This window comes from Phodopus roborovskii, unplaced genomic scaffold, assembly GCF_943737965.1.
Source record: "Phodopus roborovskii unplaced genomic scaffold, PHOROB, whole genome shotgun sequence".
Lineage (NCBI taxonomy): Eukaryota > Metazoa > Chordata > Mammalia > Rodentia > Cricetidae > Phodopus > Phodopus roborovskii.
Window position 1 is genome coordinate 22,350 of NW_026125309.1, and position 72,089 is coordinate 94,438.

Consider the following 72,089-nt stretch of genomic DNA (forward strand, 5'->3'; position numbering starts at 1 on the left):
CAACAGCTCAGCCATTCTGCAGCTCCTGGGAAAAAATGCCTGATGTCAACATCTACATCTTGCCTCTAGTTACCAACATCTACATCATTCCTCTAATCACAACTCACTCCAGGACCCCTTCCTGGACACTTGGGAGGTACGACTTGCCTTCGAGACCCCCTAAGTTTTCTTCTAAGCTTCCCCCTCACAGCCGTTTTTTAAGCTAGTGACCTCCCCCTGCCCACCATTCAGGTGGGTGTAGAACATGGCACATAGGGTGGTTGAGACATGTTCACCCTAAGGCCATATGGTCAGCCATGGTACAGTCAGAGAGTTTGTTTTCAATCCCCTGCTGAAGGGTTGTTTTGTTTGCACTTCATAAAGAAGTGATTTGTCATTCATGGTTGCCAGATCAATAACATGTGTACAGGAGCCAAAGAGAAATCCTGCTTGAGTCATCTCTGATCTCAGAGACCTGAGGTCTGCTCTGGGGGTCTAACTCACAATAAACTGACCAGGCTGTGACTTGGGGACCAAGTATTCCACCCACACATGTAGCACTTTGGCATCTCCTATCCTCCCATCCAATGCTGTGCCAGTCACATCAGTTAACATGTTTGGTACTGATCTAACAGTTCCCCAGACACTGGCCTTAAATCCTGATACCAACACCCAGGGAACCCAACTAGAAATAAAAAGCCAGGGCTTTCTTTGTGTAGGCCACCTAGCTGCTACTCAACCCCCTCCCATGAGTACAGAAACCACCATGTTGGTGACCCTTCCCTCTCCATCAGAACCAAAACACATCCTTCTCACTTCATCTCCAGAACAGTCTGCTCTCCCCTCTATAAATTTCAGGCCAGTCATTATCTGTAAGCATTGGACAACAACTGTTCAGCCTCTTCCTCTCCTCCTTTACTTAGCAGGCAAAAAGGCCTTGTGCAGACAGATGAGTACTGGAGAAGCCAGGAAAGTTAAACATACAGCTCACCTCTTCAGTAGAATGAGGTGTGCAGCTGCTTTTCCTGGAACACTAGGAATGATGTCATTTTACAACCTGTATGATGGGACAGGCTCTATCTTATCTCCCAGAATTTATGTTTTTACTTATCCAAGACCTTTCCCCCCTAAACCTTGAACATTGTTTTTAGACCATATAACCCACTCTTATGAGTGATGTCACTTGTGCTTAACAACAGCCTAAGTGACTGCTATGTTATCTTAGGGTCAGACAAATCCTGACTCTCCACGGTGCATTGTGTTTACCTCAGTCAAGTTCCCTATACACTAAATCTTGGGAACTATCTCTGAGTCAACTGTACTCATTCTTGTAAAAGAAGCCAGGTGTACTTTGTAATGAATCTCAATGTAAACATGCCTTAAGTTGCTGTGCACCTGGGACCGAGTTATCTGAATACAGTTTTCAAAAACTGGTCTGTGCTTAAATATGGCTAAAGCAAAATGATCTGGGCCAAATTCTAGAAGTCCTGGTCCAGCACTGGTTACAATAAAATCAGGCTGAGCTGAATTTCATTCTTTGTTTTTTTCATGGATGTTTGCCCCTACAGGCTGTAAAGTGAACACATTTTATCATTCCCTTCTCACATGACTTTCTGAAAACCAATGAGGCTCTCTACCCACTCCTTGCTATTAAGCCTTCCAGTAGCTCCCTTCTGCCTCTGAGGAAGAGACACATTCCACTGGGTTCAAGGCCAAGGCAGCCCAGCTTCTCTGTCCAGCTCCATTGCCTGCCAATCTTTATATCCACACCACAATAAGGCTTTGCCCTTCATTCACTCCTGCTCTGTGGCAGCCTGATGCTTTCCTAGATCAACCTGATTGGTAACTTTTCATTTCAGAGCTTTTTAATGCCTGGTACTCAGTCATATCATGCCTCATAACGGCTCATGTATAACTGCTTTTTAATTTAATTACTAGCCTATTTACAATATGCCCAAGTGTTTACAAAGCTCTTAGTCATGTATCTCACACTTAATAGCCATAAAACCAACAGATATCAATCTTTGCATTTTAGAGAAGAGAAACCAGAAGCTGAACATATCCAAGAAATGTGCTCAAAGTACCTGAGCTTGGGATGCATCCTGTCAAAACATGAGCACAGGTTTGCATTATCTGTTCAACCTTCCACAGCCTATCCTCTATCTTCTCTGTGACCATTTATTTCTGGTATAATTAAGCAGTGTTAACAAATCTAGCCCTAATACAGGGTGAAATGTGAGTCAGGCATCCTCAGCATTGACCGGATCACTGTCAAGTCCTCTGCTCAAATACACCATCTGCAGAGGTCCTTCTCCAAGAACCACATCATCATGGCATTTATTCCACAATTTACTAAGGTATTAATCATCAACCTAATGTCCTTAAACCTAAGTCACATGATAAAGAGTCTCAGCTGCAAAGAGCCTGGGTGGGCAGTGCAGCACTTGGACTGTGCTACAAGGACAGTTGACACACAGCCTTGATGACATATGTAGTTGCAAAGCTGAACTCAGAGCTAGAGTCTCTTAGAGTTGTGCAGTTTCCTATCTGTAAAGCCAAACTGGTTATCCCTACCCTCGTGGATCAATCATGGTTGGAAGACAGCTAGCCGTTTGGGAGCCTCAGGCAGGCACAAATCTGAACTAGAGTCTCTGTGGGAAGATGAAGAAGTGGGAACATCATCCACTTAGGCTCCTAGTATCCAGCGTGGTTGTAAACCAGGAATCAGAGGAGTCTGGTTTCGCCAAAGCACAGAAAGGACTCATCGGCTCTGACATGTTGTTAAGCCATTCTGTCGTTTCCTCCATAGTGACAAGTCATCTGCGAACTTGAGTGTCAGCATATATTCTGTCTATCCTGGGCATAATCAATCTACTGTTTCTTGCTGCCTAGTCTCTAATTACATTGTCAACCACGGCAGCAGTGGGAAACCACCAAGCTAGAACAGGAACGAACTGTTCAACAAGGCTGTCTGTGTCAGCACCATGGACAGTGTTGCTGAGAGACAGAAAAGTCAGGGGGGCAAACTGGGAAAGGATGGTTATTTCAAAATGGCAATGTTGATACTGTCTTCATAAATTCAAACAAAATTAAACCACCCGAGATGGAATAAAAAATCCATATTAATATACATCAATAAAAACCTGTTACAGGGAAGAATCTATAGAGAGAGAGGGCAAATAGGGGAGAGGAAGGTTAGGTTGGAGGTGAAGGAGGAGAAAGACAGAAAACTTCAGGGAGGCAGACTGAGGTGTGACCTAAGAGCCACATAGTCACAATCACTCTAATCCCAGGATCAGAAGCGACATAAAGACACTACCGCTGTGACAAGAGTCTGGCCCAGACGGATGAAAGCAAAACATCTGAGGCACAACAAGAGAGCCAGGACTGGCGGAGGGAAGGGATGGATCCAGACAAGTGGAAGGAGGACACTCTGATAGGGGCCCTGCAGACCTCAGGTTCCAGGGATGAGGGTGACAACAGGTTTGTCTCGATCACCTCAGCCATTGGGCACTGGCATCCTGCACATCCATACCCCTCCCCTCAGGGCCCAGCCCCGGAAACCAATCTAAGTCATCCGAAAACCTGCCATAAATACACTCAGAAAACTGTTCATTTGTCCTTAGCAGTCAGAGTCTCCAGTGTGTACTTGAGAAGATGAAAATGGACTTCTGTGTAAAGGAGAAGCACTTAGTGAAATTATCACCCAAATACCATTTCCCACTTTTGCTTCACAGTGGTCCTAGAAACCAGGAGCTCTTCATAAACCACAAATGTAGCATGATACATGCTCAAGTCAGTCATGGGTCTGTCTCCACCACATCTGAGAGAACCCAAGAGCTCCATCCAGCCGACCTGCCTGACATATAAGCAGAGACAGACTGGGGACCCGCCCTTGTGAATGGGAATGTGCCCATTCCTGTGCTCATAAAGCAAGGGACCATAAGAAGTTACAAGACATCTGACTTGCTGTACTTGGCTGAGCATATTCTTACGACAGTGGATTTAACAAAGCTCTAGCATGTGATTCTCAACCTGTAGGTCAGGTCCCCTCAACGACCCTTTCACATATTTACATTATGATATTACTCTGTATACAATGTAACACAGCCTTAAAAACTGGCTTGAAGAGACTGAACACTCCTTAATTGGAGAATGCAGTAACTGTTCTTCCCAGTTCAGAGAACAGGGGTTGTTACTTTTCATTTTATGCTCCAGTGAAAGGCTTGCGATTCACCTAGAAAAAGCAAGCAGTTTCCTCATTAGCTGGATTTATAGTTTTGAATTTTTTGAGTTTGGAAAGCAGTACAGCTGGACAATTTAGAGAAATCAAATGCAGCCAAGTATGGGCACAACCTGTAACCCCAGCCTGAAGTTAATTAGGTCTGGGTTACTTCTGGGGGTCTACTCCACAGGTTATTGGGACTAGCTGGAGAGAACCAGTGCTTATGGGGGTCCCCATCCCTCTCATGCAGCTTTTGCAAGTCTCTCACATTTAATTCAAGGTTAACATTTTCCCGTCTCCCAGTCCCTTAAAAGCAAGAGAACCCCAGACTCATGGATCAGAAGCTGTTTCCTCAACCACAGAAATCATTGAGACATGGGGTGTGAGGGAGTGGTGGCTTGTATGTTCAAGAGACAGATGCTTAGTACAAGGTGGTGTCAGGAACCAAAAAGGCCTGTTCAGGACACAAGACAACGGTTAAACGGCACAGAGCACAAAGACACATGGTGAATAAAATGCAACCACATGTCCAGTGCTCTGCCGTTACTCAAATATTTCATGATGAATGAATACATACTGTGGGTGAGAAAAAGAAACCTAGAATATTGCTTGGCTATGAAAAAGTACTAATAATTATACCCATTCATGTCAGCTATTTGATATCTATGACTAAATCATGCAGCACTATTATTATGAATAGCATTAAACCTGATACATGAATGCTGATGTAGGCTTCATTCAACTGCAAAGATAAATGCTCCATCTTCTGGGTTACCTCTAGAGTTTTTAAAATGCAATAGCTCTCTCTCTCTCTCCAGGAACAGATGCACACACCTGCAACATAGGCAAACCAATTGCCTCCAGGACTCACCCATTACACAGCATTACAGCCCCCCTCCCTTAATAAAAAAGTGTTTGAGAGGCAGATAAAATAAAGGTTTCAATGAAGCAAACAGCTTCTAAGAAAACAATCAGGAGAATAGAACAAAGGAGGCTCATGCTGACAAGTACTTGAACCTCAGTTTCTCAGTGACTTACTGGGTCAGAGTGTGCTTAGATTGAGTTGGGAACCAAGGATGATTTGATAGAGGGCAGATAATGCTCCTCTTGTTGGAGAAAATGTAAGCTGCAAGGCTTGGGATACCTCTGCAAGGCTTACAGGAAGAGGTATGAGGCCTTCGTGGTTTCCATGTTCTGACCACAGACTGCGCAGTAAGAATGTTACCTCTGTCCCTCCAGCAGGTGGTTGGGATACAGTGAAGTGTCTCAGGATTTTCACAACACAGAACTGGCAGTGTGGGGGACAACAACATTTACTACTATTCTCAATCAGCCAAGAGCCCAAGAGAGGATCCGTGTCCTCATTGACCACAGATTTCACTCCAGGAATTTCTCTTCTTCAGGTTTATCCCCAATTTGACACAACTCAAACCTCTCTCACTTTGGTTTCTTCACCGGCATTAGCACAGGAGTGAAATGAAAGACAGATGATGGCACAGGGAAGGGATCTTACCTGACCACACCAAAGGACTTCCTTGGCTGGCTCAGCTTGGGTGGCGCAGCCTCTGCCTATAGGGTGGGTCTGGGTCAGAATTCCAGTGTGTTCTGTACTGTGGAAACCTGCAGTGGATCTGCAGACCACTTGGCTCAGACTGACCTACAAGGCTGTCTATAGAAGAGTGCATAGAACTGTGGGAACCCAGGCAATGCTGTGTCAGATGTGAGGGTCTGAGAGCCCCAGGGTAGAATGAAGAGATACAAAGAGCCAGAAGGAAACAAGAAATCAACCTGACCAGGCAAGCTCCATTCATCATCCAAGAAGAACTCAGCTCATAAGGGACTGGCAGACTGTTCTGAGGAACACAAGACCCACATGCTTCAATGAAACAGGATGGCTGATGATCCGTGTTCAGCCTGTACTTCCCTTTTACATCTTCCTTCACATGAAAATTCTCTCTCTTTCTCCTTTCCCTGCTCCCTTAACCTGTTTCCTTCATATTTGGGGCCCCATGATGAAAATTCTCTTAAGAGTGGCTATTTCTCCCTCTAGGGGCCCACCTCCTACAGCTGCTTCTTTTCTAAGTGAAAAGAGTTGAGAGGCACACAAAGTTGAGGGACTCAAACCAGACACCTAAGTCCAGCATTCTTCCCTCCCACCATGCCAAGGTCCTTTAACCACATCATGCATCCAACCTCCAGATTGGCTTCCCTGTGAAATTCCTGCTTCAGACTGAGACATTCAAGCAGGTGTGAGCCACCTGAAAGCTGGGCTGATAATTCATGTAATAGCAAAGCTCAAAGCGGGCCCACAACCCACGACCATGCTGTTTATCAGCAGCACTCCTTTATTCGCTGGTCTCTTTGGTGCAATGTCCTAAGTCTGTGGCTCCCAGAGCACAAATGAATTCTCTGCATGCAGTCTGGAAAGTCATCTGGGTCCTCAAAAGGCTCACTTTAATGAGCTGGAAGAGACCCAGCAATAGAAGGCAATCAATCATTTGTTAGGCAAGCAGGAAAACTTGCCAAATCTCAGACAGCCATCTAAGAAAATTAAAATTGAAGTTGTCTTTTCTCACCCGTGCAAGATCTGGATAGTATCTGATGGGTCCCGTCTGGGAAATGCTGTTGAGAAGGGTCACCTGTATCTCTCCACTCCTCACAGAGCCCCTTACCCACCAACAGCTAGCTGAGGTTTTAAGGTGATAAAGACAGGAGAACACCACACTTAAGTCAATGGCTGAACTTCGCACTGGCAGCCTCTAGGCAAACCCAGACAGCATCATACTAAGGACACAAAATCTGCCAATACTCTGCCTAGTGGGAGTCCAATCAAGAGCTTCCCTGTAGACAATGGTGTCTCTACTGAAGGCTTAGAATGTGACTTTTTTTTAAAAAAAAAAAAAAAAAATCTTCAAATATCTCAGGTTTGCTTTGATTTTTTAAAAGCCATTCTAGATTTCCCTTTAGTAACTCCAACTCCTTAAATCTATTTGTAGTAACAGGCATTTGTAAAACTGAAAATCGTATTTTTAAGTGTCTTTCAGTGGTCCTTTAGTGTCATGTATCAAGATCCTCAAGTTTTTAACGACAAGAAATTCTACCAAAGCAGAGTAAGGAAAACTGGGCTCTGCAGCAATAGCAGTCACCTCCGCTGAGGACTCAGGAAAGGTACCCTGGCACCCATTCTCATGGGATCACCAGGCTTGCTCTTCCCTTGCCACTGGTGTGAGCAAATGGCTCCTGCAGACCTCTGTCAGTGCACCTGTGCTGAGCACTGTGTGTAGCCTGGAAGGCAGCTCTCTCAGGGCCGTGTTTGTCTACCCTGTGACAGTATTGATTAATCCAGGATCTACTAAAATTCTTAAGGACACTGGGGTGGGCTCGAAGAAATCCAAACAAATATTGGAATAGATTCTGTACAATTTAAAATCATTCACACCTGCATCTCTCCCTCCATCCAACCAGTCTGAACCTCACCTACTTAGGTCTCAAATGATACCAGCCATGAGACCCCCTTTTTGCCCTGTTTTCCCAAACTGCAAATACTACTCACAGAGTTAGTGATGTTTTCTGAGATATAATGCATATGTCATACCATTTACACAGTGGAACAACCACCAAATTACCTTTTAACATTTCCACCATTCCCGTGTCTATTATTATCAGCTGCCTTCCATTGGTAGTAGTCCTCATACCCTACCCTACTCCAATGAACTTACTGCATCTACAGATTTGTCTATTCGGGCATTTTATGTACATGAAATATATCATGTTTCCTCCCGTGACCAACTGATTCCTTTCAATGTGCTTTTCTTGAGGATCATCTATACTATATGTCAGTACTTTTCTTCAATAAACTTCCCCCCCCCAAAAAAAACCCATAATTTTCCATGGTATATGTAACTTGCATCTTGTTAATCCATCTTCAGCTGATAGATTATTTCTACTTTGGGCAATGATGAATAAGGATATATTTATGGGTGGGTTTTGTATGGGTGTATGTTTTCATTTCCTTGGGGTCAATTGTACTGGCTAGTTTTGTATCAATTTGACACAAGCTATGATCATCTCAGAGAAAGCCTCAATTAACAAAATGCTTCCATAAGATGGGCTATAAGCAAGCCTAATGGGCATTTTCTTAATTAGTGAGTGATGGGGGAGGGCCCAACCCATTGATTGTGGGGACACCACTGATCTGGTGGGCTGGTTCTAAGAAAGTAGGCTGAGCAAGCTCTGAGGAGCAAACCAGTAAGCAGCACTGCTCTATGGCCTCTGCATCAGATCCTACCTCTAGGTTCCCACCCTGTTTGAGTTGTTTTCGTGGTTTCCTTTGATGAACAGTAATTGAAAGTGTAAGCCAAATAAATCCTTTCCTTCCCAAGTTGCTTTTGGTCATAGTGTTTCATCATAGCAACAGTAACCCTAAGATACTCCATAAAATACAATCCTAACTTTTGGATCTATTCCACTCATTAAAACTCTTTTGTCCTATGGTCCAATCTCTTGGAAGCCAGTGTTTAGTTGGACAATGTCCTCAATATCCCAACCCAAATGACCACGCTCATCTGTTGCAAGCTCTCAGAAAACCCTGCAGCCCCCACCCTCAGTTACCCATCCCTTAGGATACAACCCCTTTGTCCAGCTACTAGGTCACCTTAGGATCGCTGGTGCACTGGCTATGCCAATCACTGCAGTTCAGCTGCAAATTTTAATTTCTCTAAATGTACATGACTTATTCTCATGCAGCCCAGGATTACAGGAGACATCAATACTACAAGGAATATAACATTCACACATTATTTATCCAGGATCTCACTGCCTGTGTATATATAAAGATTATTACAGAGCTTAACAAAAAAGGGGGAAAATTCTGGGACCTCCCCTCAACTTCTGGTCCACTTCATCAACCCTTCTACACTGACTATAATTCAGAAGCAGTTCCAATTTCACCTTGCACCAAAGAGAAAAAACTTTTTCCTGCTTTTATAGTTTTTTGCTTATTTACATTTTAACCCGCTGTGTTCACTGCGTTTAATTAGCACAACCTATATCTGAACAGCCACAAGGTCACCTTGCTCTCAGTGGCCAAGATCCTAAAGAAAAGTGACTCTCAGTTCCTCAGCAGTCATCAACTGTCAATAGCTCCTCAGCTAGTGGTGGGACCTTGAGAATATCTCACCCCCAAACTATATTTTAAAGCTGATGCGGCAAAACAGAACTCCAAGGTGTTCTGTCTGACAAACAGAATGGCACTCCCTTACTGTAAACATTAAGCAAATTAAATGTTTAAGCAACTATGATGTTTCTCACTAGACCAGTTTACCTTTGACTTCTAGAAATTCCATTTCACATTAAATTTTAAATGATCCATCCTGTCCTTCCCATAGCAACAGAAGGAGCCCATCTTCTCCATGAGGGGCCTTCAGCCTTTGAGCTCTCACCCTTCTCTGTCACTGTCCTCATGACCTGCTGTACTTGCCTCTGCCTCTTGGCCCAAGCTCTCCCTCCTGCTGACTCATGCCTATCAGCATTTTCAGAGACTGAAATTATTTACCTTACAAAGACAGACCAGGATGGATTTGGGAACAGAGACAGACAGACAAAGACAAGCCTCAGGGAATGTGGCTTTGACCCAGGGGAAGACAGACAAGAGACCTGAGTAACATTTCAGAGGTGTGACATAAATGGCATTTTCCATCTTAGAGACAACGTGTATTTTAATAGCTTTTGACTCAGAGCTGACAGCAAAAGTAACACTTTAAACAAAGTGACAGGCCAGGAGATGGATATTTTCCAGCAGAAAAATCTCTGGGCAGTCAGCTCACTAATGTGACAAAGTTGTCTATCCAGACAGTTTCAAAAGCTGTTCATTCCATGTGGACCGTGATACGCAGGGCACTCTGTCACTCAAGCCTACCAGTCAGGTACTGAGTGGAGAGGGAAATATGCAGACAGAAGAGAGGAAAACTCACCCTGCCCTCCCAGGCCACATATAGGGACATGTAGGTACACATCAAGGGAGAAGTGTCATCTGCATTGTGACATTGTTGGAGCAGCCATCAGTAGCAAGGTGGCTGCAACACACTTGGCTTCCCAGTAGACTGGCTGTCCTGCAGTTGTGAAAACGATCCACTGGAACTTGCTAATTAGTCAGGATGCAGGTGATGCTCTTTGGAGACGACAACTAGAAACCCCTCAGCTCAGCTGAGAGTTACTCACCAGGTTGGAAATTTGCATGTGGGTTCCTCTTCTTCCTTTATCAGAGATTCAAACATTGATTGTTCTCAGGGTTAAATCTGAGTGGTAACTTCCTCATCCCCACACACTCTCCCTACTGGGAACCATCAGTTCCCAAGGTTGGGTACCATGCATAGGCCAAGAGCTCCCTGAACTGCATACTGCATCCAGCTATGAGCCCCCTCTCCTTGAGTGACAGGAGTAGGGGATCTAAAATAGAAATGGCTTCAATAAATACTTTCTTTCCTTTCCTCAAGAGCCTCCCTTCATCCTCCTTCCTACTTCCCTGGTCTCAGCAGACAGAATTTCCATCTACCCACTGTCCAAAGTCAGCAACACAGATCTATAACCAGCATGGGGGCTGGGGTTATGGCTTCCAAGTCCACAGGTCTCTGACAGCTACCAGTCATGTGCCTTAGAGATGGGTAATTTCTCCATGGTTCTACTACCAACCTATGAAACTAAGTCCTAGTCGATTAATCAACACCCATACATCACTCAGCATAGCAGGGACATTCCCTCTCATTATCATGCAAACCAACAATGTGGGGAAATAATTTTGAAGTATATTAATATGTTTTTCTCTCCCACATTTCTTCTATATAACATCCTCCTTTTTCAACTCAGGGCATTAATCTGTCACAGAAGATTAGGATTGTTATAGTAGGAAGACAAAGATGAATGAAAGGTGCCACATGGTTCAGCCTTTGATGACCAAAATAAACATTTTGGTTCCTAGCATGACTGCCTTGAAATTCTGCCAGTGGGTGTGGAGATGCAATGTTTCAATGTCTATTAGTTTCAGCTTGGCTACTGTGAGTCAAGTCTGCAGATTCAATAAACATCATGGCCAGAGAGAGTTCAGAATATGGCATGATATGGATCCCACTGGCTGAGGAGAGCCTGAAGAAAAGGGGGCAGAAACAAAGAACAATCATTCCCTGTTTGAGCCTTTATCCCCACTTCTCAGATTTAGAAAAGATTTAGGGGAATCCCACGGGACAGACTTAAAAAGGCAAACCTCTCAGGAAAGGCTGGGTTTGGTTTTGATACCTCTGGTTTGTGTGTGTAACAGCAGATGGAAGCCATGGGAAGCAGTATATAATGAACCCAGGGGATGTGATGGGTGAGGGTAGAAATGTTTGTTGTCAAAGTTAAACAGGGTCTTCCTTCTCAAGAGTAAGCCATTGCTCTAGAACTATGTATGACTCAGCTAAATGAACACCCCTGCTCTGTCCTATTAAAAAAAAAAAACTTTTTTGGGCAACTGACCACTAGGATAACAAAGACTGATGTCATTATCTCTAAGCACATTGCCCCATCAGATCAACTCTATAGCAGAAAGAGTGCTAGAAGAACATAAAGCCTAGTTATAGCAAAGACATGGCTACTTAGCTATGGTGCAAGACCATTTATAACCATGATGGGCACCCAGAATATTCTACAGCAATGCTTTACCAACCAACGTCAGAGCGACCAGAGTCTGGAGACACAGGAGAATGGAACAGAGTCACAATCCTCCACTCTAGATAGACTAAAGCTGGGATTCTAGTTCAAGTATGGAAGCAACCATATAGGATAGTTAGAAAAGGCTGGAATATACACCCAGTCAAGTCTCTCAGAATGGTAAGCTCTCACATGACAGATGGTAATCAGAGCAGGAAGAGTTCAATCTGGTGAAGACAAGACAAATGTTCATCCCCAGTTGCTTCATTAGGAGGCAGATGCTAGGGCAGGAGTAGTGGGGTTGCAGATGTCTGTCCACCTTGGAGTGCTTCCAAAGAGTGGAGCGGCCGAGTCCAGAGGGAACTGCAAGTTTCCACCAGACTGAGTTATCACACACTGAAAATGAAAATGCTGAGGAAGAAATGTTTTGTCCCAGATGATGTGACCTCAAAAGTCTTCCTCTGTCAGGAAGAGACACACTCCTCACACACAGTACATCATATCAACACACACACACACACACACACACACACACACACCAAGATAAAATATAAGAGAATCTATAAATGTGAGAAAGTAAAATGAGCAATACTGTGGAAATGGCAACCCTGCACAATTGGGAAGAAAAATCTCTGCTGGTGACTGCTGAGCTGGATTTGTACATGTCAGGTAATTATGATGGATCAATAAGGGCAATGACGAATGGAATGACTCTCTGGGAGCCCAGTGACCCAGTGGGGAAACAGAACAAACCAGAGTGAGCATTGATCCTGAGCACCCCAACTGAAGAGTGCTCCCTGCCCGCCCCCTCCCCTGACCCACACCAGCTAAAAGTAATGAGAGAACTAACTAGTTCACACCTACATCAGCAGGCCTTCAGCAATCTCCCAGGAAAACTAGCTATTCTTAGCTAGTAAAGGCCAGTGATCAGAAAGGTTACGTAGCACGCAAATTTTCTCCTCCTCCATCTTTGCTACTAGGTTCAAGGCATAATCTAAAAAGAAATCCCATAATTATATATACATATTCTTGGTGTTGGTTCTTATAAGGATGTTAACTCCCCCCCTTTTTTTTTCCAAAAGAGGACATCTTTTTAAGAATAAATCATTCGTCATGAAGCATTTTATTCTTTGGTTCTGGGAATGTAGAGGACCAGCAAATTAACTTGCCATCTTTTAGCCGCAGGTGCTGCCTCTTGGGCATCCAGCATCATTGATCTCTAACACAGGTGGGGGCCAGACAGGCATAACTGGCATTTGTTGTTTAAGCTTGTCCTCAGAGTCCCTGAAGGACACACACACATGGGCTGCCCTATGGCATTGCTAGGCTGCAATCTCAGTACTTTAAAGTCTTCCCAGGGGTTCCCTGATGCATCCAGGGCAGCTGATAAAGTTGGAGGATCCCACCATCTAACTGGTTTTCAAATTCGGAGACCCCTTTCCTTGACCATTACTTCACAGTGAGGTGTCAAAAGCAACCCAGCAGAACATGAAGGCTTGGGGGCAGGGGTGATCAAAACCCATCACAAGGACTCCATGAACACTAGCTCTGGAATACCCTGACCCACAGAAGCTAATCCATCCTAGAAGTTCCCTAAACACTAGCCCAAAGACTTGAACCTTTTCAAAATTACTAATATGGCATGTTCACCTCCAATACATTATTTTTCTATGCCACCATATTATTACACAATTACAAATATATAAATGACACCTCAAAATTTAAAGACATGGAAGAAAACTTTTAATGTATTTTCCACACATAACTAGTTGAATCATCCCCCAAAACCTACTGTACTTATGAAGATTGAAGGCCATTGCCATTTGTGAAAAGCCATTTTCCGGCCTCTAACACAGGTCTCAGGTGAGAGCTCTCTCAAGCTACTTGCTATAAGATAATTGGAGTATAAGAGATGGCTGCTCAATCTTACAGATCCACTTACCTATTGGTGATGATCATGTGGTTGGTATTGCCCCCAGACTCTACCATAGGAATGCCTGGGCACTCAAAGTTCAGTTTCTCAGATCATAAAACCAAAAGCTGTTAAACATATTTAAGAATAGCACCATGCTCCCCTAGACAGATTAAAATCAGAATTGTAGAGTTAGGTCTGGTGGTATTACCTGTAATAGCCCCTAGGAGGACTGTAGCAAGTTTCAGGTTAACCTCACCAACATAGAGGACAGCCTAGGTTACAAAATAATAAGCTGTCTAAACAAGCAAAAAATCTGGAATTATAGAAGTTACTTGTGGTTTCCAAGGAGTTTATGAGAAAGTCTACAAGAACTTCACAGGGCACATAGAACAGGAAGGCCATGGGTGGCTCTTCATTCATAAGACTCAAAGTAACATCAGCTTTGAGGCTATCAACCAAGGGGTCCTAAGGAAGTGTAGCAATTTCCTCTAAACTGGAACATTCCATCCTGAAAAAGGCTGCTTACAATCCCCAAACTAAGTAAACTTACAAGTCTCTTGAAGTTCCTGAAACTTACAAGATTCTCAAGGGCCCTTCCCTAAGGTTATATAAATAGTAATAATAACTGAGAAGAAGACTCTCAGAACTGTGAGATTTTCAGGCAGCTCCAGGGACACATCTTTTGTGAGCTGTCTCCTATGCTGCGGTGGGCTTTTTGAAGCTTCAGCTGCCTTTGAGTCATCCATGTTCCTGCAAGCAACCTTTCACCCATATTCCTACACATGCTCAATAAACTTGCTGTTTCACTAAGCTAGGCTTGGGTGGAATTATTTCTTTGGTCTGCTAATTGGTACTTTATCTGGGGTGAATAGACATTTGCTCACATCTCCCCCAGGAAAAGTCATGTAACACCTACCCAATTTTGAATTCTCCTCTGAGTACCATCTCCTCTAGGGCACTGTACTATCATGGCACAAATCACATATTACTCTCCATGTCATCACTACCAACACCATGTCTTATATTCAATGAATGCCCTGTGCTACAAGTCACACAAAAGCACTTGTACTTATCAACCTGTTTAATCATAAGGTAGACATTACACCTCTATTCTTTTGATGATGACGCCCTAAGGACAACAGTGAGGTGGATCAGCAGAGCTTGGTCATCACCCCACCAGACTGTACCCTTTGCCACACACACACACACACAGCATCCTGGTTTGAGAAACCAGATGTTATCCCTGTCCTTGGGACCCTAGTTTATCCACCTTTCTTCATACACCTTCCTTTGCTATTACAATCAGGCATGTCAGCATGCATGGTTCACAGCTGCTCTGTCTTCTGGGATATGCAGGTGGAAATATGTAGCTGAGAAAGAAAAAGAGTGGTTACCACAGCATGAAAGGCATTACTGTGATATAAATAGAAAGAAACACCATTCCATCCTGTCCAACTTCAGCTTCTATTAGCCGTTTTCACCGAAAACCATTTCTGACACCTTGAAAAACGAATCTTGCTTACATGTCACCACATTATTAATTTCAGAGATGCATAGGGGGTGACAAGCTTGACTTTGACACCAGAAAAAGTCTATATAATGAGAACAGTATGAAATAAACTCAAGTGCTCAAGAGCCCACCTCTCTAGAGCATAGCCCAACACAGGGCTCAGTCACTCTACACAGTTGAACCCTTCTGTGCCTTCCAGGAGCCTGAGAAGGCACACACATGTGCACACATAGGCACATACACACAGAGACACTCATGCATGTGTACACACACACACACACTCACACTCACACTTATGCTCAAAAGGGCAATTGAAGCACAAGAACCTGACCAGGAGGAAATGGGATATTGTTGACTGGTACAGCCCAGAGCACTGCTGATCAAACTAGCAAAAGCACAGGCTTCAGCAAATTTCAGATCATTTGAGTTCCTAGCTCACATCTTCTTCTATGAGATTAAATGAATGGCATTTGAAGACAAACTGAACTACCAGCTGGTTCCTCCATTAATGGAACTCATCAAGATTAAGACATTCTTGTATACCTGTGTGGTGACTGAATTCAGAGCCTTATGTATGCTAGGTAAATGCTCTCACTGAGTGAAATTCCAAGCTCATATTCTTAACTGATAAAGAACTGAGAACAAAATCATTGAATTTGCACATGTAGCAAACTAGAAAGGTCATATATGATTCAAAATTCAGAAGGCAAAAAATGTATACATACTTAAGGATTCATAGCAAGTTCAGTGGGATATAAAATACTAGACAATATTGATCAGCACATGTGTTCATGCACATGCACTACACCTCACAGCAACACACAAGTGCAGGGAAAGAAGACAATAAATCTTAAGGTGGTTTGAAATTACAGTGCCAGAAAGTGGTTACTTGGAGCTGATAGGATGGATTTTATCTCAGGACAATTGTGGGAGTAAAGGAAGTGCTATAATGATTGTGGTGATGGTTACATGAGTTGTATACATGAGTCAGAACATGTTATACTAGTTTCCCAATATGTCCAATTGCATTAGACATTGCTGCCAATCATTGAAGACTGAAGTTCTAGGACCTATAATCCTTGAGCATGGATATGGTTGAAAGGGAACACAAGTTTAACACATTAAAAATGTACTGAAAAGCAATACAAAGTGACAGCCTAAAATAAATACTTTCTGTCTTCTTTCACAGAAATCCATTCTAGGAAGTAACTTCATCCCAATTCAGAAAACCACCTAGTGAGCAGATGATGAGTCTGAGAGATGGGTGGGGATGGTTAACACAGCACCCAGAGGTCCTTGCTAGACATGCTGTCTGGCATTCTTATGCCCCACAGTCATTGCTGAAGGCTCTTTTCTAACATGGAATAGTGCTGCACATAAAATAAAGACTACTAGTGAAATACCTCCAAATGTGTGATTTTCATTCAGGATTTAACATCCCAAAGAAGTGCTGCAAATACGTCACTGTTAAAGAATATTTACATCCTTTAGGGGGTGGGATCAGCACATAGGGCAACACTCAGGACATAGTTTTAAAATCATACACACGTCAGGAAAAAATAAAGAGCTACCCCTGGATCTACCATCTGGAGCTCCTCCTGCACCATGTGCTGGTGCCGCTAAGAGTCACACTTACATCACATGTAACGATGGCGAGGCAAGTACAACTCTGCGCAAAGATGAGCAGCTATCAAGTCAGTGTTTCATCTCACTATGAAATCCAAGCCAAACTACACTGCCCACTTATGAAGCTCGCAGGGGCCTCCTCCCTCACATGCAACAGTAGTCAATGACATGCTCTATACCTCTGACAAGTAGGCCACAAAGATTACGATAGACAACTGTCACCCACTCCTAACTTCTTGAATTTGATGATTTCAGAGGCGAGAACCGTGCCCTCCTGACAAGAGGATGACCCTAAGCCATGGATGGCAGGGACAGGCCATTATCCATCAACACTCAGTACACCATGATCACTGGAGGGGAAGCCTAGATCCCCATGCACACAGATGACTCACAGACAAGCCAAATGTATCCCTGGGTTGGTCTACCAATGATGTTCTCACACAGAGAACATGAAATCTCCACCGGGAAGCTCTTTATACCCCAGACTTCCAGGAACCACAACAAAGAATCTACTAAAGATAAATAAACAAACAAATGAAGCAATATATCATCTAATTTGATCCAAAAGCAAGCTTTGAATTTGGCTTACAGATAATTGTGCCCCCCCCCAAACCATCTCAAGTTCTACCTACTGCAGCTCAAACAGACACTGGCACATCCCAAGTCTATTCTCATGCACACAAGAGTACTCTACCTCCATGACTACAAACTTGTCAGTTATTTTGATCCCAGAGATGGAGAGTGCATAGCTTTTCTTCTTTCCTCTCCCGTTAGACCCCTACCATGTGGAGAGGATCTGAGCTGTCAACTCTTGACAATCAAGGAGCCCCCCATCTCCACTGATGCCATCATGAAAAGCCCTTTTCCTGGTCACCACACAGAGCTATCTTTAGTTTTTTACCAGGAACACTTTTCTCATTACGGACACTCACTTTCACCGATGTTTCCACTCAAAAGTCTGTCAAGGGCCTTGAACTAAAACACTGTTTTCACTGAGCACAGGCTTTCCCCTTCCTGGGCTTCATCTCCAGGGAGGCAAAGCTCCTGCTGGGCAAGAGTGTGTGTTTTAGCCATAGCCAGGAGCCATGCCACTGGTCCATGCAGCTGCACTCCCCACCCCTGAGTTCCAGGCAATGACAATTTCATCTTTCATTGTTAGTCACATCTTGGCAGCATTGAGCAGACAGATGGGGAATGTGGGTGCTCAATTACCTTGGCTACCTGAGCAAACAGACTTGCTTTGCAGTGTTCCTATTATTTTCAGAAAAAGCAACTCAAAAAAACACAAATAGCTTTTAAAAAGAATTAGACCCAGCCAGCTCAGAGAGATGACCACTCCCACCAATGAGGCTGGGAAATGCACCAAACCAAACTCACTGCAGAATCTGAGGTACTTCTTAACTTTCCACTGAGGGGAAAACTCTAGTTCAAGACCCTCAGTGTGGCCTTGAGGACCAAAGTCTGTTCTGCTTCAGCAAGCCTATGGGAGCAGTCAGTGAACATTCTTCTTGGCTAACACAGGAGGTTGTGAAAAAAACCACTTGTCTGGGATTCCACCTCAACCCATGTGATTTAAAGACCATGGAACATTGTCTGGAGGCCTGTCCCATATCAAGGGGTAATTAATTTATGTGAAACTCTGAGAAACAAATACATCCATGTGTCAATTATTCTTCATTCATTCTTGAGCAACAATCATGTGTCCTGGGGTTAAGTGTGGGTGACATAAGAAACAACACCGAACCACAGTCTCACTCTTAATTCTCTGCTGTGTTCATTCCACACAGGTAGGTGGATAACTTATGACAAAACAAGTTATTTCTACAACAAACTAATCTTCTCATGAGAAAGCATTCTTACCCTTGGTAATGGCACAGAAGCAGTGAAGGAAAAGACTGTTATGAAATAGGATCCACCAGAGATCAGCTGTTCTTTGAGCAGCGCAGACATCACATCGTGTTCTTATCCAGTCAACATACACATCCATACTTCTCCAGGACAGTGTTCCACAAACAGTGCTACATAGAACATTGGTCCCCTGAGATAATCTCTGAAAACAGTTTTGTGTCTAAATATGATTTGTAAATCCAGAAAAATTCAGCCCGTTGATGTAGACTCAGAATGCATCCGTCAAGGCTCTGGGAAGTTCTGCTGTGAAGATGGTTGACTTTAAGGTTAATTCAGCATTCCCTATGTTCATCTGATCACCTTTTTACCTCTTTAACAGAAGGCCTTGCTTACTTCAGTAGCGAAAGGCCTCCACAGTCCAGCCTGGGCTCACCTCTGTAACTCACAATGATCTATGGAGCACCATGAAGCTAAAACCTTTGCCTTTGTTCATAATGGCTTTATCAATACAACATACACACAAACACTAACATATCCCCCCCTGCGTCCCCCCACACACCCCTGACAGACAACAGAAATTACTTTCTATGTCCCTCAAACTGCAATTCTAGAAAACCAGTGACTTAGCCATAAAGGTGTCTCAGTTGTAAAGTACAAGATATGGTTTTGGATTCCCGGTGACTACATAAAAACTTGGAAACAGCAAGTCATGCCCATGATCCAAGCACTGAGAAGGTAGAGAGGAAGATCCCTGGGGTAAGAGAGACCAAACAATCCATAATTCAGGTTCAATGAAAAATGTCTCTAAAAATAAGGTGGAGATTAACTGAGGGGGACACCCACTATCAACCTCTGTTCTTTGCCTACACGTGGACACATATGAATATACATGCACACATGCACATAAACACATGCAAGAAAATCGATAATCTACATCTTATTCACCTGCCTACACTTGGCATTTTGTATCAATGGGATTTTAAAATATATAGCTTTTGGGGTCTAGTCTTTCAGTTTCTGTGTTTCCAAGGCTCATAAGTATTAGTAGTATGCACATCAGCTCTTTGTTCCTTTTTATGACCAAGTAACATTCCAGTATATGGATAGTCTTCATTTTGCTTACTCCCTGATGACACAGATCCACACCTACTATTTAAAAAAAAAAAAAAACTCTAGTGGGAGAAGGAGGGAGGGAGAGAGAGGAACAGTTGCTCAGACACCCAATCAGAAGTCCCCTTCCAGTCTAAAAACAGAAAAGCACTGAATCCAGCTGCTCACATGCCATTCTGTTTTCCACCCGCAATGCTTGCTACCTCAAGAAGTCATCAAGGAGTCCTTGTTTCTTCAAGTGTCTTTTGGGAGGGGATGCGGAGTGGGCTTCACTAAATGAACAGAAATGCCATGAAATGGTTCTCTTATAGCAGCAAGGGAGGAGGAAAGAAAGCCAAGCAGCAGCCAATGCAGGGGATTATTTCATTGCTCAAACCTGAAATAAATCTAAGCAAGCCCTGTTCCAGGTACACACAGCCAAGAGAAAGAATGGAAGGACCAGAAATGTGGGTGGCTTTGTTTCCAAGAGGCTTCCCGGGTCCTAGTCTCACCATCTTTTGAGTAACTGCAGTCAAGCAAAGTAGGCACTCCCCCCTTCGTGCCCCTCTCAGGGAACCACTGAGCTGAGGGTATCTCTCACCTGGCCATCTGCTTGTAGGCTTCTTCTGCCACAGCAAAGATGTGAGGGTCCATGTCACCCATATTTTGGCCACTGTAGGCATAGATGACATCTTGTCCATAGATTGGCAGCTGCTCATATGGATTGATGGCAACAAGCACAATTCCTGTGAACAGACAGGACATCAGCCTAAAGCATGGTTCTTGTGTGGAGGCGAGGGGGGTGTGTAACCAGTCAACTACAGAAAGAACTATCTGTGAGCTGCAATGGAGGTCCTTGTGGTGAAAAGAATGAAGAGGGCATAAGCCTCAGGCTGTCCCACAGGAACACACAGCCACACTAACACTCACAAGCACCCAACAGCTGAGTTCATGACATAGATGCAAAGTATTGCAGGGACAGAGAGGAGAGGACCTTTCACCTAAAACTCCACCTGAGAATTAAGTCCAGAAAAGACATTGTCCCCTCATTTGTACATGAGCTATTTAAACAAAAAATATAAACTTGAGGACAGCATGATTTACCTGCCATAAAGTCTAATATTGATGTAATCAGTGTCTGTGAACACCAGGTTCTTATTTAGCCTCTGCTATAAAGTGGGCAACATACACATGGACTATCCTCAAGGAAGCACAGCCATTGGACAGAAGAAAGCCTACAGCAGTGCCCTGCATCCGAGTCTCTGTGTTTTCTCTCTACTGGATCATACCCACATCCCTGCACCCAAACATGCTGACCTGGTAAGGAGAGAATCCTGCTAAGGTTTTAAACCTCTTTTGTGGATAGGTGAGGCAAATTGATCACAAAATGCACAAAGAAGAAAAGCAAATTCCGTCTTCAAGACATGATAGCAATATGCCTTTTTGTTCTCTCCCATGAAGTTGCATTGCATATATCCAAAGACCCATGGACTAAATACAAAACTGGAAAATTTCCAGTCATCTGGGAAAGATGAGGGCCTGCCATGATGAGAAGTTTTCCTGTGTTGTGTTCCCTCCTAGTGGTCCAGTGGGAAGAGAAACACATGTATGTCCCCTTCAACAGGAATTTGAAAACAAACAAATAGAATGAAACAGTACAATAGGGATCAAAGCCCTGAGAAATCCCACTGAGGCTTATCATTTGGAGAACACTCTTAGGAGCAGCCATACACGTTCTTCCATTTTTCAGAGGGTTCAGTTTAACTCACATGACCACTCAGATGAAATTTTAATCTCATGAGGTCACCTATTTTCCCAAAACACTGTGGGCTCCTCCAGAGAGGAATGCTTCCACATTACTGCATTCTGGGTGGCACTGGGTTCTCTTGAGAGCCGATGGAACATTGGATCAGCTGAGGGACCTCTGGTCTGTACAGACATGGAGTTGACTCCAGGGGGAATTCCCTGAGACTGGAAAGCCGATGGTCATTTAGCTCTTTCCCCTAAAGGGGAGCTTTGCAACAGCTTCATATTGGAATTTTTTTTCTTGAGTTTCTGATAATTGATATTTCTCCTAAATTAACATTTACTACCAGTTGGAGGTAAAGGAGATTTTGTTAACCATTCCTTCTCAGTACTAAAACCTAGCAAAGCAGCTCACCCAGGCTAAGTAATCAACCCCCAAGGCCAAGAGGAATATGAAAGTGGAATAGCCTCTGGACACCTGAGCTGTCATAGCAGTAACAATGAGGCCAAGATCTTCAGGACAGCAACTTGAACATCCCACCCACAGTCTGGTTCCCTATCAGGCCCTCATTATTTCCAGACAACTGCTGGAAGATTCTATTCTCAACATACTACAAAACAATACTCAAGGGCAGAGGGGACTGGGGGAGGGATGAGGAATGGTGTGAGGAAGAGGAGGGAGAGAATAGATCAAAATTAGGGCTATACACATAAGAAATTTCAGGACTTTATGTTCTAAGCATTTGTTACTGATTTTGCACATTACCTGAACAACATCTCCAAGCACTACATTTTCACCTGGGCAGTGAGAACACCAGTGGGGAAAGCAGTCCTCTCAAGCAGAAGAAGGAAACAAAATCCATGTTGTACACATGTTCCAGAGTCAGGGTACCACAAAGGACTTGCTCTTCTACAAGTAACTACAATCAAGAGCCTAGACAAACTTTCCCAGAAGCTGTGGCCACTTCTCTGGCAGAGCTGTCATCAACATCAGGCATCCCCCTAACCATAACCCTCAATGGGTCTCATATGAAAGGTTCATATGCATGAGAGCAGAGTCATGGTTCTTAATGTTTTAATATCCTAAGTGCTGGCTAAAGATGACAATCCCCCTCAGCAGGTGCCCCCACTTACCACAGTAAGTGTAGATGTGGTTGGACTCCAGGAAACGGACTTTTAAGTTATGCAGAACTGCAGGCTCGTGGAGATGGCTGAGTGCAGTGAGGTCATTTTCTCCTACTAAGATGTCTGGATTCCGTAAGAATGGCAGATGGTTATTTTGAACATCAATTGGGTATTCCAGGATCTATCGACAAGCAAGCAGCAGACACAGAAGAGCAGTTATGAAGCATTTGGCTTATATTTGGTGTCCCACCACTATCCTAGCAAAATCATCAGACATACAATAAGCAATGTTCAAAAGAAGACAAGATGAATGAAATACCTACGATTCCCATAAGACACCAGGCCACGTGGAACTTTGATTACATAATCCCAGCACATCAAACACAAAAGACTAACGCAAGAACTGAGGCACAAGCAGACTGAAGGGTGGGGATTCAGCCGCTTGAGAAAGATGACAGTGAACTTTACATTTCAGTTAATATGGGAGGGCTCTCTCTTCCCAACTCACAAACCTTCCTAGACTGGTTTTCTTTACTAGCTCTGTCTCTATTTTCTTTTTAATCATTTTTCCCATACAATATATTGTTATCATATTTTTGCCCTTCCAACTCCCCCATAACCTTCTCACCTCCCTACCCATCCAACTTCATCATGTTCTCTCTCTCATTGTCTCAGAAACAAAAAAAGCAAACCAAACACTCAAAACAAACCAAGAAAAAAAAACCCATCAAGGTAAAAAATGTCTCCTCAAAACAAACCCCCCCCAAAAAAACCAAACCATGGAATCCATTTTGTATTGGCCAACTACTAGTAAGCATGGGATATGGCTGATAGGCATAGTGACATTCCACTGAAGAAAACTGAGTTTCCCTTTATGTGTGGGTATCAGTTTTAAGCAGCTCTTTGGTTAGGGGCTGGCCCTGTGTCCAGTGTCTACTTTCCTCTTAGTGCTTGGACCTACTGCACATGTCTCCTTACTAGCTCTGTCTGGCTGCCCATATGCTCACTTCTCATTTGGACTATCTTGCCATTAATGTTTTGCCCTGTGTAAGCAGACTCAAGCCTCAAGCCCAACCATTTGCATGTGCACCGCTTGCTCCACAGCCTATCTGTAAGTTCTTCCAGGACAATAAATTGTCCTTGGACATAACTTCATTAGGAACTCCAGTTCTGTGTAATTTGGGTGTGGTACAGTTTATCCAAAGGTCATCTCTCAGGACATCACCTTGGTTGTTTTGCTTGACTCAGCATTTGAATTGAGAGCTCAAAAAATATTTGACAGAACACATGGATGTATATATGTAATTTACTAAAAGCAGTTTAAAGGTGGGATATGTGGACATTTAAACAAGATAAGCGTGGCTATTGCTACCTTTTTAAGTGTTACATTTCTTACACGGCTCTTCAGAACTAGCCGGGAAGCTTGAAAACCTGTTTTCTGAGCATGCTTTTGTTTTGGAAATTCTAAAGCACGGCCTATAAGTTGGAAAACTTTAAATTCAACTAACTTTGATACACATGCCTTGTATGTTACATAAGAATCACTAATGTCAGAGCCACATCTATTAAGTCTCTCCAACATGCTGCCAAACATGAGCTACATAAGAATGACACCAATGGACCTGCCAAATGGATGGGGGAAATAATACCAGGCCTCAACCCTGCACAAAGACCTATAGGCACCTACAGAATGCTGAGTTGGAGAGCAAGTGTCTTCCCTAAGGAAGAGCACACAGATGGGCTATCCAGTACCAAGTAGTCAGCCCTAAAAATATGCAGAGTAATAGTGTATAGACAAAGCAGACTGTTTTTAGGAATATGTATGTATATACATAAACACATTCAGCAACCATTAATGAAAAAAAAAAGACCATGAATTTCAAAGAGAGTGAGGAGGAGCATATGGGAAGGTTTGGAGGGAGGAAAAGGAAGTGATATAATTATATCATAATACAAATAATAAAAAAACATATTTTTTTAAAAGGAGGCAACATGTGATTAAGAAACATCAGGAAAATGAAAAAAAAAAAAGCAATTTAAGTACATATATTCCATACACCAAACTTTCAGTCAAAAATTCACACTTGTTTGAATGTGTTCAGTGTGTACAGGTACTTCGAGTCTTTCTTTCCTGCTCTTTTTTTTTTTTTTAAGACATTGTTTCATGGAGTCTAGGCTGACTTCAAACTCACTATGTACATGAGGGTTGCCTAAAGCTCCTGACCATCCTCCTGCTTCAACCTTCCAAGTGTTGAGATGATCTGTGATATATCACCTTGTCCAGCTATAACAGTAAATCAGTTTTCAAGAAAAGATATCAGTGTTCCACTTTCAGGGGGAATCTGCATGGCCACGTGTAAGGTGTGCTGAAAAGCCACTAATTATTAAAGCATCATGGCAACATGAACTAAAATTAGCAATAAATAAATATAACAAAGAAAAATTAAATGCAAGCACATACAGGCAATTGTACACACACTAAAATTTCAAATAAAGGGTAAAATGAATATTTTGTTTAACACTAGTATGGTGGTTTGAAATAAAATGACCCCAGAGGGAGTGGCTCTATTTGAAAGTATGGCTCTATTAGGAGTAGGTGTGGTCTTGTTGGAGGAAATATGTCATTGTTGGGGTGGGCTTTGAAGTCTCCTCTGTTTAAGCCACACCCAGTAAGACAGACCACTTCCTGTTGCCTGCAAGTCAAGATTTAGGAATCTCAGCCCCATCTCCAGCAGCATGTCTGCCTGCAAACTACCATGTTGCACCAAGATGATAATGGACTAAACCTCTGAAAACCTAAGCCACCCCAGTTAGACATTTTTTCCTTTATGCTGTGGGCATGGTGTCTCTTCACAGCAATAGAAAGCCTGACTAAGACACCAGCTGGTACCAGGGACTGGGGTGTTGCTGTGAAAGGCCTGACCATGCTTTTGTTTGAAGGAATATGAACCTTGGTACTGTGGATTAGAAAAGCAGTTGAATGCTTGAATTGCTGCTTAATGGGCCATCTTAATAGGAGCATTGAGGAAGCTGAGGGTGATTTGAGCTGTAGGGGGCTGGTTCAAGAGGTTTTGGAGGAGAAGAATATTAGTGGGTTGCTTAGAGATCTTGTGATGTTTTGGTAATGAATGTGGCTGTTCTTTACCCTTGTCTGAAGAGTCTGCCTGAGGCTAAAGTCAAGAGATATGGATTAATTCCATTGGCAGGAAATCTCAAAACAGCCTAGTACAGACTCTGTTGTGTGGTTACTAGTGTTCATGCTTATAAAGATTTATAACAAAATTGAGCAAGTTGAGCAAGGAAATTAAAAAAAAATTGAGGAGAAAAAGAGCACCAGGAAGTGGAATGGAGCTAAGTCCTGTATTTAAGGAGATAAATAGATTAAGAAATAGAATAAAGTGAGTGTCGACCTTAGGTCAAGCCCCCACCTAGCTAAACTCCTTTGAAAAGGTAGTAAAGAAAAGCTTAGAGCTGAGTGTGGTGGGGTACACCTTTAATTCCAGCACTTGTAAGGAAGGGGCTGGCAAATCTCTGAGTTTGAGACAGACGGATCTACAAAACAAGTTCCAGAATTGCCAAGTTTAGACAGTGAAGTTACCATCAAAAGCAGAAACCTGGTAAAGATGTCATTAAAAGATCTCTGAGTTCAAGGCCAGCCTAGTCTACAGAGCAAGTTCCAGGACACTCAAGCTTTGGCAGTGAAGGAAACCATTGAAAACAGAAGATGAAGATGTAATTGAATCCGAGGGGGCCATGTTCCAGCCCCAGAACGCAACAGAACTTAGCAGTTCCGCCATGTGGTTCTGGCTTTAGAGTCAAGGATAGAAGAAAGGGGTTATGTACTCTCCTTCTATGACTGAGGAAAATCACCGAGGCCAAGCATGTGTCAGGGTATCTCTGAATGGAGACCCAAGGATGCCAGTGAGTAAACCTGCGAGATCCTAAGATGTTAAGAGTCCATGTCAGAGTCCATGGAACACCTGCCAAGGGGAGCTGCTAACATAGGGAGTGGAACCAGACCAAGGGAAAGAAGTGTGTTAAAGTCAGCAAAGCCGAAAGAAATTGGAGGTTTGAAGAGTGCTTTGACATCAGACATGGAGATGCAGAGTTTGGAGTTTGCCAAGATGGCTTTTACTCTTGATTTGGTCAAGTATTTCCTCAATATGCTTCCTTCCCTATGTTTTAGAATGGTAATATATGTCTTGTGCTATTATATTTTGGAAGTATATGATCTGTTTTTTTTTATTTTGTAGAGGATTACAGTTACAATAATGCATGAATCACAGAAGAGACTTTGAACTTTAGACTTTTAAGTAAGTTTGAGACTGTTAGAGACTATTGGGACTTTTGAATTTGGACTGAATGCATCTTTTCATTAAAATATGGCTACAGGCCTTTGGGGGCCAGGGAATGGAATGTGATGGTTTGAAAGAAAATGACCCCCAAAGGGAGTGGCACTCTTAAAAGACTTGTGGTTTTGTGGAGTAGGTGTGTCCTTATTGGAGGAAGTGTGTCACTGTGGGGGTGGGCTTTGAGATCTCATATATGCTCAAGCCAGGCCCAGTGCCTCAGAACATTCCATGTTGCCTGAAAGTCAAGGTGTAGAATGCGCTGCTACTTCTACAGGACCCTGTCTGCCTGCACACCACCATGAAGCATCAGGATAATGATGGACTAAATCTCTGAAAATGTAAGCCACCCCAGGCAAATGTTTTTCCCTTTATAAGAGAGGCCATGGCGTCTCTTCACAGCAATGGAAACCCTAAGACAATTGGTAAATAAACTAGATAGACATTTAGGGGAGAAATTAAGACATGGTTTTTCTCTTAAACTAACACAAAATTTAACTGGAAGCAAGAGAAAAATAAAGCCAAAACGAAGGAAAATGAGCATATTTTTTATGTTTCAGGGACGAGACCTTTAGAAGGAAGCAGAAACGTGTGGGAAGACACATCTAAGTTCCATTGTAAATAACATCAAAACTGCCACTAAGCATACTAATTGCAAAGACAAACTGAAAGGGGGCAATGTTTCTACTTCACATGGTAAAAGTTGGGAAGAGACCACACCAACAGAAAGATGGATACAAGAAACAGATACAAAATAAGCAACAAATAGGTGGCATGTGAAAACTACTGACCAGTAACAAAAGACTTCAGAGTTAGCCATTTCCTGTGCAGTGTGGGGATTGTGCCTGTGATCTCAACACTCTTCAGAAGAAAGAGAGAGCATGATTCCAACCTCAATGTTAGGCTTTGCTAAATAAGACCTCCATCTCAGAGAAAGCAAGTCTGCAGCACTGGCATCCCACAGTGTAAGCCAGGCGCTGCAGACACTGTAAAGACCCTCATGAGGAAAATGAGAGCAGTGACCCTCACATAGTGAGGCTGCTGCCATCTCCCTGCAGAACAGCAGGCAACACACATTCAGAGTCCTTTCTTACTTTGCTCCCCTTTAAAAGTCTAGCAAGATAAGCTCACCATTTAGCCAAGACACGGACCCAGGAAAGTGGAAATGGTGGAGGTGGGAAGTAGCATGGATCTGTAGAGATGACCAGACATGCCAGGACATTGTTTCAAATGTGCTAAAGAATAACTTATTTCATACTACACAAGTCTGTCCAGAATGATGTCTCTAAAATATCATTATTTCTGTGTGTGTGTGTGTGTGTGTGTGTGTGTGTTGTGTTGTGTTCTGCTTGTGAGTGTGCCATATTCTGTTGGATCCTGTTTTTTTTCCTTGAGGCAGGATTTTATTTGGCCCTAGTTGTCCTAGAACTCACTATACACACCATGCTAGTTTGAATGGATAGAGATCGACCGCCTCCACCTCCCAATGCTGGGAGTAAAGGCATGTGTGCTAATGCCTAGTCTGTTGGATTTTTCACTCCACATTTATCAATGCCCCGTTCTGTCCTTGAAATCTCTGTAGCAAGCATTCCCCATACTGTAAAATGCTTGACAATTAGCATGGAGATGTTACAGACAATAATTCAGAGGTGGGAACAAGTAAATGCGGAGTGCTGAAGGTTAACTTTCAGCTCATTAAACTCTGGAGTTAACCATAAGTATTCTGAATAAAACGCCCAAGGTCTTCAGTTTCTGAAAAAATTTTGATTTGTTTTGGTTAAGGATTCAGGAGGTTTCAGTCATGACCTCTTGGCTCCATGCCTCTTTGCCTAAAGCAATGCAGATCCTTATGGTAGAGAATGAATGTGAGGGCAGGATTTCTCAGTCTGCTGCAGCCAGATGGAGTGATAAAGGAGAAGGGGACCAGGATCTCAATCTTATTCAGGGGCGTGTCTCCAGCATCCCTTATAATAGGCCTTCCTAAGGTTTATACCACTTCCTAACAGGAACAGTCAGGCCTTCAACACAGGCACCTTCATGGTATACCAGCCTTTGTCATCTGCTGAGTTAGGGGACCGTGCCAGGCCTCCCTCCCAGAGCGCTCAATCTTTCAAACAGAAAAGCCTTAAATTCAGGCCAATGTCTTCACATTCCAGGACAGAACCATGGACTTTCTATCATTCCTAAATGTCTTCTCTCTGAAGACCTTGCCAGACAGGAAGAGACAATCGCACATGAAATTTGGGGGTGGGGGGAGAACATATCCACAGATAAGCTAGAGGTACTGGTTACAGAAAATTGATAAGGAATGAAATGCCTTGCACAGCACAGGAGAGGTAGAAGTTGCAAACTCAGCACTCCAGGCCACAGATTCCTCAGCTTGTGGGTGTCCAGGGGGAGCAGGGAAAGGATACTTAAGAATGGATTTCTTTTAACCATTGACAACAGGAACTTGGATTTAACACTGCTATCAGAGTCCAACAGTCTCAGCTAATTCTGGCTTCAGAGGGTTTCCCCAAGTATTTGCAACCCAGTAACACGATATATGAAGAATGATTTGCTGCATTGCTCTTCAGTGTGGTCCCACAGAGGTAAGGCCACAACCTGCCCAGAGCATGCTCTGGGCATGCTCTGGGTGGAGGTCGAACAGGCCTGCCAATAGCTCTAGTCTTTGGATAGTTATTTAAATATTCAAAATAATACAAGTGCTAGGTAGACTTAAAGCACTCTTAGTAACAGGATAACATCCTTTCTCCACACTTGGTTAATGATATAACATCCTTGCCCTTAAGCGTAGACAGAATCACAATGCAGGGAGAGCAGGTCACTCTCTGCCAGTCTCATCACTCCACTGAAGCCTCCCACTCACAAGCATGCACACAGGAAGTCCCACTGAGGCTTGTAGGTGCCTCACACAAATTTAGCTGGAATGCGGCCAAGTAAAAGCACAGAAACAGGGAGTTTTCAGCCAGCAGAGGGCAGGAGTGGAGCAGTTTGCAAGGAGGTGGGAACAGGAGGTGGCACTTGACCTGTACTGAGCTCTGCTCTGGTCAAAGCATAGAGAGACTGCTCTCATCAACCCAAGGCTGGCATCCACCAAATGCCCAGCACAATCTAAAAGCAGAGAACCAGACCAAGAATTAGCACACAAGTATACCATACTCATCTTGACTCTAGAGAGGAAAATAAGATAGATGACACTATTCTTTTCTCCAGAGATGTCACCATCTTCTGGCTGGCTGTCAAACAGAACATCTTACATTATGGAAAGTGACCTAAGCCAGAGGAAGACATGCGCACCCATGTGGTATGATGGTAGCTAGTGTGACCAGAGTCAATGACAGAAGGTGGCCCAGTGGCAGGCTGTAAAAAAAAAAAAAACAGGAAAGGTGTTCAGGAAGGGGGTAGATCCAGTTTTGCCATATGGAAAAAGAGCATGGTAACCGTTGCAGTAGTGCAAACGCCACTGGATTGTTCACTTAGAAATGGACCACCTGGTTACATTTATATTCCACAGTTTACTAGAAGAAATACTAGAACAAATGCAAAAGTGGGAGGGGGCATCTGAGGTGAATGGTGAGGAGCCTCATCACAGGAGGCCATTGGCAGTGAAGTAAGCAGTCCTGCTGTCAGCCTGGGGTTGGATTTCCTAGCAGATCTGGCCTACCTTCTTTGCATTTGCTTCTGCACTGAAACCAACCCCACTTTATTTTAGGGGCTGGGAGGCCATGAAGGTAGCACAGGATGGCTTCAGCTTCAGAGGAACTGCTCTGAAGCACTCAGCCTCCAGCCATGCAGTGCCTGTGTCCCTACCTCCAGTGGACAGTGCCCAGTCACTTTGGGGGCCAGCTTTGCGCCAGTCATAAGCCATGGGCAACAGAGACAGAGACTCATATGCTCAGAGCCCATGCTGATCTCCATCCCCAGGCTCTCTTCCAATTCCACAGTGACCAGTCTCATAGCTGGAGAGTTAGAGATGAGCCATGGGCAGCTGCCAGGATTTGTCATTCAGGGCCAAAGCTGTGTGCAGTCAGGGACACAAGCATCTGCTGTTTTAGCAACATGACAGATCAGCCCTCGCTGCCTCCACACAACTTTTAACAACATCCACCCACTTGAAAAGGCCTACTGAAATGAAATTTGTTGGAGTAGAAAGCACTCCATTCAAGCAGGTGAACTAAATCCATTCTGTTTCAGGTGCAGGGTGGGAAGTTATTCAACATGGTAAAAGAGTCCATCTGCTGACAATTTTGTTTCTTCCCTCAAAACCAAGAGATGACTATCAAAACCTGTCAACTGGTGGGGGGGTGGTGAAGGACATGCTAACTAACTCCAATTCACCTGCTCAATGCCATACTCAAAGTGACACACTCAAATTCATATAGAAGGAGTTGGTGGTTGGGGAATGTTCAATCAACAGGTTGCTCAACCAACCATTTGGAATGGGAAACAAAACAAAGTACACTGAAGAATGAACAACAGCAAGACAGTTAATAATTGACAGGCAAACTACACAATACAGACATTCCAGACCCTGGCGCTCAACACAAACCTTCAGTCCACTCTATCCTGCTCTGCAGCCCATCCATCTAGCTATCTGTCTGTCTGTCTGTCTCAAACCCAGTTCTGCATGTCATCCCACCACTTTGATTAAAACCAGCCTCCCTGTGTATACCTGGTGTAAAATGGCTGCCCATCACCTCAGCCTCAGGCCACCTGGGTCCCAGGTTCACTGGTCTACCTCCCTTACCTTGTGCATATGCACCACTGGGGGCTCAGGCATTGGGCACACTTAGCTCCTGCATGAACATTACCCACTGTTGGCCCAAGGCTCCCACCACCTATTCTGTTCCTGGGGATTGTTCCCTCCTGCTGTTGCCTCAACACAGCAGACCTGTCCCCTTCACTCCAACATAAAGACTCTTGTCTCGACTACCAGCAGAGCTCCAGTTGCTAACCTGAGTGGACAGACTCATACTTCGTCACTCTCCACATACACTATCATCAACAGTGACAAAAGAATTTGGAGTTCAGAAACTCCAGTGGGCAAGCAAATCTAGGGCCCCCACCTTAAGGATCAGCACTTACTGTGTCATCTTCCAGTCTGAGCTGCAGGCTTTTATCCCCCTCTTTGTAGTCCTTGGTTAATTCACCTGAGCGCCACACTTCATCTGGGTCAGGGATCCAGACCCTTGTGTACTGAAAGATGAGAAGGAAAGAGACTTAGACCTTCTGTGAAGCATCCAATCCTATAAGCACATGCCACCATCTATGAAGAGTTTGTCGTGAAAATATTCTACAGCAACATCCACTTACCCTGCTCCCCCACTAAAGACACAAGATGACTTAATGTTATAAATAATAAATAATTCACAGGACTAATTTACAACAGCACCCTCTCAATCTTAAGAGAACTTGACAGTGATATTAAAATTCTTCCAGGAGACAGATGAACACAGGCTTAGATCTAACTATGGGGGTTTTACACTACCCTTTTAAAAGGAGACACAAAACAGAAGGATGGGGCATGCTATAGTTAACAAAATAATTCTGGCCAAACACAGGGAAGTAGAGCAAGACTTCACAGTATAGGTTATGCTGTTCTGATAGTCTACATTCAGCGGAATTGGCTGACAAGTCAAAGGCACTGTTAAATTGTATGAATCCAAAATGTCTCCTCATGCTCTAAATGATTTTGGGCCCTGGTGCTGCTAATCCAGGAAGCCCTGACCCTTTAGTAGGTTTGGCCTAGTCAAGAATGGGGGGTTATGATGGTTATACCTGCCTCCATCCCCTGCCCTGATCCAGCCACTGTCTTCTGGCTCTGTGGCCCACCATGATGTAAACAGCCTCAACCACACAGTTTCATTGACTATGGACATGGAAATCAATTGTTCAAGCTTCAGGAACCTACTTAGTTGGAATATATCAAATATATATTTGAAGGAGTGCTGGGACAACTCCTAAATATGGGGGTGGGCATTGATAATGGCTACTTAGTCCATGCAGGAGAAGGTAAATTGGGCTGTGAAAGAAGAACCAGGCAGCTACATTCTAATGTGGCTTTAGAAAGGCATTGCACATTCAGATCTTATTAGGCAAACTTCAAACCAAAATCCAGTCAACACTTGGCACTTAACCTGTGCCAGTCTGTGGCAATGCTGTCATGATTCTCTGCAGTCTCCCTCCAGTAATAACCTGTGTGACGTTCCTCTTCTCTTCTGAATGCAGGGTGGCTACATCTGCAGGCTGGCTTCCCTGTGCCTCCCATTTCTTACATCTATCCTCTGTGGGCTCTCTGCTTGAAGCTCCTACAAATTACTGAACAGGGTAGCTCATGCAGCGTCATAATCAGTGCACACAACGGGCAATTTACAGCATGTTCAAGAGTAATTTAATGATACACCAACTTTGAATTCTAGTTTTGCAAACACTGCCCCCACACACACTTGCCACATGACTTAAAGTAAGGCATGGTCTCTGAAATATGCATAAAGTATCACCAGCACAAAATAAACAAGAAAGCAGACTGAAAAGGGAGAGACAAGTGCCACAGTAACTTGAGAAGGGAGGGTAGCCAGGTGTGATGGGGCTCTGGAGAGGAAAAGGATCGGAAGGAGACATCTCTGGGAGTGATGCAAACAAATGCTAGACAGAGTGCATGTGCTAAATATGACTTGAAATGGTTCCCTTTACATTCGGCTCATTTGCTCTCAATTAAAATGATGTGAGAATAAACCTTGAGTAACTGCAGCAACCAGGAAAGAAAATGGGCAGGGGGAGAGGGGAGTAGCAGGGTACAGGTGACTTGAAGAGGGAAAAGGGCAAAAGGGAGAGATAACTACTACTGTGATAATGTATTCAAAAGTTGTAAGGAAGCATACTGTTATATCCCTGACTAAAATAGCATCATATATGTGATATATAACTTTTGGCAGGGAGATAACGTATATACATATATATCTCTGTGTATACATACACATATACAGTTGAAATGCAGTCTTCTCATGTGGGCTGATAATGCTTCCCCCAAGGGCCATAACTAACAAAAACCCCAAGCATGAGATCCCCCTTTTGATCTTGGGTGGGGCTGTCCAAGAGACTACCCTTTGTTGTCCCAGAGATGGAAGGTAAGTCCTCCTTGCTGAAGACATCATGCACTTCAGATACAAGACCCAGAGGACCAGAGCTGGGATTGGCCTCAAAGCCACCTCCCAGAGGACTAGCTTTCATGGTATCAGACAGAGCCATCCAACTTTCCAAAGGAAGAGAGAAGGGGTCTTCCCCCAGAGAAGAGCCCCACAGAGAAGAACTTATCTAATAGCAAGCAGTCAGCCTGGAGATTATATACATACAGGTAACATTATAGGCTGAGCAGGTTGTATTTGTGTACTAAGGAGTGTGTGTGTGTGTGTGTGTGTGTGTGTGTGTGTGTGTGTGTGTGTGTGTATGTGTTTATATTCCAATAACTAAAGAGACCATGAATTTGAGAGAGAGCTGCTGGGTGTGTGTGTATCAGAAGGGTTAGAGAAATAAAGGGGAAGGGGAAAATAATGTAATTATAATTTTAAAAATTTATTAAAAACCAAACAGCAAACCTTCCCTAATGTCCACCACACTGTTTTACTGCAGAGGGTCCAAAACCATGATGTATGAAAACCTTCTCTTGTCATGTGTTCTTAACTACTAATCTGTAGGAAAACTGTAGCAATATATATGTTCAAGAAACTTATCTTCTTTTATTTGTGTGTATGTGTACCTGCCTGAGTTTATGTGCACCAGATGTGTGCAGATGCCTGCACAGGAAGGAAGAGAGCATCAGCTCCCCTGGAACCAGAGTTAAGAGGTACCTGTGAGCCACCATGCAGGTGCTGGGGGTCAAATTTCAGTCCTACACAAAAGCAGTAAATCCACTTAACCACTGATCCATCTTATGAGCTGGACAGAAACAGTTCTAAATTGAGTGTGTGTGTAAGGAACTGGGGGACCAAATCTAGTACCTGGCATATGTTAGGTCAGAGCTTTGCCACCGAGTTACCACCAGCCTTTTATTTTTCACACCTGTGAGAGTTCCTCTCAGATGCGACCTCTAGCAGCTTCACTGTATGTAAGACATCAACAATCTGAGGATGTTTGCTCTGTATTCTAATTAGAGTTACAGAATCTGTCACTACCATATTTTAGGCACACTTAGCTCCTTTATAAAAAGCCAGTGAACTATTCTTATATTCTTCTTATTATTATTATTATTATCATCATTACCAAGTAAGAGGTGATCTGGGGAGGAGCCCCATATATAAACTAGGGATGCCTGCATCAAACATTAAAGATCAGCACGGAGCTGCTCTCCAGGCCTTTGCTCCTTGCCTGTCTCCAGTGGCAGCTGAGCATTCAGCTAGAGGGCGGGTGCCTATGACAACAGTACTCTGTGCTCTGGCTGCACATTACAGTCACTTGGGGCTTATGAATTCCCAAGCCAGGCAACACCCTAGATTATCTCCATCAGCCTGGGGGGGGGGGGGAATCAGGCAGTGTGGAAGCTTCCCAGATGAATCCAATGCACAAGCACCTTGAGAACCAGCAACCTATGTGGTTTGTCTGAGAAACCTCTTTGGGTAAAGTGATCCCCATGGGTATAGAGGCATCCTTTTGCCAGCATTCTCAACTAAAATGCTGCAAGCAAATGCAAACACCATGTCTGCAATGCACACCATTTGTTCACATATGTATAGCTTTACATAGCATAGCACTGTGGTAGGTGTCTGGGCTCTTTAAGGCAGTTCAGTGGCCAAGCCATAACTGTCTTGAGTGGGCTGTTGTGTCTAGATGCCACTCTCCTCAGATGAACAACAGGGTGAAAACTGTATCTACCTCAAATAGTTACCAAGAATTACAGGGATATCAGAGAATGACAGGGGTGATACGAAGTACACTATGTTGTATGAAAAGCAGGATCCTGGTAGGATTCTAGATAGCAATACCAATTTAGACATAAGTCTGCTACCTCAATTATTTTAGTGTTCTTGGGTCTCTGCACTTAAGCAGTTAAACCTTGCCTTATGTGTGGTAACTGGATCTAGCCCCTTTCACTCCACAAACTGAGAGAGGTGACTCTTGGTGCTGGCTGATGGAAAAATATCTATCTGTAGATCTTTAAAACACAAGGACACTATACCTACATCCTGAATTTGAATAATTAACTCTCTAGGGGGCAGATCCAGAGCAGTACATTAGAACAAAACAAAACAAAAACTCCAACTTTCCAAATGATGAAATAATCACATAATCATAATCACTACGTCAGTGAGCCTCAGAGCAAAGAAGAAACATGCAGTAAGAGAACACAGGCACTTTCAGGATTCTCTTCCTGGCATTATTAGTGCTACCTCCATCACCTTAAGCTGAGGTAACTCACATCAAGTCCTTTGGTCATGTCAGCCTGGTCTCAAATCCAAGTCAAGGAGAGTGGCATTATAAACAGAAGAATCCAGTGGTTAGACACAGTAGACAATCTACCCAGGCTTCTGAGAGCTGAATGTGTAGGGGTTTTGCAGACCCAGAGTAAAGACCCCAGCTTCTGTCTCTAAGTCCTGATCTTCTTGGGGAGGAATCCATATCCTTCTGGCAGGTATTTTATATTAATAAAGTGTCGCATATAACAGTGTCATATATGAAAACAAGTGTAAAGGCATAAAAAGGTAAGAACCCCAGGGAGTTTCTGTGTTATACACCAGATACACTGACAATTCAGGTACAATGATGCCTTGATCTAAGGCAAAACAGTTTGGATTATGCTCCCTAAAAAGAGCCAGAGATGGGCAAATGGCTTAGTTTGATGGCTGAAGGCATTCTCTGCCTGCTGACACCTATCTGTGTTTGGAGGCCAAGTGTTGAAAGGTCACCTGAACCCCATGTGTTTTGTACTATAACTAAATATCATGCAGAGTCACTTAGCCCAGGCTGTGGGTAGGGACTTCCTAACAGAATGGAACACACACACACAGTGAACAAACACTTGGCCAGGGACATACCTTTCTATTGCTGTGATCAAACACTATGATCAACAGCAGTTTGGGGGAGGAAAGGTTGATTCCATCTTACACTTCCAGATAGCACTCCAGCACTGAAGAAAATCGGAGCAGGCAGGGACCTAAAGTCAGGGACTGACACAGAGGCCTTGGAAGAGAGCTATTACTGGTTTGCTCCACCTATTTTTCTCCAGTGCCACACTGGGCTGGGTCCTCCCACATCAATCAACAATAAGAAAATTGCCTACAGGACAATCTGGTGGGGGCATTTCCTCCATTGAGCTTTCTCCTTCCCAAGTGACGGTCGCTTGTATTGAAATAAAAGCAGCCAGCACAAGGCATAAATTCTGTCTGGAACCCATTGAGGAAGAAACATCTGAGTGAGTCAGCTCCCATCCCTAAAGGAACACAGAAGACAAACATCTCCAGTTAGGGCCAAGTCCAAGTTAGAACGTAGGGCCTGATCATAGACTGAAGCCACCACCACAGAAATGAGATAGTAACCGGGCTACCCATTTCCAGTGGAAATGAGTGTCAAAGGGGGAAAACTCGGGTGCCATCTGTATTAGTTGCTTTTCTTTCTTTTTTTTTTTTACAGTATTTAATTTTTTAATTATGCATATATGTATGTATCTCTGTGCATGTTTACACACATGGATGCAATGTTCAAGGAGGGCAGGAGAGGACATAAGAATCCCTGGAGCTGGAGTTACAGGTGGTTGTGAGCCCACGTCGTGGGTGCCGAAAGCAAACTCAGGTCCTTTGTAAGGAAAGTATGTGTTCTTTAATCACTGAGCCCTCTCTCCAGACCCTTTAGTTTCTTTTTTCATCACTTTGATAAAATACTTGATAAGTGGAACTTAAAGATTACTTTGGCTCATGGTTTGAGGGCTTGGTATATCACACTGGGGAAGGTGAGGGAGCAGGAGCGTGAGGCAGCTGGTCACATTGCATTCACAGTCACAAAGCCCAGACAGATGAACACTGGTACTAGTTCGGGACACCACCCTTTGCAACCATGCTACCCACATTCAGGGTGGTCTTCCTCAGTTAAACATTTCTGGACACACCCTCACATATACAGCCGGGGGGGGGGTTTCTATGATCATTCTAAATCCAGTTAACAATATGGATTAATCATTCCAGACACCTGCCAAAAAGCACAGGCGTGGATTCCCCAATCCTAGCAGGGAGAGAGAGGTGGGAGACCTCAGATCCTCTGTGTAACTGAACTTGAGCCCCTTAGTATGAAGATATTTAAGGTCAGCTCTTCAGAAAGCTTAAGCCAACACCCTTGACTGCTAGGCCTAAGGATATCCACTGTATGTTTCTTTGACACAGTGTGAAAGAGACAATAAAGAAAGGGCAAAAATCCACAGAAATTAATCCAGTTGTTTTATTTAAGCATCCCCAAATTGGCACCCTCCCAAATGTCCTGGTACCCCACAGTAGCAGTCACCTGTTTTAGGAAATACGAAAATAGCCAGGCTGACCTTGCTTATGGAAAGTTAGTCACATTCGATTGTCTCCCAAATTCCTAGAAAAATGAGGCCTTTACTGCAGCTGAGTGGAATCTCACCCACTCATCCACACATTTATGTATATCTCAAGATAGTGTGTATGGGCCCAGACATCAGCTGTATCCAGCCAAGACCCCCTGAATTATGAGGGCTGAAGTAAAACAACTCTCCCACTGATGAGTTGCTGGCCATCTTCCTTTAACAAGGAAGTTAGAAAGAAAAATCAAATAAACAAACCCTAGTAAGTAAGGTGCTTGCCCCAGCTCCCATCAACAGGCAAGGTTGTCTACTTCTGCAGCTCAACTTCCTTGTCTGTAAATCGGGAAATAACTGCTCTGTCAGAGCTGTTGCTAGGACTCAGCATGTACAAAAACATTCAGCACAGTATCTGGTGCACTGTGACTAGTGGCTATGGTTGCCACGAAGGCATTCAAATCTAGATCTGGTAACACGTGGAAGCTCCCTGGAGAAAAGTGCCTCACAACCCAAATCCACCAGAACCATGATTCCACAGGGTGTCAAGGGAACATGCAAATTTTTGCTTCCAATTTATTTCCACATGATTTAACTCCTCCTCTAGCCATCAGTAAGCCACCCCCTTAGTTTCTCTTGATTCATCCCCAAGAAAAGCTTAATCCATATTTTATATGTGTATCTGAAGTTTAGAAAGAACCTCCATGTAGCTGAAGACAAAATTCACTGCTCCACAGACACAATAAATAGAATGTATACTATGTCCTCAAATGACAACTTACTAGAAAGGAAGTTCTTAGTGTACAGGGAAAGGGACTGACATTGTAGAGAGCTGGCTTATGGCAGGATCTATCTTGCTAATGGCAGAGTTGCAGGGATACTAAGGCTGTGGGATATAGCAATAGAGAAATGTGTTGGTGTTGAAGCATCCAAGACTTCCCATGTTCTATTTGCTCAGCAGATGTATGTATCAAGTCCCTCCTGCATGCCTATTCCCAACAAACTTGGATATAAATCTGTGGAGACATTAGGGAGGGAGGGAGGGAGAGAAAGGGAGGGAGAGAGGGAGGGAGAGAGAGAGAGGTGACCCACTAAAATTCCTCTATCTGAAAGGGCTAGGTCAAAACTGATTGCTGTAAAAGTGGTGAGAAGAATGTCCCCCACCAGCTCATATATGAATGCTTAGTTGCAGGGAATGGCACTAGTTGAGGAGGATTAGGAGGTATGGCCTTATTGGAGTAAGTGTGTCAACAGGTGGGCTTCAAGGTTACAAAAGCCCACACCTAGCCCAGCATCTGTTTTTGTCTATGCATCAGGATGTGGCTCTCAGCAACTGTTTCAGGGCCATGCTCAGCACCATGCTTCCATGGACTAAGCCTCAAAGTGTAAGCAAGCCCCCAATCAAATGCTTTCTTTTATCAGAGTCACTTTGGTCACAGTGTCTCTTCACAGCATAGAACAATAGCTAAGACGGTGAGCAAATGAATAATAGAAACTTCATATGCAGCACTCAGGAGGCACAGGCAGATGGATCTCTAAGTTTGAGGCCAGCCTGGTCTACAGAGTAAGTTCCAGTACAACTAAGGCTACACAGAGAAACCCTGCCTGAAAACACAAGAGAGATAAAGAAACTAACTTCATATACCAACATGCACATTTACCACCAATGGAATAGGGTTTATTTCCAAATCTATAATAAAATTATTAGCAGTTGGGGCTGAAGAAAGAGCTCAGTAAAGTGTCTGCAAGTCAAGCATGATGGCCTGAGGTCATACCCCCAGCCCATCAAAAAAGACAACTTTGAGTAGAGAGCATCCATCCTTTAACACAAAGTAAAACTTTCCCAATTGCATCAAGTCTGGGTTAGAGCATGGAGTCTGATCAAAAGAGAAAGTTCAACAACATAGTACTAACTTACCAGTTGGTCTGTGGGCTACAGGGGAAGGAAGAGTTAAAATGAGGAAGATCAACTGCCATCTCTACTAGTTGTTTTTCATTTTTACAAGATTTTTTTTTTAAGAAGATGGGTGTGTGAATAGTGTCTGTGGGTTTGTGCACCTGCATGCAGGACTGGAGGAGGTCAGAAGAGGGCAGCAGATCCCCTGGAGCTGGAATTACAGGCAGTTGTGAACACATGGGAACTAAACTCAGGTCCTCTATAAGAGCAGTATGCACTCTTAAATGTGAGCAAGCTCAGTACAGAGCAATTTAAGACATAAATTCACCAAACTGTTGTGATATTTAAAATCTCATTTGCTTAGGACTATTCCAGAGCAGGCCATCTTCGTTTGCATCAAAGGTCTTTAACATAGTACAAATGTAAGCCTATGTAATGCCATCACTAGGTAATTTCCTTTTTTCTTTGGTGAGTTTATACTCTATAATAAATAGCTAGTACATGACTTCCTTCAGAAGAAATAGTCTTAAAATCATGACAACACTCATTAGAATGTCACAGTCCCAAAAATGTCTGCCTCTTTATTCTCTTTTTATTTTAAACCTGTTCCATTACATGGACCTGCTAAGCCAAAGTCACCACACCACTGACTTATATTGTTTCAGGGTTAGGTCTCTCTTCTAGAAACCATATTTGACCAATCAAAATAAAGTAAGCAATGGAAGACTGCAGAAAAACACAGTTCTCTTGCTGAGCAGTCACTTAGAGAATACGGTACTTCGCCTGAACATGGGAGCATGATGGTATGTTCTTGATATTCTACAAGAGACAGAATCACCTACCACAGAACTGAAATGCGCCACATGGACAGGCAGGGCTCAAGGGAGCTGTATGTCTTCCTTCCTTAGGATCAAGCATGCCAAATCATCCACCCCAAATAATTCACATACTCTGTCTTTGAGGCTATTGAACATTGTTGAACTTCTACAAGTCCCCAGTGAATGACACAGGTCTACAGACTAGAGCATGAATTCTAGTCCAATCACCTATCCAGAAGACTTAGAGAATACTTCTACTTGACTGGTGCAGTGTGCAGTAATGGGGACTATAAAAGAAACACCTCTGATTCCAAGGCATGCAAGCAAACTCTGGCTCATCTACTGTGATAGTATAAACTGCTCCAATGAGCATTCACATCACATAACGGGGCCCTAACTCATCCTATTTATCAGCAAAGACCCTACTGATGGAGCAAGATTCGAGTTGAATGACATATGGGAAATGGACTAGGTCAGAAAGACGGGAGGTTTAGATGATGCAAGACTGCATCATCTAAACCTCCCCAAGAGTGGAATTCATACCCTCAGGACCTCTGGGGGAAGGGTATGAATTCCACTCTTACCACTAAGAGCTCAGTGACCCACGGAGACCCTAATACAGTCTTACACATTCTACAAGAATGTTCCAGAAAAGCTATTTACAAAACACTTTCAACCCAGAACTATTTTGAATCCAGATAAGAACAGAAACCCTAGGGCAGCATGAAAAGCCTCATTTTCGACAAAATTCTTGCTTCTTCCTGGATTCCTTGTGCTCTAAATAACCAGTGAGCTGTTGGCAAGTGTGATGCTACATTATCGATAGTTATTGAGTCAACCACAAATCTAGCTCTTAAAACAGATACACATGCCAGCTGTTCGGTTATGCAGGTTCAGACATGCTTCCTCCGGTACCATTTACAGAGATACATCCCCAGTCTGTAGATCTAGACTTCCCAGGAAAAGCAAGCATCACTCTCCCACTGTATCTTTGGGTGATACTTTGTAGAGTCTGCATTCACTGCAGCTCTAGGGATGAAGAACAGCATTGTGTTGTGACAGAGTCACAACTTACAGCAGCAACATCAACCACTCCATCTCCAACAAATGGTTTCCTACTGCATTCTAACCTCCCAGGACCAATTCAAACCCTACTTGGTAGGATCATTCAAGCACCCAGCAGGCAAGTGCGATCTGAAAGAGGAATGCTCCTGTAGTGGGAGAGCTGTTTGGGGAGGTTTAGATGATGCAGCCTTGCAGGAGGAAGCATGTCAGATTGCAGGGGATGGGAGGATGAGAAGAAAACCCTGCATGCTTTCAGTTTTCTTTTTTTACTTCATGATTACAGTTGACGGTGTGATGCTCAGCTTCCTGCTCTGGTCACCATGTCACTTGCTGCCATGACTCATCCCTCTGCGACCATGAGCCCAAAGAAACTCTTCTGTAAAAGTTGCCTTGGTAATGGTGTTTTATCACAGAAACAGAGAAGTAACTAATAACATAAGGTGCGGAGATGCTGAGGGCTCCCAGTCTCTACAAAATAAAGAAAAACTCTAAATACTCATACTGCCCAATCAAGTATCAATAGAAATGTAATATTACCTAAAAGAAAGGAAGGAAGGAGGGAGGGAGGAAGGAAGGAAGGAAGGAAGGAAGAAAGGAAGGAAGGAAAGAAGGAAGGAAGGAATGAATGAAACTCATCCTCTGACATCATTCTCCTGCATGAAAACATCCTTCTTGCTTATAGAAGGCTCATGCAAGACTTCACGATCTGGTCCAAGGACTCCCGTGATCACCTCCCTCTGTCACTTCTATGCTCACTATTCTATAACTCCAGCCACACTCACCTATTTTCAATATCATTGCTGCCTTTCCTGTCTGTGTGTTTTGGCTCATGCTTGCCTTTCTTGTATTCTAGATGTCTTCCTGTTCCCTTTCCTTCCTATTGCTGCTCCAGGATCCAGTTGACATACTATTCCCTGGGATGAACAGTTTTGTTCCCCCAGTGCCTCTTTTATTTTTGCTGCAACATTTTTGGAATGTGTTACATTAAGTTATGTGCATTCCCCTGCTCTCCAGAACAGGAGTGGCATGCTTTATGTCACATACAGATGGGATGGTCCTTGCAAGGGACTTCAGTGCATGCTGGTGAGATGCACTGTGGAATAATTCTCTTGTAAGTTGCAAAGATTTGTTGCTCTATAATTTGTTTAACAAAATGCTGACTGGCCAGGAGCCAGGCAGGAAGTATAGGCAGGGTGACCTAACTAAGGATGATGAGAAGGGTGGGGTCAGGAGACACTGGCCAGACACAGAGAGAACAAGATGGGCATGCCATACTAAGAAAAGGTATTGCCACATAGCAGAACATAAATAAGGAATATAGGTTAACTTAAAATGTAAGTGATAGTTAAAAATAACCCTGAGCTATTGGTTGAACATTTATAAGTAATATTAAGCCTCTATGATAATTTGGGAAGCGGCTGTTAGGTATTTGGGACAAAGTAGCTCTAAGACAGTAAATTTCTGCCTTCAGGGATAGCTGAACACATGAACACACTCTAGCACGCAGATTTTTATTTCTCTTGACCAGAAAATGCAGCCTCTTTCCAAGAAATACTAAGTGTAGCACATAACCCACCAACATAGGAACATCACAGCTCAAGAACATTTGGGCATCAAATCCCATCCCCAGTCTGAAGTCTCTGTACTTCCCTCTTCCAGAGGTTATCCATGAGAAGTCTAGCTCTGACAGATTGTCTGTGACCTGAAGCCTCAAGAAGCACTGAGGCAAAATGATATATGTAAACAAAGTGTTTGATTGCCCTTAAAGTGGAAGAATGGCCACAAGGAACGACCAATGACATTCCACTAAGTCTTAGGCTTTGGTGTCACAAGAAAAAAGTCAATAGCTAACTTCTAGAACATGCTGTGTCAGAGCAGCAAGCAACTCCTAAGGAACCTTATATAACCAACAACCATTACAAAAAAAGGGCTACAAAACATCCAACACTCTCCACAGCCTGAGAGGATAAAGCAGGGGGCAGTGTAGTGGAGGCTTTATCTACCAAGATCCAGCCCAAAGGCTGCTGAGCACCCCTGAACACAGTTCACAGCAGAGACTCAAGAGCCATTCCTGAGTAGTTCATGCTCAGAATGCCTTGGGAAAGTTGGAAATGCAGTGAATGCTGTGTATACCTGCCCACTTCCTCTCTTAGTCTCCTTAGTGGTAGGAGTTGCCTGCCTCGTCTCAAATGGGCATTCAAGGGGAAGGGCTTTCATGTATTAAATACCACACAAATACCTCACAAGTTTGTGCAATGACAGTGTGAGGCACAGTGGCATCTTTGATGGGATTTGCTGTTAAGAGCTCATAGCATAATTACACAAAGCATAAAATCAGCAGCACCCAATAAGTGGAAGACCACAGAGTTATAGAAAATCAGCATAAGGCTAAGCCTAGTGAATGGCAGTAGCTCTGGGAAAGGCTGAGCAGGGAGTTCCCACCATCAGATAAGGGCCAACACAATATGATGAGCATGACTGGAGGTGGAAATAGAACAAAGGCTCATATTGCAAGCAAGAAAATTGAGGAAGAACTCTGAGGAGCAACACCACTGGTTAGAGTGGAACCTGTTGTGGAATAACCTTTTTGTACACTATGAAGTTGTGTCTTTGCCAAGGCACCTTCTGATTGGTTTAATAGAGAGCTGAATGGCCAATAGCTATGCAGAATATGGTTAGGCGGGACTTCCAGGTAGAGAGAGAAGAAGAGATAAATCTAGGCACAGGAGGTACGACAGAGGACACAGAGCGGAAACACGAGGTGCAAGATGGAAGAGAGGTAAAAAGCCATGAAGCAAAATGGGTTTGTTTAAACTATGAAAGCTAGTGGAGCAAGCCTACGCGATAATAAGTCTCTGTGCTGTTTTGATGATTGTTTTGTTTTGTTGCTTTTTGTGATCTCACAGACTAAAGGAAAAATCTGTCTACAGGAACCAGTGACTTGTGGACAAGAAGGTAAATCCAAAAGACAGGTTGGGTTCACAGTGTGGCATAAGATTGAGCCATTACTAAAGGAATCTCACCAACTCTTTATTCAGGAGAAACCAGAGCAAGTTCATGAGTAATGAGTAGCTGGGTGACCAGTTTAATAAAAAAAAAAAAAAAAAAAAAAAAAAAAAAGGAATTGTTTCATGTTTAGCAGGAGAAAACAAAAATGCCAAGCTTCTCGCTACTGCTCCAGTATTAAAGACTGATGCCATAGAAGGGTACCCAGATGGCACAGATAAAATGACTGAAAGCAACACCCAAACCATCAGATGGTTTCTATTAATTTAATCACAGTGATGCATGCGCTGTACTCTTGTAAGATGAGAACATGCCAAGAGGCTCTCAAGAAGGTGAGCCAAGGAGATCATGCCAAAGTTAATTACGAGACTACGCTTCCTCTAAAAGAAAGCTCTGTGAGAGCAATTAGCTCGCCTGCCTGTCCTCCTGGTGTCTTCTCACCTGCCTAGTCCCCCCACTGTGGCTACATGCTATAAAGTGCTGGTGTCCTCTTGTCCAGCCATGCTACTAACTTGACTTGTCAATGACATCTTCTCTGTGACCTGCACCCACATATCCAACTCAGTGTCCAGGTTTGGAGTCTAATGTGTATGATGAATGTTTTGAAAACTTAAGCTGAGCCTCTGAGCCAGTCCATCTCTTCCCTAGTCTTTCTCACCTCTGAAACTGATATGCCAGTCTACTTGATCACTGTGGCAAAGAAGTCCAGGTGTTACCCAGTTTCCTATCTCTTCCTGTAGACACATTCTATCATCAAGCCAGGCTCCTTAGTTCAACCACCCAAAAGCACCATGTTTTATTCATATCCACGGGAGACCTGCCCTTTCCTGAACAGAATGAATAGAATAAAGGAGGAGTGCATTGGTAAGGGGGGAGGGAGCACACACAGAGGGCGGCTGGGGGGAGGGACTGTGAGGAGAGGACGGTGGAGAAACTGTGACTGAGGTATAATTTTTTTAAAGGCACCTTGGGTCTGCCACATCTCCCTTTACTCTGCATACTCTAGCCCAGCCCCTCTCTGTGGCCTCTGCTTCTAGTCTTGTCCTCACAGACTCTTTTCTCCCCAGCAGCTAGTGTCTTCTTGGAAGGGTCCACCAGATCATGTTGCTTCCCTGCTTAAATCAAATCTGAATGTAGGTTGTCTCTGCTCTCATCTTTCCAGTCTGTGGGTTCCATAACATCTACACCTGTGTCTCCTTCCCTTGTTGTCTGAATTAGCCACCTTCCTGACCACACTCTGCCTTGGGAACTTTCATAGATGGTCTCCCTCATGTCACAAATCTCCAACTCAAGTCTCACCTTCGCATAAAACTGTTCCTCAGGAATTAATCTACAAACAGGCTCATCAATCACTTCTGTTCCTTGCCACAGTTTCTTCACTTCTTCTGTCTGGATAGCTTGGGGTCATTTCCTGACTGTCCTAAGCCCCTCAATGTGAGTGAGCTTCAGGCAGAAACATCTTGCTTTGCTCACTGGTCCATCTCCAGTATCAAGAATGATGCTGGATATGCAGTAGGCACTCAGGCATTTGTAGGAGAGCCCATGCGTGTTATAAACACTTCAGTGCTGGAGCAAATGGCCACACTTCTGTCAGTATTGCTAGTATGTTAACATCCAGAGGAAAGAGGCAATATAGAACAAATTCACACAGAAGACATAGGCTGGGCAGTAAGATATTGCAGGTAGGTGACATGGTCCTGAGGACTCTAACTTTAATTTTATTTTGTATTTTAGTTTAAAAAAAAAAGTATGTGTATGTATATGTGTCCATGGTTGTATGCACATAGATGTGTGCTTGTGTGGACAGGAATAGTGTGTTGGAATCCCTGGAGCTAGAGTTAGAGGCAGTTGTGAGCTGCCCTATGTGGACACTGGGATCTGAACTTGGGTTCTGTACAAGAGTAGTTCATATCTTGAGCCATTTCCTCAATGCCAGGAATCTAAATTTTAAACATCCACTGGACAGTGCAGGTGACTAAGGAGGTCCATACAAAGGAAAGGTGTCACTCATGCCACAGTGCAAGGCAGCCTATTGTTTCCTTGCATGGCAATGAGATTGATACATTCTGATTAAGTGGTCTGAACACCACCACGTATCAGCTACCAAATCATGTATTCTCTAGCTGTTGTCAGTGAGTCCTCTAACCCCCATAGTGAAGCATTAGCCCTGTTTGTAAGCATACTAAAGCCTGTGACTTGTAGAAGGCACATGCATCTTTTTCTGCCTAAGGCCACGAACCAATGGCAGCGAAAGCCCAGGTTCCCATTACAGACAGGGTCCCTTCCTTTTTAGCCACACTACCCTCTTCCCCTAAAAGAAATGGATGACTTCAGACTTCTAGGCGAATAAAGATGTCAAAAGAATACAGGACAATAAACAAGGCCTGCTACAAATAAGTCTTGACACTCACTATGGGTCTAGGAGAGACAGGCTCTCACCCCTAACCAGACACAGGAGGCAGAATGACTTCCAGTTCTCAATAGTCCTTCCTGCTCACCACACCCATTTCATAAGACAATTAACAGTGGCAACATGCAGTTCTACCAGTAAATGCTCATCCAAGGCCAGGGCATGGCTGCTGGTGGAGTGACTGCTGAGCAAGTGTGACTGCAATCACAATCTGCCTACCTAAAGGCCTCAAGGATAACCCTGTGAACTCTCCACAGGTGTCTCCACTGACACTGCTGGATGGGGTCACTCTGAGCATCTGCCTCAGATGACCACAGCTGTAAGGGCAACAAGGAAGAAGAACTGGCAAGCTGTTTCCTTTATTTTTCATTGGCAAAGAGCAATCATCAGCCAGAGGCATGGACTCACTTGATATTAACAACAGACACTGGGAGCATGGCAGAGTCCTTCCCCTGGCTGGGGGAACTGAACAATGGAGAAAGTGATTAATTATGAGTTTACATACTTGGGGAGGCAAGAGATAGCCCTGTGATGCTCCCTCTAGCCACAAACACCCCACAAGGTCAGCCTTGCCTCAGCAGGGTGAGGTAAAAACAACAACTTAATAAGGAGAGAAAGAAAGGTATTCAGACAATAAAAGCACACCTCCAAGTCAAATACACTAGCTGAAGGTCACCTACATCTTTCCATTCAGAACTGATGGTTCCTGACCAAGAATGCAACATCATAGTTCAAGAAGCCATTTACCCAGTTGATACCCTTCAGCACTAAGGACAAGATGACACAACCGGTGATCCCACCCAGCACACATCTATTCCAAGGAACATCCATGTAGGCAAACCTGCACACCATCCCAGAAGCCAAGGGAGGTACCAGCCAGAGACATCCACAATGATAGTACCATTTCCCAAGGCCTTCCAAAGCCAGCACCTCCCCCAAGTGCATGAGGCAGCCACCCCTGCCCTTCCTACCACAGGCTCACCACAAGCCTTCAGTGAGCAAGACCAATGGAAGCTGAGCTGATAGTTGCTTCTGACGAAACAGTCCCCAAACCAGCCAAGAAATACTTTCCACTGGCCATGGCATCCTTCACACCCCTGCCTTGGAATTCTGCCTCTGCAACCACACCTTTGAATCTTTGCCTCACTGTTTCAGGACCTGTTAGGAAATGTTAGATTGAAAGCAGCATTTGTAGCAATTAAATACATAGAGACCATGGATTTAAGAGAGAGCCAAGAAAGTTACATGGGAAGAGTTGAAGGGGGAATGACATAATTACATTTTATTTAAAAATGTCATTGACTAAGTAGCCTGACAATGACTGTGATGGTAAAAATCTCCCAGGACATTCACACTTACATCAAGTGAAGGAGGCCACGCTAAGATGTTTGCTTCTGGAAAGTACACCTTGACACAGTAGCTCATGCCTTTAATCCTAGCATTTGGGAGACTGAGGCAGGAATATTGCCCCAATTCAAGGCAATCCTGGGCTACATAATGAGTTCCAGGCTAGCCTGGGCTACTACTGTGTGTAAGCATTTCAGTTGTTCTTTCTCTTCATTAGAAATTGCTTTTAAATGTTTCTTTTATGTGCATACCTTTATGTATGTATGTTGTACGGTATGTGTATGTATGTGCATGTGAGTCCAGGTGTGCAAGCCTGTGTACCTAGATGGACAGGTCAGAGAAAGACTTCCTCTATTGCACTTCCTTGAAACAGGGTCTCTCTTTAGAAGCTCACCATCTTGGGTAGGCTGGTTGCTAGCTAGCTCTTGGGATTTACTTGTTCCAGCCCCGCAAGTGCTGGGCAAGTGCTGGTTTTATAGGCTCGCACACTATCAATACCCCCCCCCCTTTTACATGGATGCTGGGGATTTGAACTTGGGTCCTCATGCTTGCATAGTAAGTACTCTTCCTCCACTGGGCCATCTCTGTAGCCCTGCATACATTCATTTTAAATGCCTGTAAAGATGGCACTCTCTTCTCAAGAAAATAATATTCTTTATATTGGGATTGTATTTTTTTTTAACAAAAGACCAACAAATACTAAACAAAACAAGAACCTAGGGTAGGTAATAAATGGCAGGTGAAATTCTTTTTTGCTTGTGGTTTAAAAGGACGTAACCTCAGACTAGTGCAGGCTCAAGCATCAGAGGACATTTCTTTATGCTGTGAAAAGCAGTTAAATGAAAAAACAACTGGCCAAAGGGCAGAGAATAAGTGACTGAGAAGTATGCAGTCACACACAGGACATCTATGTCACACACACCACACCCCAAGGCTCAGGAACCATCACAGGTAAGGGGCAAAAGGACTGTAAAAGCCAGAAGTCAGGGAGGACCAGAGCAGAAACAGTGATTTCTGGACATTGACAGGGCCATTGCACTTAGGGGCTAGGCAGCTGGGGCTGTCTAGAGAAGATCAAGCCAGTCTACCCTGGAGTGGGAGGGGCTTCTTGAGCCCTTACTCCAGCTGGGAAGCTGTGGACAGCTGGTGGTTTCTGGGGGATGGAGAGGTGGGTTTTGTTTTAGAGTGTGGCTCCCAGAAGAAGGCGCCATCCTCCAGGGGAAGGGTCCCACACCCAGCAGTGTACAAGCAGCACAGACTGGACTTGGTGGGCTAGTAAATGAAAGAAAGAAAAAAAGAACATGAAGTTGAAGATAGGGAGGTAGGGATGGATCTGGGTAGAGTTAGTGGAAGGAAGGAAAGGGGAATATAATCAAAGTATAGCGTATGATATTCTAAAGGAATAAATACAGTTTAATAAATAAAATACAAATATGTGGTGGGCACTGGCGATCTATCAGTAGTTAGGATTCTTGAATGTTATCTCTCTTTTCCTAATCCACAAAATCCAACATCTGAGGACCACTGAATCTGTGTTCTGGTTTTCATAACACACCATGGCTTTGTGAGCAGGGTCATGGAAGCTAAGAGGTGCCAGCCACATCCCTGCACATTTACTACCGGGAGGGGCCATCAGAACAATGGGGAAGAGGAACACGGAGGACAAAGAGTAGCATCTCTGTGTCTGGGGGGGGAACCATGATTCAACCCGTTACTTTATATGCTAACCAGAAAACTAATTTTAAAACTCAAAGAAAAATGAACTTTTAACTCAAGATGGCTAGATTCAGCCACTGAATGCACACCTACATGCAGCATGAACAGGAGGCCCAATCAGAAGAAGCTACACAGCCAGAGCTTAAGAATCATGCGTAATCAGTCACGGCCTATAGATTTAAAGTGCTCCTTTGCACAATTCTCAATCTTAAGTTTTTATACCATTTGCTTAATTATACTTTAAGCAAACCTCACTAAGAGGCTTTATTTATTCATTTTGAAGAATGGCTGCTTCTAGAGAGGTGCTTGGGTTACATAAAGGGCAGGTAGGGAAACAGGCTAAGAGAGGAAAGAGTAGTTAAAAGTGGTCAGCAGACCTCTAGCTGCTGTGACCCTAAGGCTCTGTGCTCACAAGGTAAGAGTCCTATTGCAGATTGGGAAGAGCCAAGTTCAGGGAAGTCAGCCCCTTCACTGGCCCCTACAAAACATACGTTAGCCTCCAGCCAACACACTCCTTGGATCAGACTTTACCAGGCAACAACCCATTGTGAACTGGAAGAAGAGGTGTATGTTCCCACACAAGGCATGAACGCTTGGACTTACCAGAGCTCATGTTTTCTGAGATCAACAGAAGCCAAGCAATCAGGGCCAAAGTATGTGTGAAACCAACAGAAATACAAGAAGAGTTAGGATGTTCCTTTATCCTGAAGTCATCTATGTCCTAAAGGCTGAAAAAGGACAGGAGTCTCCAAAGACCTCATGCCTGTTAAGCTGAATCCAAAGGGAGGGAGGAGGCCCCACCAGGGAAGAATTGCATCAGCGCTTGCCATCTTTCCCAAATCAGTCCCAGATCCTGAGCATCCTGGGAAAAGGTATCCTTCTAGGTCCCACGAGGCCGAGCGCATACTACAATGCCTATTAGGGCAAATCTTTCTATCTATGCCCCTAATGGCAAGAGGGGAGGGAGGGCACACACTGTTACCCATCAGAATTCTCCTCCACCTTTATCTTATTTCTTTAACTTAATTTCTCTGATTACTGAAGTGCTCAACTTCATTAAGAGAGATTAAAAGTGTGATTCCACCTCATACCTCAAGAGAAGGGAAGGGAAAGGGGGCAAAAGGAAGGGAGGGAAGGAGAAAAGGAGGGAAGGAGGAAGAGGAGGGAGGAGAAGGAGGAGGAGGGAAGGGAAGGGAAGAAGGAATGAAGCTCTGGAAAAAGATGCAGACCAATGTAGGCTTTTCCAGGAGGTTCCTAGACAGACATACAAAGAAGGGAATTACTCTGACCCACTGAGGCTGTGGGTCAGAGTCTTCTGTGACAGCAATGCTACTTTTGTGTCCAAAAGACATGTGAACATATGTTCATCAAAAGGCAGGCACAAGACTACTACAAGCAGCCTTTTTTATAATTGCCAAGGACAATAAATAACACAATGCCCACTAACAACAAAATGAACAAATTCCAGGATATCCCTATCATAGTACACTAAAATCAACAATGACATGAACAGACTGCAAGTAAACACAAGGCTGATCCCAGATGTGACCAAAGCATAACATATATTAAATTGCTCTATTCAAGTAAGCCTTGAAAATAGGCAAAGGACAAGAACATTTGGACATCCTTGTCCTAGGGAAAAAGATGGGGCTACAAACTTCCAGGGGGTGTCTCCTCTTGACTGGATGGTAACAGGTAGCAGCATGAATCCCTCATTAAGTCTTTGCATTTTAAATGTATTGTCCTGAGTATGTTTTATTTAAATACTGTTAACAAGGAATGTAGTTAATCTTTCATTCTGGTTCATTCACTGTAACTGTCTTTTTCCTCAAATCTTTCATTAATGTGCATGTTAGGTTAAAAAAAAAATACATTCTGGGAAAATGTGACTATTGTCCCTCTTCAGAAGGCTCACACATTATCCCCGCCCACCACCGACTGCCACTATGTATGAGAGGTCATAGAAGCCTTCTTTTTCCCCACTGACCCTAAAGGTGGCTAATCCCTACCTCCTCCTAAAAGATGATGCATGGGTTAAGAAATGAGGCCCTCTTAAATTCTTTCCCTGGGATGCAGAGCCCCTCACTCCAGTAATAGAGCAGAGAAACCTCACTATTTATGTTACTTAGTTGCCCACCATCTTGCTGGCACTGGTGACCATGAATGGAAGATTGCATGAATGGCTGAGCCTCTTTAATGCAGGCACATGGGGTTGCAGTAGAGTGGGTGGCCTCTAGAGTACTGCCAGATCATCCAGGCTTAGCATTTGGGCAATGGTCCAAATGGGACGTGTCCAAAGGAATCCCTGCCCTGAATTCTCCTGAGAGTCTACCCGAGGGTAGCTGTGTCTCCTTACCACAGGGTATTATGTACAGCCCAGAGACTTCTGGTGTAGGGGAGGGGCTTCTCCTGGTACAAATACCACTATTCTCAAATTACAGTTAATTAAACTAAAAAGTAATAACATCTACCATTTTAGTCATTTTAAACAATCTGTAGCATGAAAGATATTCATATCACACAATCACCACCATCAAGCCTCTAGGATTTCCATCATCTCAAACAAAATGCACACAAGAACTAACATCAGTACCATTTGCAAAGGCACAAGACAAAACACAGAAAAATAAAATGGCACTAGGCAGAAGGGATTGTAGGGGCAGTTAGTACAGCTTGGACAAAGGGGACAGCCTGACAGGACAGTAAGCTGGCTCTAGTGGCAGGGTTAAGAGACTTAAGCCCCCAATTCTAAAGGCTCTATGTCTTAGTTCCAGAATGCCATCTGGGCAGCCTCTCAAGCCAGTTTTCCAGAGTAGACCCTTGCAAGAATCCCACCCATTTCTCTACCCATCTTCCTGCCTGCCCTTACTCTGTTCTTATATATTATTCCAAGTAGACATGTTTATAAAGCCCAGAGAGAAAACAGTGTTGATATCACCTCTGCCACCACTGAGAATAGCATTTGACCAGAGGCCAACAGACCTCTCTATGTGCATTTACAGACAGTTCCCAGTCAGCAGAAGTCTCTTCAAATATTAGGTGTTAGAACAAGGACAATGGGAGGAGGCAAACAAGGAAAGAGTACAGAGTCAAAACTGTCCCTGGAATTATGCTAAATAATATGCATTTATGGGACATATACTACCTACGGAAGTCTGCGTAAGGAACTGTGCCAAGCCAGCCTATGGGAACTCGGCAGTCAAAGGGCTGCTTGCTGAGAGTCCCTGCAGCCTTTGATCTCTGAGTCACTGCCTGACTAAGGCTCTAACTCACCTGGAGGATGTCCTTTAAAAGCTCAGTTAGGTAAACCAAGAAATGAGCAGAAAGCAGACTTGAGACAATATTCTTTTACAACTAGTATTGCAAGCTAAACTTGGAAGGAAGTTATGATGTCAATTCCCAAAGTCCTCCAAGAAAATATATGCCATTTTCTCCTCAGGTGACTTCATTTCTCCATCCTCCCCATCCTCCTCCAACTTTCAATAGATCATCAAAGCAAGAATTTAGGGTAACCCCTGGTGGGGGGGGGGAGGTTGCCTTCCCCAGGACTCCATCTTTCAAGCAGCCCTCAGATGGATTATATCAAACATGAAGTCACCAAGATATTTGACATTTCTGGATGAAGATTTCCTACTCCAGAGTCCAGAAGATTCCCCAGCTCATTCTCAACGCCTTTATCCTCATTGGAGAGGAATCTACAACTTTCAGTAAAAACAAAGACCTGCCATTTGTCTAACTAACAAAACGATGATAGTTCTGGTCTGTCTCAGTTGACTCACCCAGCCTGTGGGCAGGTGACTCACCCAGCCATTGTGCCAGTGCCGGGAAGGGGTTAAGAAAGCACAAACATGATGAGCCTCAAGTTGTGGCTCAGTCCCACAGCACTGGTGTCCAGGTGAGATGAAATTGCAGGCCTCATGTGTCTGCCCATGCTTCTGACCTATCAGCTGAAAATGCCCAGTTGGGGGGGGGTGTCTTTATGACTCCCTTATTTGCTGGGAAAGCTCATAAAACTTACAGAAACGCTTTACCAACATTATTCATTATAAAGGGCATAACTAGAGAACAACCAAATGGAAGAAATACACAGGATTGGGGGTGGGGAGTCTTGGTCTTCATGCTTCCTCCAAGGGAACACAGTCCCCTAGCACCTCCATGTGTTCACCAACCTTGATGTTCTCCAGACTCCATCATTTAAGGTTTTATGGCAGTTTCATTGGCATAGGCATTATTACTTAAGCTACTGGTTACTGGTGATTAACTTCACCCTCCTCTTCTCCTTACACACACAGCAGTAGAGCTGAAAGTTAGTTACAGCCCTCTAATCATGCCTTCATTAGCATTTTTGGCATCCAGCTCCCATCCTGAAGCTAAGTAGAAGCTGCAGCCACCTTGGTAACAAAAAAAAAAAAAAAAAAAAAAAAAAGCATCTGTTAATCCAGAGTCCCATGGTTTTAAAAGCTATGTACCAGAAACTGGAAATAAAAGACCAAACATATAATTACCCCAGGCACACATATTCTGTGTGATGTGTGAACATTAGAGCCCTATGCATCCAAGGACAAGAAAAAATGCAGTCTTTGGTCAAGGACAGTTAACGTCTCTTTAACATATAGTCAATCATTCTTCACATACATAGGTTTACTTGGAGCCATCTTTATGGGCACCCATAGTCCCCAAGGCCATATATGGCAATATGTGCACCCAGCATCATCGGGGATCTCTAGCTCACTCACCCTCAAGACATCTAATCTACCCCAATGGAGACCTTTTTACTTAAAAGCAAACTAACAAGGCATGGATGTTTCCTGGGACGATTAACAAAGCCTTTTCACAGAAAACACATCCCAGCCAACCAGATACAGTAGCAGACGTCCAACTCCAGAGAGTAACACAGTGTCCCTTGTGCCTCAGAATATCATGAGGTTTCCTCTTCTAAAAATAGATGGGAGAACTCCACAACACATTAAAATTTGTTGAACAATACCCAGCCAATACTAGTACATACTGTCAATTTGAGCTGCAAATTTCCTATCTGTAAAATAAATGGGGAAAAGGTGAGCCCCTGATCCTTTGTTCAGGGTAAAGCAGGCAGTCGGGTATTTGTCCTCTCAGCTTTCTGTGAATACTATTTGGATTTTTTATAATATCAAGTCAACCATTTGCACTGCTCTAAGCTAGGCCCCTTTACATTCTTTCTCATAGTAGATTGGTAGAGCCAAGAATAATATGTCCACGAGGGATCTAAACCACATAATTGGTGAGAGGGAGAAGACTAAAAGGAAATGTGTACTCAATCTTCATATCTCTTTTGGATCTCTGGCACAAGGATGGTTTTATGCAGTCTGGGTTTAAATACTGCCAGCCCCAAAGAACTCATTACTCACACAGTGATTGCTTTAACTCGCTAGAGAAGCTCCTAAAGTTCTCAGTTTCCACCCTCTGGGAAAATTTGAACCTATAATACATATGGCTCACCACTTACTCTAATGGTAATAGCAGCAGATGTGTTTATCGTTTGGAGAATGTAAAATCACTGTCAAGCTCAAACCTCAGAATTCCTCTGAGATGTAAACAGAGAATAGATTATTCCCACTCAAGAAGTGGTTGGGAGGTTGGGCCTCCGTAAATTTGACTGGCACAGTCCAGTCTTCTTATGAAGTGTCAGCACAAAACCAGTTTCTTCTCAGTGGATTTTCAAACCACTGTCATCCATCTGCCAGGTCAGAACCACAAAATCTCTAGGCAGCCTCAACATAATCAGTGTTAACAGCCCTGGAACCTTTTCTTGGTATGTTGCCTAGATCATCCAATGTGAATATTTCTCCATCATACTAACAGCTTATTTTCTTTGGTAAACACAAACATCACTGGAAATATATTTACATCACCTGCTTTATAAAATTTAAAATTCCATTTCTGTAGCAATGGACTATCTAATAACCATCTCCAGGCTAAACAAAGAAGGTTTCACCCTGTTACTTTCCACAGGGACACCAGCCATGCACCCACTTAGCACTGCCTTCTAAAACTGTGTGCCAGATGAAACTAGGATAACCAGTTGAATCCTTAAGCTATATGGTGATGTAATGGACCATAAAAGTGCACAAAGGTAATTTAACAAGCAAATGCTGTTCAGGACAGTGTTATCACCCAGAGGCGAGGGCAATACTCAGCAAGGCAGAAATCTGCCCTGTTTTATTGCCTGGAAAGCTGGACTTCTCATTTAAGCAGGTGTCCTTTCACCCATGAACACTGAACATAGTACTCATGGAATGGAGAGTGGAGGGGCGTGACTATGCATCTACTCTCACCCCACCCAAAACTGAAATGCCTCCGAAACTGTATCATTTCTTTCCCTGTGGGAATGTGGGTATTTTTGAAATTTCATTTTTATTTAATTTTTTGAGAATTTCACACATGATTTCTATATTTACATAATTCCCACTCCTCCAATTCCTGTGGGCCCACTAGCCTCTCAAATTCATGACCCAGTCTTCAATTGTTATTGATATATATGTACACACACACACACACACACACACACACACACACACACACACACTGTACTTTGCCCCTGTACATGTGTTTAAGGCTGACCACTTGGGATTGGATAGTCTATCTGGGTCTTATCCCTGAAGAAAACTGATTCTCCTCTCAGTAGCCACTGAGTTTCTATAGATTTTTATGTAATGTAGGGCTGGGGCTCTATGACATTTCTTCTACCAACACTGGTTTGCCAACTGCTATCATCATTGCCAGGTCTTGTTTGGGAAACCACACTATTGATATTTCATGGGTATAGCTTCCCTGTCATGTCTGGAAGACACTGTCTAGCAGCAGGTGTCCTGATCCTCTTATAATGTTCTTGCCTCCTCTTCTGGAATTTCCCTGAAGAATTGTGTTGTAGTTACAGCAATTGGAGCTTGGTACCCCACAGTCACCTTTTGCCTGCATTTTGACCAGCTGTGGACTTCTGTAATAGTCTCTACCTATGGCAAATAGAATTTTCTTTGATGAGAGGTGAGGGTCCTACTTATTTGTGGGTATAAGGATGTGTACTTGGAATATACTAGAGATCATATTAGTTTAGAAAATGGTACTAGTAGGCTTCCCCTCTATGGTCTATGACCTTTCCAGATCCTGAATGGTGAAAGGCACACATAGTCGTGTGAGCAATAGTTTGAGGATTTTAAGTGGGGAGGGGAAGAAGGAGAGAAATAATACTAAGGATATTTTTTAAACATTCTATATGCTTATTTAAAATATATATTTATGTACATATATCTATATGTACACATATATGTATACATGCACATATAGGTGTGTGCATATATGTATATATATATGTATATATATATATGTATTATACATGAAATGATAATGTACCTTTCAAGAGCCATAAACTAATAAAAACCCCAATGTCAGGTATGGGAAATTTCCTTTTGAGTTTTGTTCAGAGGAGTCCAAGAGACTTCACCAATACTATAAATCATTGTTGTTGCCCTGTGGCTGTCTGCCAGAATGTGAAGATAAGACCCTATTTCTCAAGGCACTACATATTTCTGACAAAGATCATGGAGAAATATAGCACTATTTATTCACCAAAAGACTATGGGATGCTGTGCTTTGGGGAAGAAAGTGTTGAAGATACAGTGAGTGTGGGGAAGAAGGCTACCGTGAGGAATGGTGATCACACAGGGGTGTGTCACCTGCTTTCCATATGCTGCAGTAAATGGCTTGCCCTTGGCACTGGAACCTGAAGCTCTCAAGGGGCCTCTACAGCTTCTCCGAGGAGACTCTTTGTGGGTACAAAGGTCTTTCCCGCTTTCTTACTATTTTTTTAAACCTAATGTATCATATTGTATTCTCATACCCACCCTGATTAACAGTTATGCATGAATAAAACATCCTTAGATGAATTAGTTCAAATAAATATTTAAGCACCAATGTGGTAGGTGCCAAAGCACATGGGCAATAAACAGTTCCTCATGAAGCCAACTGACGCTTCCCAGTTCTTGGCCTTCCTCTGAGAACACATAATAGTGTCACATTGAGATTTTAGCCAATTATGTGAGTAGCCAATCATATTATAAAGAAGCCAGTTAAAGATGTTCTTTAAGGAGATGCCAAAACATTTGTACAAATTTGGCCTTCAATATTAGCTGCCAAGCCTGTGTCCAGCATGGAACTTGACCACCATGTAACAGGTAGTCACTATGTGTGTACTGGAAAGGGGTAGTTTTACAAAATGTCTGAAGTCTCAGTACATGACCTGACATAGGCACTCTTGTCTAAACTCTGGCCTCCTTCTATCACAGAAGTAAGGGTCTAATCAAGCTGCTGTGGCACTTCTCAGCAAAGCATACTGATCTTAGTCCTGCCTACCATCCTTTTAAAGAGTTTCCCTACAAAATAGAAGAGACCTTTTGAAAATATTGAAAAGTTCCAGTAAGTATCCATATCACCAACATTCAGTGTTATTAACATTTTAAGCCTGCTCCAATTTTGGAATTTAAAACAATTCCTTCATATTTGTAAGTTTCATCCCCATTTAAACTCCCTCTCCAGCCCAAACAAGCCATTAGGATGCTACCTGACCAGTGTGACAAAGCGATATAAACAGGTACTCCAGAATTCCTGATATTATCTGATTGTATATTTCAGGTAAATTATAACATACTATCCATTCTACAAATTTTTTAGACCCAAACATGACTATCACTGTTGGTATATGTATGTCTGGTTCACCCATTTTAGTATTCCAGTATACAGATATAGTTAGCCACCTATCCCTCTATTGCCAAGCACTTGGAAAGCGTTCATCTACTAACTCCTCAAACTATTGCTCACACGACTATGTGTGCCTTTCACCATTCAGGATCTGGAAAAACTTTGAGAACGTATATGATTCCTTCATTTGGAACTGAAGATAAAGAACTCCCTTGTAGAAATGCCAAGCGGTTAGCTGCATTTGTGTGTAGATAACACATAAAGAAACAAACACTGGGGAAATGATCCAATGGTTACTATGCATGGCAGACAAGCACTCCACAAGTGAACCATAACCCCAACTCCAAATCTTTAGAAGATTCATGTCCCTATCTAACTCCAAATAAACTCATGTGAAATAAAATGGAAAGAGAATCAATTTTTACATCCAACATCTTGACAAGTTTCATTCTCCTTCAAGGACTCTACATTTTAAAAAAAATTACCATTTTCTACTAATTGCCAGGATTAAGCAGTTGAGCACATTGCCATTAAAACAAATTCATCCACAATACATCATTGTACAAAAGTGATTACAGCATACAGTTCATTTCAGACTTTCCTGAATTTTCTGCCTCTGTTTTGCAAGTCTATCTTATCTACCCCTCTAGATCATAAATTTCCTTTGAAGACTGCTTCTGTATTATGCATCTTTGCTTCTTCCAAAATTCTTGGCCCAACAGAAGCCTATGCCTGACCAATGTTTGTTAATGGAGTCCTATTCCTCCCAGCTTAAGTAACATCATGGGGAGGGGGCTCTCCCTAAAATAATCATCTGCCCACAGTGACCTTCTGGAAGACAAAGCAACTTCCTTTCAAAGCATCATTTAAAAGTAAATTTTAACTTTAGCTTTGATCAACATATAATAATACATTTTATAGGCTATAATAAGACATTCCAATACATGTACACATTTATAGCCATCAAGTAAGGATAATGGTTGATCTGTTTCCTCAAATATTTGGCTTTAGAACAATAAAACTCCTAACATTTTTCGAATATTCAATTACTGTTAACCATAAATGTCCTGATATGTTACAGGACACTGGAAGCTATCCCTTTGTTCATATACAGCCCTGTACATATTGATTCTCTCTACTCACTACAACATAACCCTTCCAGAATCTAGGAACCACTATTCTATTCTCTTAAGTTGCATTTAAAAAGTTCATCTAAAGATCAATTTGTAAGGATCCTTCTTTAAGGAAAAGAGAGATGAAAAGTAAATCCACAGTTTCTTTCTGAGGAAAAATTAACAAAAGATGTCTTTGCTCAGCACACTTGAGTCTCTTCCTTAGGAATGAGGTCACTGATCAGAGACAAAGACCCCAGAAGGATGGTGTACAGTATTACCATCCTTCAGAAGGTTTGTCTTCAGATGCATGTGGGATGCACAGTCAATCTACAATCATGTTCTACAATCAACATGTTCACTATTCTGAAAAATTACTATTGTGCCATGAGTGTGTTCTGCCTCTGTACCCACTGTCTTCACCTAACTCTTCTTTTTAAAGTCTCTTTGGATTTTTTTTTTTTTAAATCAAAGTTACTGAAGTGCAACTTAAAATCGGTAGTGTTCTAGCTTTGTGTACTTCACATCTCCCTGCAACTGACCTGCTGTGTGTTGTAGTGCAGCACAGGGAAGCTACCCCCTTTTGGATCCATCCGAAAAGGACATCACTGTATTACCACTTCCCCTGTGGCAAGATCCACCACATCCTACCTCACCGTCAAAGAACTTCCTTTATCAGTATGCAAACAAGTTGTGTTCTGAGTTCCAAACTGGAATTCAGAATTTACCTTTTCCACAGCAACCATCCTAGAAGTGCTGGGTTCCCAGGGATAGCCCACACAGCCTGCATGCTTAGAATGCTGTGAGACCTTCCCAGGAGGACAAGCATCTCGGGTCACTCAGCAGGTATGTGCCTGGGCCCCAGCTAAAGACAAGGAGAGGCAAAGGCTCTATTGGGAGCAAATATGCTGCAGACACTGGCCACCTGATCCAATGAAACTGGAACAAAGTCCTCTACTATTATTCATACAATGGGAGGGGCAGGGTTGTAAAGGGCAAGCTAAATATTTGGAGGCCCATCTCAAAAGCCTTGATTAATCAATGCATATTTACTAAAGCAAGTATCTACTTCCCTCCTATGTCCACATTGATAGAGTACTAAACACTTCAGGGAAGAGAGCTCCCATTGGAAACATCCCTGGTATGTTTATTCATTTGCCTTCATTGTACCCCTATCCTTGTTTTCTTGGAAATTTAGTCACAACTGTCACCTACAGTAATAAAGCTACAGTTTATAGATGGTACTTCATTGAGGTCAGCATCCACAGATCTCAGCCCTTAACCTGCGGGGATGTACCATGAGGTAGAGCACACTCAGGAAGGAGATGCTCCTAACACAAAACTGCTAGCAGCTTCCAAATGTATTCTGAACACTACCAACTTCTCTGTCTCATCATCTGAAACTATTTCTGCCATTGCACAGTTAAATATACACTGTGTGTGTGTGTGTGTGTGTGTGTTGTTGATACTCAGGGGAGATCTTCCCTTTCCAAAACAGAATTGGAAGAATGCATTGGGGGGTGGGAACAGAGGGGGTTGAAGAGAGACTAGGAGGATAGAAGGGAGGGGAAATTGTGGCTGGGATGGTAAAAATACCATTTTTAAAAATGAGCCACTTCAGAGCACGCTTGAATACTACACCCAACTGAAGCTCAGCACCTCTCATTTCTGTTTAGTTTCTGTGGATTGAAACTCCCATTGCATACAGGTATCCCTTGACTGTATCCACTTTACATCCTAACACACTTAGAGGAAAGAGGAAAAAATGGAGGTAGAAAAGGCAAGGGATGGCTTACAGGATACTCATGCACTGAGGGCACCCTCAAAAGTCTAGGAAGCAGGAGACTGATGGGACTGCTGGTTAGGACAGCCCCAAGGCAAGCTCTCACTGGAGCTGTGTAGCCCAACCCTCTACCAGCCGACTTCGGCTATTTCAAGGCTGTTACTTCATGAGATTCATGCATCTGGTCTGCCTCTGCAGGTTTCTAATTTCAGCCACAGAGACAGGGTCCAGGAAATGAGGCAGACACATATAAAGGCCTGCAGAAACAAAGAAGGTTCCAAATGAATAACTGCTCTCCTTGAAGGGATTTCAAATAAGAGGTTCAAAGATGGAAAGAAAAGATTAGAAGAAAAATGATAGACCAAAAAAGCCCATAGATGCAGACACAGCCTGAAGCTGAAAGTCACAGAAAAGAGATGGGAGAGAGGCATTCCTGCATTTGAAATCAAGTGGAGATGATGAGAAAGGTATGGGGAACAAGCCCAAGGTCAGGCAGTGATGGGGAGGAGAGACTGGAGTGTAGGGTTCCTGCTGCTGGGTCCTTTCTAACTCTAAGGATGTGTTTATAGCTCATAACTTTGGTTAAGATTCAGGTTTAAAAAAAAAGTCTGCTGGAAAAACCATACATGATTACAACAGTACCATGGAAGCCAAGTGACAACAAGGAATGTTGGAGGGCTGCTTAGCTGGACCATTACTTCCAGATTTTCTAACAGGGCAAGCCTCGGCTTCCTAAAAAGCCACCTGTCATCAGGGATGAATGTGTCTGATATTCTAGAACTCAGAGTGGAACAAGGAGGGGGAAGAAGGTGCTCTGCAGCAAGTGCTCCAATTATTATCTAATATATATTATATATTATGGATATATAACTTATACATAATATATATTAGAAATATTATTATGTTATTATAATAATATATATTATATAATATATTAGAAATAATAGAATATATTAGAAATAACATATATTATATATTAGAAATAATGTAATGTGTAACTGAAAATGAGCTTTTTCATACACAAGAGTCTAATCAGTTTCTCTTCCCCCAACTCTTCCCAGCCCCCCACCCCACAAATTTTGTCACTGAGTAAGTCACCATATTGTTGTCCTCAAAAATAATCCATTTTCTAGATTTTGAAACCCTGACATAATTCAGAATCCATAGAAGAAAGATTAATAAATATTACAGCATTCCCTTTCTTTTAAAAGATTCCATAAACAAATGTAAAGTCTACCAGAAGATGGGAGAAAACTTTCACAAATACGCCGAGAAAACTCAAAAAATAATGATGACTTCTCACTGGCTGTGGTGGCACAAGCCTTTGGTCCCAGCTCTTGAGACATAGACACAGGTGGATCTCTAAGAGGTCAGCCTGGTCCACATGAGTTCCAGAACAATCAGCTATGTGATAAGACACTAGAAAGAGAAGAGAAGGGACAGGATGGGAGGAAGAGGGGAGGAGGAGAGGAGAGGAAAGAGGAGAGGGGAGGGGAGAAGAGGAAAGAGGAAATGAGACAAGAGGAATGGGGAGGAGAGAGGAAGGGAAGAGAGAGGAGGTGAGGGAAGGGGAGAGTGTCAGTGAGACAGCCAGTTGTATATTGTGATTAGGCTTTCTTGAATTACCTCTTACCCTGACCCACCAGAAACATCTTAACCTCCACCTGGAAACCCTGAACCTCTACTGTGCCCTTCTCTCATCTCTGCCAGCACAGGCAGTATCTGGCCTAGCATTACTCACACACTGATCCAGACTACAGATTGTATAAAGGCAAATTCTGCCTTGCCATTGTTCTGATTCCCCATCATTTGACCCCCAAAGGGGTTATAACCCACAGATTGAGAATCACTCACTGCTAGAGAGCAAAACCGGCAATAATCACAACAGGACTATTGCATTCCCAGTAAATTTAGTAAGTAATCAGCAACTGTCAGCCAGTGGGCTGGGAAGGACAGAACAGCCCAGCCTCACAAGGTCTCAATGAAATCCTTGCTACCTCAAGGAGCAGAACTGGGTAGTTATGTGTAGGATGGCAACAAGGGACCCTCAGCAGTAAACCATGGGCCTTGTAAAGGAGAGGGAGGAAGAGAGGAAGAGAGCAGAGAGAGAGGGAGGAAGAGAGGAAGAGAGCAGAGAGAGAGAGAGGACAAAGAGAGAGAGAGAGAGAGAGAGAGAGAGAGAGAGAGAGAGAGAGAGAGAGAGAGAGAGAGAGAGAAGCAGAAAATCAGAGACAGCTTGATTTGGGGAAGAAATCACTAGCCAGGAAACCAAAGCTCAGTCTAAAGTAAGAGAATGCTACCACTGTTTAGTGTCCAAGAACATAGAAATGTAATGACAGAATGACTACTTCTTACACACACAAGGTTTGGGCTAGAGACCAACACTCAAGAGCAAGACAGTAATTCTCCCCCAAGTAAGCATTCCCTCCCTCCACAATTAAATTTGCCTTTAACTTCCTGTCAAGCAATCAATCCATAAATTCCTGTAGGGTTATACTTTAATGACAACAAAATATATGTAGTGATATTACACAGCTTTAAGCAGCTTATTTTATGAATGTTATCCTTCTCAAACAATTTGACAGACAATGTGTCAAATTGTAGTTGTTGTTTTGAAGCAACAGGCATCAAAAGCAACTGTTGAGTTGTACAGATTGCAATTAAATTATAACATTGATAGTAGGCATCCCAAAAACCCTACCAAAATCAACACCAGACCACCTAAGTACTTAGCTATTTCTCAGGATGGGAGTCTTCTGTGCCTTGCTGGCTGCAAGGTGGATTTTTAAATGGTTGCACTGTGTGATGTGGGTCATCAGCACTGAAGTATGGGCTGGATCAGCAGGGAAAGATTTGCAGTGGAGGCAGGTTTCAGCAGAGGAAAAGGAAAGATATACACTCAGCAATGAATAGACACACTCTTACATAATAGATGCTGTAGGGAACCAGCTTTCAGTGTGATCCAGGTAACAGCAAAGAGACCCGTGGTCCCTTCTACTCCCATGGGACTTACCTCAAGGTAACTCATGGGAACCTCCCTCACTTCTGATGATCTAACCAAGGATCTCACCTAAGTAGGATAAATATAGGCCTCCAAGAGACACTTTACAAGGACTTGAGATACTTGTCATTGAATTTTATGCTGCTTTCATGTGAGATTGTGCTTCTGAGACCTTTCAATAATTGTCTGTGTACATTTACTGGCAGCATTTAACTAAGATGTATTATTTTCCCTGCAAAGTCAACTGGCCTCATCATGCTAGTAAGCATTTAATATTAGATATATAAAACTTACCTTCTGCCAAAACAAAAAACAAACAAACAAAAAACCAACTCATTACCAGTATTTACTAGTACCCTCTCCATCCTGCACCTCCCATGGACTCTCTGGACTAGTTTGGAATTCCCCATCCCACCCTGTACCTCCAATGGGCTCTCTGGACCAGTTTGGGATACTCAACAGAAGGCAGAGGTTCCACAGTTCACACTGACTCTTAGCATCATAGGCAAACTTCAGGGATTTGCCTCCTGCCACACAGCAGGCACCTTCTAAGTTCACAGCCCAGTTAACCCAACTACACATAATCAGCAGAGCCCTGGCTGTGATAGCTAAGAGTGGTCATATGTAAGTACATGCAATGACAGAAGCAAAGGGAATCCTCTCTTTACTACATGGGCATACCTATTTGGATACATACTAGTGTGGCTAACTGACTAGTTCCATTTTACTGTCAAGATTCACACAAAGTATTTTATGTGACATCTGCTTCTGGAAAATCAGAAACTCATTTCCTCCTGAGCTGTCCCACTGAAGAAGAGATATTCGAGGCAGCTGTGCATCTTCTCAGATACAGGAACCCTAGCTTTCTTGATGTAATGAAGTCTCTACTCCTCCCAGTCAACAGACCCATGGACTACAAGAAGACTCAACACCTAACACGCAAACACGGTACGAATAGGTCCAAGAACTTAATGGTGTGAATCAGGGGAGACTTTAGCTCTCTGCTCTCTGTACCAAGAACCTCAGAATACTGCCTAGTCAGGTTCCAGAGTATCAAGTAATAGTAGTTATTGCCTAGCATGGCCATGGGTGTTGAAAGAGGCAGAGCCAACAAAGAGTGCATCTACCCTTTTGTCCCTTCACCTGCTTCAGACCAAGGGATCAATGAACAGAACCAGGGCTCAAGCCTCCTCAGAGCCACTGGGCTCTTAACTTGGCATGCCAGAAACAGCCAGAAGGTCCAATGGAAGGGTTTCCTTCTATGCTGAAGCCAGCCATCAGGACAGGAAGCATCTCCAAAGAAACTGTGGCATATATCCATAAAACCCACTTTAAGCTACCTTGCCCTCACTTACACAAACAACAACACCTGGCTCCCACATGTATGTGCACCCACCATGCTTTTGACAGCAAATTTAATTAAATGTAATCGGCCATAATGGGGGAAAGATATGACAGGATAACAAGGACTTGTGAGGAAGAAAGGGTTTATTCTGGAGAGAGAGGGAATGCAATCAAGATAATGGGGAGAGATTATAATCAGGTATATAATATATATATATGAAATTGTGAGACAATAAATATAAAAAAATTTAACAACAAAGAGGTCATGATTGCATTTATTCTAAGATCATGGGGATGTGTGGCAACTAGTGCTATGCTTTCTGATGAGTGATGTTCTGCCGCCAACTTAATTGTGACCCATTATAAAGGTGGGCAGCAAGGCTATGGGCGCTAAAGATGCTTGAAGCTAAAGCCTGGTGACTTAAGTTTGATCACCCCATAAACCAGGTAAGGGCAGGAAGAAGGAATTAATGAACTCCACAAGACTGTTTATAACCTCCACATACAAGCATGGCATGCATGACACCCCTCTACATGGAGACCACACACACATACAAATAAAATATTACAAGAAGGCCTCTCCAGGGAATTAATGCAGAAGAGAAAGGGTGGAAATAAAGGTGTGAACCCATAAACACCGAATGGACAGAGCAGATCAGAAGTTGAAGGCCCACTTTAGATCTGGGATAAGTAGCAGAAGCGCCTTGATCAGAAGTACCAAGAGCTTCATTCTGGGAAATGATGCTGTAAAAAACGCACAGTTCTCTCCACATGGCACTCAAGCTGACCCATCATGGTAACCCAGGCACAGAGACACTCTCATCAAGAGGAAAACACAAAACCTCTTCTTTGCCAGCAAAGTCACCCATACCTATCAGACTCTATTCCAAAGAAGCCGGGGTAGTAGCCCCAGCTCTGGACACCAGCTAGGCACACCAGCAGCAATCACTTCAAGCATTCAGTCAGTGTGATACTTGACAGGCTGTGCCAAGACTCCTTCCCTATCTGCCTTTAGCTAAGGAGGGCCCTTTGGTATCAGCTCTTCCTTCTAACCTCCTCTGATACGAACTCCTTCAAAACAGTGTGTTTCTAAGCTAGCACCTAGTAGGAACTCAACTAGGTGAAAATAAACAATTACTAGTGACAATACATAGTCAAGATGTAATGAAAATGAACCGGTTTCACAGCCACCCCCAGCAGAGCTGGGGTGCTCTGCCACAACAGTGCTAAAAACGAATGGGGCCATTTATTTCAATAAGACATTTATTAACACAACACAAATCAAATCACAAACACCTAAGCCTATCACCCACATTAAAGTTTAAAATAGTTTTGTTTAACGAAGGTTATGTGATGCTGATTGCCTATGAATAATGCACAATTAGAACATATTCTCATTGCCAGGAATTAATGGTTGTTTGCTGAGAAATTTTAGTGGAGCCTGCCTGGCCCTACCACCCACCTGCTGAGTGACAGGCAGCATTCTCAGAAGCTCCCCCATCCTTTCAAAGGATATCTGCTCAGTTCCATGCTACACTGGTAACACTGTTCTAAGTGCCTGTTAGAGAATGATGAACCAAACTGATGAAAATACCCATCCCTGGAGCAATCTCAGGGGGTACTGTGACACAAACCACTTTGCCTACCAGGACTCTCTCTCTATGTCTCTGTGTGTGTTATCTCTGTGTGTGTGTCTCTGTGTGTGTGTGTCTCTGTGTGTGTGTCTGTGTGTGTGTGTGTCTGTGTGTGTGTGTGTGTCTGTGTGTGTATGTGTGTGTGTCTGTGTGTCTGTGTGTGTATGTGTCTGCGTGTGTGTGTCTGTGTGTGTGTCTGTGTGTCTCTGTGTGTGTGTCACTGTGTGTATGTCTCTCCCTCCCCATCTCTCCCAGTCTCTCCGTCTCTGTCTCTCTGTGTCTCTGTATCTCTGTGTCTCTGTCTCTCCCTCCCCCCTCTCCCCCCCCCATCTCTCTGATGTACTGTGATCATTTCTGCCAACTTCACCGCAAGGCTCATGATCGGGAGGCAGATAACTATTTCAAATTTGTGTGAAAGATGAGAGCACGTGCACATCAGAAAAAACCCTATCCCTGGGCTAAGGAACTCTGCTCTGTTAATGGTTTAATTATTTGACCATAGAGCTGCTTCCCCTTCCCTGGTGTCTGAACATCAAGTGTGGCCTTATCAGGCTCAGGGCATTTCATTTCTGCACATTAAGGGGCATCCAAAACAGTACTAACTACCTAAAGATAAATACGCTGGGAAGGCTTTAAAGTCTCAAGTCAGTGCAGGAGTTTTGATAACAAAGTCCTTCAGGGAGCACCTCCCAACTGCGCTCTTAACCACTCTGCTCATCACCTCTGATTGTTGCCCTCTTTGGAAGCAATTCAGCTGCTCGCCTCATCTCTCAGGAATCTCAAATGCAGAAGCTGAGCTACTGTCCAAATCCTAAAGGGCTGCTACACCAATTGCAAAAAGAGAACACACAATTAACTCATTTTATTGATTTCCCAAGTTCATTCCTTACACTGAGCAAATGGGATCAGATTTCAAAAGATTAAACTTCCATTTCACAGCCCCATTTATAGCATTAAAATCTCTCTGCCACCTGAGCCTGGTTTTCATCCACAGCCTTGTGCTTAAAGCCCCAGCATGCCTGGCCACCACTTCATCTGGCTTGCTGTCAGCTCTGTAAGGTAATACGCAAGGGCAATGGCTGTGTGATATCACCATTTTTCAGATGAGTAAACTGAGGCACTGGCAACAGGTTTTCAAATAGTAGAATTTAGTTTTCGTTTATGAAATGTCGGTGTCATTGTTGTGCTCAACTCACGTTGTTTACAATGCAAAGAATATGCAGAAAGCCCAGTCATAGTGGTAGACAGGCAAGAAGGAACAAAGTCTATCATTCTGCATCTCAACTGTGGCCAAGGCATCAGCTAACAGGCCCTTAGCCTAGGGCTTTCCCTGTGCTCCAGTAATTCCTTACCAGGTCACTTGTCCAACTTATTCGCTAAAGGAAGAAAGAGTCTAGTTATCAGAGGGAAGGACAATCATAACAACTGAAGTGTTTTATAAATGAGCAACTACAGAATCTATTTCCACAGGGACCTATTTTTCCTAACCCCTCAATGATTGACAAAGGCATTTTGCACTACCAAAACCAACAAATTATACTTATGGAAAACAAATAGTAATCACTATTTATACTGGTAAGCAGTCTAGACAAATAAATAGCCAAACCATAGTATATATCCTATGGGCACAGATCAGGAAGTGAGGGAAGAGGAAGGGGAAAAAAGCAGGTGCAAATCAAGTTAGTAGGACAGACATCCTCAACACAAGCACAGTGCAGCTTGGGTCTGGGCTGATTCCCCCACCTGTCTCTCAGACAGGCCCAAAATGCTAAGCCGACTCCGATACCCAGAGCACACACAAATGTGAATTTCCTACCAAGTCAATGATCATTTTCCTGGAGAAAAGTTTAAAATGGAGTCATCAATTTAATTAAGAAACGGGCTGATGGTCTAAGAAAGCCTCCCAAGAATAACTCATGATATATTACTGAAATCAGAAGACCAAAGCTCTCAACTGCCAAGAAACTTTTGTCACTTATTTTCTAGCCAATAGCCAGATCTACATAACCAGTCTCCAGAACTTCACCGTCACCCAATGAATGTGAGTAGGGTGCTCATTTCCAACCAGAAAAAGACAGCAAGGAAGGAAGGAAGGAAGGAAGGAAGGGAAGGAAGGAAGGAAGGAAGGAGGGAGGGGAGGGAGGGAGGGAAGGAGGGAGGGAGGGAGGGAAGGAGGGAGGGAGGGAGGGAAGGAGGGAGGGAGGAAGGAAGAGGGAAAGCTCAGGTACAGCTAAGAAGTAGTTGTGCCAATCAAGAACACTTGGTTGAATTCACTGACCCTAATTGGAAAATTTCACTTATGTAGCAAGAGAGTTTCCAGTTTTAACTCGAAAAAGTAAGGTGCTACATTTGAGGTCTCCAATGTGCTCATTCAATAGTTAGAGGACAAGACAATCCCTGACCTCAAGGACTTAATCTTCCTCAAGCCAGGACAGTGGTTTTGAAAGTGTGGTCCCCAGACCAGCATGTTCTTAGTCCTCACCTGAGACCCCCTCAGTCACTGATCTGTAACTCAAGAATGTGTGCTGACCAAACTCTCTAGGGAACAGGGAGGCAGCTAAAGAACACCAAGGTTCAAACAGTCAGGCACATAAAGTCTTCACAGTGGAGAATCCAATGTCCTCTAGCTGTGAACATGTTTCATATATGAGCTACATTTGTGAGCTTCTTGACACCATCACATGGCCACAATACACTAAGTACCAGTAAATGGCATTTTGCCGTGAGGTAAACCTCACTCCTACATTCTGATACATTACTTCTGTGTATTCGGTAGTTCATTTAAAAAAATTTCCCTTGCTTGTTTTTTTGAGGGGGAGAGGGAGTAGGGGCCATGACTATGTTTGTTTCATTCACTGCAATTTAGAGTTAAATAAAGTAACCTGAGTAGGAATGTGACCAAGGCCCTATAAAAGCAGGGGATAGTAGTCAGTTTCTACAAATGCCTCCAGAGAAGAAACCTCAAAACCACATTTTTAAAATGACACAATCATGAATCTGAGTTCTGAACTTCTGAACTTCTTCCTACAAGGTCTTTTTACAAAGAGTCCCATCAAGTACATGGCAGATTCCCCACGACTTTGTAAAGCCTGTCTTGCTCCTGTTGCCTCGGACAGCACCTCTTAGACAAATGACTGGGTCAGAAAGAACCCCTCTCATCTCTAAGCACAAGGAAAACATCCCCAGAAGACATCTTCTACAGAATCTTTAAAGTTTGGATTATATAATCCTGTATATCTCATCTCCCCAGGAGTCTGACTTTCTTTCTCTCTAGGCCAGAGCCCAACATATATAATGGGGGAATTTGTTCCCTAAATGCTCTGTAAAACCCAATGCGGGAAAGGTGTATCTTCAGGGCATTCTGCACCGTGCCCTGTACCACCCATCTGAACAGGAAAGAAATGGGGTAAAGAAAGGGGTAGAACAGCCTCCCAGCACTTGTCCCTAATGGAAATGATATGCTTTCTAAAAACAGCCCTTCCTCTTTAGGAGCCCTCCCAGGCTCAGGCCTGAGCCCACACAATGGCTTATGTAATATCACCACCACGTGGCACCTCATGCCTTGGCCAAGGGGCTCTCCATCCAGCATGTGCAAGAAGCACTTACT

General features: G+C 43.3%; 1 protein-coding gene across 1 annotated transcript; it reads right to left on the minus strand.

Annotated features, from left to right (window-relative positions):
- Window positions 1-11,226: 11,226 nt before the first annotated feature.
- Window positions 11,227-32,777, minus strand: LOC127213774 (unconventional myosin-Vb-like). The gene is made up of 5 exons (XM_051174237.1): window positions 32,711-32,777; window positions 32,184-32,317; window positions 22,756-22,927; window positions 20,477-20,621; window positions 11,227-11,344 (listed from the first exon to the last, which is right to left on the minus strand). Exons 1-5 carry the CDS (start codon window positions 32,775-32,777, stop codon window positions 11,227-11,229), a joined length of 636 nt encoding a protein of 211 aa, XP_051030194.1.
- Between the last annotated feature and the right edge of the window lie 39,312 nt (window positions 32,778-72,089).

Bases quoted from the DNA above. Each gene is read 5' to 3' on its own strand.
- LOC127213774 (XM_051174237.1), bottom strand. From the start codon at position 32,777: ATGAGGAGACATTTTGGATTCATACAATTTAACAGTGCCTTTGACTTG. The intron at 32,318-32,710 runs GTAGACTATCAG...AGAAGGTCTAAG, and splicing joins GTCAGCCAATTCCGCTGAAT to TCTCTTTCCTTCTCATCTTT. The intron at 11,345-20,476 runs GTGAGAGATACC...CCTTTTCTTCAG, and splicing joins GCCTACAAGCAGATGGCCAG to GCTCTCCTCAGCCAGTGGGA.